We start from the raw sequence: 72,089 nt of genomic DNA, 5'->3' as shown, positions 1-72,089 counted from the left end.
GCAGAGCAATGTATCGGGAAGAATAACAGAAGCTTGTTAAACATGGTTCGGTTGTAAGATGAGCTTTTGCTTAGTTACATAAATCGTTTTGGGGATACACAGTAGTGACTGCTATATACTCTTTTGAACATCATTCCATAAAAAGTGTTTTCTGAAACTCCATATGGGATGTGGAAAAGTCATAAAATTGGTTTATGACCAGTAAAGGTTGTTTACATATTTCAGAATTTGGGAAAGACCGACACATGTATTTGTGTCGAACCCTAAGGTATTAAAACATCGTTCAAACAATATGCCTATCTGTAGGCTACCCAAAAGCAGTATACTTCTTCAACTCAAGAGAATATCAGGTATTTGTATCGAGAAATTATATTTTACTTCAAGAGGTATACATGAAAGATCATGATTATATCAAGAGTTATTGATTAAGCTGACATTAAAATAAAAGTTGTTAAGATAGGTCAAGTACATCTTACTCAAAGAGTTGAGAATGCCTCAACGTAGTGGGAAGGTTGCGTAACATCCTAGCCATAACATAAGTTTAGTAGAAACTCGAATCATCAAATATTTGGTGTTGGCGTTGAGAATCAAGAAGTTGAGGATATAAGATGTGTTCCCTATTTATTGATTAGAAGTCTGTTGTATATGGATATGTTTATAGAGGTCCTCTCGGCTAAAGTGTATGAGGGTCACCTAGTAAGTCTAGGAATATGGGTTATATAATCTAGAGCAAATGGGAGAAGAACCCATAGGTATATGGTACCCGAGGTATATGATACTTGGTAAAGACAAAACTACGAGTATGTGATGCCCTAGTTTATTGTATTTCTCTCTAAAAACTTAAATATCAACATTATATGTACAAATGTGTGTAACCATAATTTTAGTCCAAGTTGGAGTTTATTGGGTTTTCTGTCCTAAAACTCGTGGTTTTTAAACAATAAACTTATTATGTTGATCAATAAAGATGTTATTGAAGTATTGATTCAATAAATTTATTATTGAATGTATGAATTGCTCATTTTATTTTAGAAATAATCGAAACCGAATAAACTAAAGATCCGTTGCTATTACATGAGTACTTGAACTTTGTGCGATGCGGCTAAATTTGTAGATGTTACAATCTTTGTAGGGTGCTATAAACAAATGATCCTAATTTGTTCATGTGGAGACATGCAAGTGGAGGCGTCCTATGTAAAGAGTTTGTATAAGATCGGACCAAGAAATGAGTCACTCTTACTTTATAACATTGTTTACTGTTTAAGACTGACTACTTCAAAGCAATGACCTAGATAACTAGACCTTAATCCTGAGCTAACTATGAAGTCCTATTTATTCGAGATTATCCTTAGATTTTCATGGGTGAGGGTTAAACAGCGCTGACTCAATAAGCCTCCCATTTCAAGGGTAAGGCTGGATAGATAATTTGGGACATAGGATGCAAGATGAAATTCACTCCTACACACTTTTAGGGATAGTAAAAAAGTTATTCCCTTAAATATTGACTTCGAGTCTTGAATAATGGGTCCAACCTTTCATTGGCCTGAGAGGGACTCGGTTTGTTGATTGGATCATAACTAATTATTCATTAGTGGCTTAGTGGAATTTAAGGAACAAGAGGTAATTTCAAGGGAAAAACAACTATTGACCTAGCCGTTATTACGAACAACCTGTGAAGGGTTAACTTACTAATTATGGTTATATCGAGTGGATACAATTATATCTATAGTGAAGGGAGTGCAACTACTGGGCTTTAGTAGAATGATCAGGTAGTTAACGAATGTTGATTAGTTTGGTTTAAAAAGTTTAGCCGATTAATCTCGGATTGTTAGAGCCCATGATCTGTAGGTTCATTAGATTCCCTTACTAAGTCACAAACGGATTAAACCTTAGAATAGAGTGATGAGTTTAATTTGAAACGTTCAAATTCGAATTAAGGGAATTAGTAATTATATGCAATATAATTATACATTTAATTATTGAATTAAATGAAATTGAAAAATTGGTTAATATTTAAATTCAATTTAAATATTAAATTACATGGATAGAGATTCATGGTTGTGAAGTTGGTGTTTAATTAATTTAATATTTGATATTAAATTAGTAGAATTAATTAAATAAACTTCATTTAAAATTAATTAATTATTTTAAATAAAAAATTTTAATTTTATGAAAAATCAAAATAAATAAATTTTACTTTTAATTTAAGTTTTAGAAATTTAAATTAAAATTTTGAAATTTGATTTTTAAAATGAATTTTTTTTTTAAACCAATTTCTTTTATGAGTGGTATTTTGAATGGGTTTTTCCAATATTCAACACTCAATTCCCACTCAAATCTCACAAGGAGGAGCTGTCATTGGCTATGCAATCTGATTGCATGGTTGAGATGAATAAAACCTCAACAGATCTGCACTTGTTGTCTTCTTCTTAGATGGTTGATTTTGCAAACAATTAAGTTTTGATGAAGAGTTCTTCAAAACCAGAAAAAACCAGACTTTTTCTCTTAAAAACTTTCTCAATTCCTATTCATTTTGGATCCCACAATCCAATCTAAGGACATAGAGAATAGTAAGGAAGATCCACTGTTGGTTCACAAGTATTTGGAATCAAATTTGAAGCTGATTTCGTGGATTAAAGGAGTTCTACAAAGGTATATTTCAAACCCTATTTTTCTATTATGAACTTGCTTTCATAAATTGTAAAATTTATGAATTAGAGCACTTAATGATTCTATTTGCTTCTGCTAATTACATGCTATCTCCAGTAGTCGGCGTACCACAGTAGGAAAGTGAAGGAAATCGGGCACGAGGATTTCCATGAGTAGGGGAAGGATCTTTCCAAATTTCAATCGTATATGAACTTTACAATTACAATTATAAACAGAAACATGTGGTTTTGCATAAAATATAAATTACAACATGTTTTACTACAGATCAAGGGAAGAATCAACAAACCTTTGTAGACTCATCTTCAATTTCCTTGATCATGAATGCTCGATCACAGCAACACACAAACGTCCAACACGACCGCTACACTGCACGAACACGCGCAATCAAACTAAGCGATCGCCAAGGTCATGAACAACCCGAACACTGCGAATAACCTCAACAGAACCTCGACAGTGTCGACTTGAGTATGACACCACCAAGAAGGTTACCTTGGTATTCTCGATATGAGAATCCAGAGGATGGGCTCTGTGTGCACTTGGTTAGAGGGAGAAAATTAGAGGAATCACAATCATGTAAATGATTGAGCAAGTGGGAGATGGAAAAACCTATCGTATAGGTCGATGCCCAATTGTTTAGGAAAAGCTATGCGATCATCTAGCAAAAGCTATGTGATCGTTTAGCTCATCGTCTAGTTGAGTGTCTATCGTGTAAGAACACTCCACGATCGTTTAGCTAACTCCAAGCTGTCGCTTAGTAAATTTGATTTACTTGACAACTTCTCTGTGAGAACTTTTTCAGAATGGAAAACCTAAAATACACAATTTTTCAAATCTTATTTCTTTTTTCTTACTAGAATTAGGAAAACATTTTTTCTTTTTTCTCACGGTTACCATGAAACCACTAATAACCTCCCACTCAATTGGTTATTAGAGAAAAAGAGATAATTATCCAATAATTAATGTTATTATAAATATAAATGTTAACGAACTTATCATACTATATTTATAACCTATAGTTTTAATATTTCATCTCATGAAACATACAAACCATAGCTCTTTTTATATTCCATGGCACTTAATCTAAATCCCACTTATATTAATCCTCCATTTGATGTATCTCATACACCATACCGATCATATCATATATATCGAATTACTTCTTGTCAATTTGAACATTTCAAATCAACACCAAGAATTTATCCTCAACTTGAATCCATTGAGCTACCAAGGAGACATTATGGACCTGTAGCTCAAAGCTGCAATGGTACATGAATAACTGAATAAAGTCTTTAGTCATGGGATCCACCATCCGTTAACTGTCAGGCACTGCACTAAAGACTGACAGCGGAACTCTCCTTATTACAAATATATTATAGTATGAGTGATAGACTAATATCATTGATACAATATGATATGTATCTATCATCAGTAGACTAACCTCTATGATAGGTTCATGACTACTAATATCAGTAATAGGAAGTTCATGACTACTAATATCAGTGATAGAAAGTTCATGACTGATTGGAAAAAAACCTAAATATAAATGAAAAAGAAATTAAGTTATGAAGACTCAAAGGAAAAATTAAAGAAGAACAAACGAGAAAACTGAGGAAATCGAATAAAAAAACTGAGTATACTTCAAGTAAAATCAATGAAACATAAAAAGGACAAAGGAAAAGAATTTAAAAACTTGGATGAAATCGAATAAAAAAACGAAGGAAGAATATCTAGACATGGTAAAAGAATTGAACAAGAAAAGGATGAAACAATACAAAATCGTGAGTAGAAATACCAAATCGAACGTAGAAAGAAGAAGTCACGAGCAAACAACTGATTAATCGTTCCTCTCAGAATTGAGAGACAAAGAATGTAGAAGACGTACTTGGAAAATGCACAAGAGATTGAATACGTCGATGATGAAGTGTCGCGGTGAAAAAACACAAATACATAAATAAATTGATGAAGAAGAAGGGGGAGAAGAACGATGATGAAGACAAAGGAGAAGACGGTTATTTTAGGAATTAAAAAACTGTAAATGTATTTCTGAAATAGTTTATATATGCAAATAGTTTTAGAAAAGGACATATATTTATTTTTTTTGTAATAAAAACAAAACGTGCTACAAATTTCCTATAAATAAGGCTAGCTATGAAAATCTATTTCTTGAGTGAATAAATATTCTCGGCAGAAAAATAAGGAATGCACATACGAAGATCTACAAATAACACAGATAGATATGGAAAATATATTATGCAGAATTTGTTGCCAGACATGTAACAATGTTTATGACAATGCCTTTGCACAACATGTTGCTTGAGTTCTGCCTGTAATAAAATCAGCCAACCAAACTGGAGTATCAATTCTGTTTTAGATTTTTTCATCATCTGTATCACGTATGATTTTATCTTTGATTGATTCATTTAAATTTGTTATGTTAGTTATAGATTAATGAGAATCTAAAATCATGAAGGTTTTTCGTGAGTTATAGATTGTGAGAGAAGAAATCGAGTTAATTTTATTGAATTTGAAAAGATCATCGATTGTAGATTTGTGGACATGTGCCTTATTTAATTTTTTTTTTTTTTGTGCTTGTATTTGGCTGGTGATTTATGAATTTAACGTACTTTGTGATTTTCTACTATTGCTATCTGATTTTTGTTGATGCAACTTACTTTATGTAGCCCAAACAACTAATTTGTTTTCTCTTTGGGCTAGTTACATAAATAGAATTCAAGCCTAAAATAATAGAATATGTAGTACAAGGATAAAATAATTGCATATATAGATAAAAAAAATGGTAAAGACTAAAAAACCCATGCCTAGCCATTATTTTATTCGCTTTTTCCCCATTTTCTTAAATTAAAAGCTATCACTGATAGCTGCTATCAGTTGCTATCACTGATAGCTTCTATCAATTGCTATCGATGATAGTTGCTATCAGCGATAACTTGAATTTGACAAAAATTAATACAATCTTGAAATATTAGCTTTTAATTTGCTATCAATTATTAGTAGTTATCATTGATTCACTTTCATCAATTTGAATCAACGTTGAAATATTACTACTTAAGGCTATCAGTGGCTATCAATGGTAGATTTATAGATAGGGATCAACTTTGAAAGAAGACCAACAACTTTGATTACCATAGTAGTTATCACTAATAATCTTTTATCATGGCTATCACTGATAACAACTATCAGTTGTTATCACGGATAGAGATATCACCTAAGTTTTATCACTGATATCACTAACATCACTCATATTGTGGTTATCAGTGATAGCTTCTTTCATTGATAACATCACTAATAAAATGCTATCAATGATCTCACTGATATCATGCTACCAGTGACAGTTCTCTATCACCGATAATGTGCTATCAGTCGTAGCTTCTATCACCTATAACGTGCTATCGGGTAGCTTCTATCATCGATAACATGCTATTAGTATTAGCTTCTACTACTGATAACATGCTATCAGTAGTAGCTTCTATCAATCATAGCCACTAAACTCCTTTTTGCCCCTTTCTTATCCTTCCCAAACATTTATAAGTCCTTTTTTGATGATAGGTTCTACCACTGATAAACATACTATTAGTGATAACTTCTAGGCATTCCACTTACATTTTTGTTCGAGATTCAACTTTATTAATTAAATTCACTAAATTGGCTATCAATAATAGATTTCTATAAGTGGCTATTAACCACGAAAATATAATCAAAGATTAGGTTATCAATGATAGAAAATATTAGTGGCTATCAGTGATAGACTTTCATTTGCTATTTATATTTATTATTTGTTATAATAATCAAACTTGATGATTGGTTTGTTGGTGTTAAATCACTTATGAATTGAGTACTCTCAAGTCCTACGTACGGATCTTAGCTTCATAATTCTTGTGAAAAAAAAGGAGGAAGAAGAAAAAATTCAAATAAAAGAAAAAAAATTTTAAGAATAAGAGAAAGAGAAAAGGCAAAAACTGAAAAAAGGAAAGAAAATTAAATAGAAAAAAAGGAAGAAAAAACTCTGAGAAAAAAGAAAATAAAATAATAAAAAAAAAGACAAGGGAAGAAGCAAAAATTGGAGAAAAGGAAGAAAATAAAAATAAAAAAAGGAATAAGGAAGAACCGAAGAAAGAAAATAAAAAAAAAAAAGCAAAACCCGAAGAAAGAAAAGAAAATTTAAAAAAAGAAAAGAAAAAAAGAAAGAAAAAAGGAAGAAAATAAAAGAAAATAAAAAAGAAAGGAAAGAAAAAGAAAGGAAAAAAGAAGGAAAGGAAAGAAAATAAAAAAAAATAAAGAAAAGAAGCAAAAATCGGATAAAAAAAAGAATAAAATAAAAAAAGAAGCAAAAACTGAGAAAGAAAATAAAATGAAAAAAGGGAGGGAAGAAGCAAAAATCGAAGAAGAGAAAGAAAATAAAAAGACTAAAAAAATGTGTACAACAAAATAAGACAAGGGAGGGGAAAATTGGAAATTAAAAAAATCAAAGATTGACTAGTCAACTCATCTATATTTGCAAATATTTTAAAGATGTAATATATTTTTAGATTTTTTCTCTTATTCTACTATGTATTACAAATATGCTTTCTCTTTTGCAGGCCCAAACTCGATTAATGTAGTAAGCCCAATTCCAATCTTGAAGCTTCAACCCAACATAAACAAGATAATGGATTTAGGAAAGTTTTCTTCAGCCTTTCTTATCTGCCACGTATCAGCTAAAGGTGATTATTCTTTTCAACTTGTCAAGCAGACAGGAAAAGAAAATAGTGTGAATCAGATGGTTTTCCGAGAGTAATTTTCTTCCTTCTTTGAACTTCTGAGTTCTTGAGGGTTTTGGAGAAGAAATGGTGAATTCGAGCTTCAAGACATCAGAGATTCACCTATATGAAACCAGAAACGAGTAGAGGATGCAAAGAAGAACAAGAAGATGGTCAGGGAAGAAGAAGAGAGAACATAAGAAGATTAAGTGGTTCAGCAAGAGGCCTACGTCCACTATGCAAAATAAGGGGAGTATCACTTTATTGCTTTTTCTTGATTTTACAGATTGATCTCATATCTCTCTGTAAAACCTCTAATCCTATATACCTATAAAAGAAGAGGCAAAAAGGGAAACTCACACATGAATGCGGTTAAGGAGATAGTGGGAGGTGAATACACGATTTCAACAAACAAAATAGAGGAGGAGGTCATTAGAGAAGGGACCACGAGAGGTTGAACAAAAGGGGAGAAGGTTGAAACGAATGGGGGGGGGGGGGGGTGGGGGGGGGGGGGGGGAAATTAGTAAAAAAGAGGGAAGAGTCGATCTTCATGGAGGGATTTCCCAGCATTTCTCGAATCCAGAGCTGGGATGCTTGAGTCTCTTGTCTTCTGAGTATTTCGTTCATTTTTCTTCTGTTTTTGGTGTGAATACGTCTGGAACTTGTGCCTGTTTAAGAAGAAATAGTTCAATAAGAAGATCGTTGTTATTTCTTATTATTCCTTACTTTTTTCTTCTTAATTTCTTTCTATTTATTGATCGTGAAACTTGTTAGAGAGGTGGTCGAGTGTAGGTTTCTAACATTAGTGGTATCAGAGCCGCAATCCTGGGGAAAACGCGCGCCATGACACAGAAACAATTGGAAGAGAGGGTGGACAGCGCAGAGAAGAAGATGGTAGGGCTAAGAGACCTATTGATGGGCTTGTGCAAAAACCTCGAAAAGCTCACTGAGGAAGTTCAGGAGAGCAATATAGCTCGAAAGAAAGAGGAGTCGACGTTAACGGAGGGGAGCACACTCAAGGCGAAAGGAAAGGTAGAGGAAGCGGAGTCCTCTCAAATCTCTGGAATTGAAAGCTCAGATAGAGGTAAGTACAAGTTACTCGAAATCCTTCTATTTACAGGAGACAATCCGGAGTCATGGGTTTACCGCGCAGAGCATTACTTTGAGATACACAATCTCTCCGATGAAAGTTAAAGTAGTAGTGATCAGCTTTGCCTCCGATGAAGTCGATTGGTTCCGCTAGAGTAATAACCGAAGGGCCATCATTACTTGGGACGAACTGAAGCGAAGGTTGTTTGAACATTATCGGAAGGTAGGGGAAGGGAGTCTGTGTGCACGACTTCTCAAAATCTGACAGGAAGGTTCTTACCAAGAATATGTGAAGAAGTTTGTCAATTATTCGGCACCCTTACGGGACCTATCGGAGGAGGTTTTGAGGGATGCGTTCATGAACAGACTGGAACCGGAGCTGCAAGCTAAAGTCATTAGTCGAAATCCCAAATCCTTGGATGATTGTATGAAGGAAGCACAGTTGGTTAATGACAGAAATATCGCCCTTAAGATAGCGTTAAAGGAAATGGGCAATAGTGGGCTGATCCAAAGAATGGGCCTGAATGACAAGATGGAGGTGAGCGAAAAAACCCAAGGTCAGAATCAGGACAACCCCTCTATGAAGCAAGTCGCGATTCCGGTGAAGCCGATATTACCCATTCCGGCGAAACCCAATTTTCCCATAAAAAAAGAGGCACCTCTAAAGAGGTTGAGTGACGCGGACTTCAAAGACTGGCTGGATAAGGGGCTCTGTTTTCGTTGTAATGAAAAATACACACCCGGGCATCGATGTAAATTCAAGGAGAATAGGCAACTGATGCTATTCATAACCAAAGAAGAGGAAGAAATGAGGGAAGAAGAGGTGGTAAAAAGGGAAGAAGTGGCCGAAATGAAGAATTCGTGGTGAGGGAGAAGGCAGAGCTATCACCGAACTCACTACTTGGGTTTTCTGCGAAGGGAACCATGAAGCTAAGGGGAGAAATTAGAGGAAAAGAGGTGGTAGTACTCATCGACTCTGGTGCTACACACAACTTTATACATCATGATACAGTGAGGGAACTTGGATTACTGGTGGAACATCAAAAAAAATTTGGGGTGGTTATAGGAAATGGGAGCGAGATAGAAGGTAATGGGATATGTAAGGGGATAGAGCTCAAACTACCGAACTTAACAGTGAAGGCTGACTTCTTAGCAATGGAATTGAGGAGAATGAATGTAGTTCTTGAGATGCCCTGGTTGTGTACCACAGGATTCATGGGTATTCATTGGCCCTCTTTAACCATGGCTTTCTGGTTAGAAGAAGCTCAGGTCATGTTGAGGGGGGATCCATCCCTCACTAAAGCGGAAGTATCTTTTAAAACATTGATTAAGCAGTAGGATGAAGAAGATCTAGGGTTCTTGGTGGACTTCCAGCACCTTGAGATTAAGGATTTTGAAGAGACAAAGAAGGGGGAGAAAGACCAAGCTCGATTCATGCTACGCATCATGATCCAAGAGATGTTGGACCAAAATCAAGATATCTTTATCTTGCCCACCTCTCTTCCTCCTAGAAGAGCAGTTGATCATAGAATAACCATCAATAAGGGCATAAATCCAATCAACGTTCGATCTTATAAGTATGGCTATGCTCAGAAAGAAGAGATAGAGAAGTTAGTCCAGGAAATGCTACAAGCCGGCTTCATTCGACCCAATTGAAGTCCCTACTCAAGTCCAGTATTGTTGGTGAAAAAGAAAGATGGTGGATGGTGATTTTGTGTAGACTACCGGAGGTTGAATCAAGCTACAATAGTAGACAAGTTCCCTATTCCTGTAATCGAAGAACTACTTGATGAGTTGCACGGGGCTGTGGTTTTTTCTAAGCTCGATTTGAAGTCTGGGTACCACCAAATTCGAATGAGGGAGAAAGACATTGAGAAGACGGCATTTAGGACCCATGAAGGACACTACGAGTTCTTAGTTATGCCTTTTGGGCTCACTAATGCACTCGCGACATTCCAATCCCTCATGAATCAAGTTTTTAGACCATTCTTACGTCGTTTTATACTTTTGTTTTTTTATGACATCTTGGTTTATAGTCCAGAGATTTCATACCACGAGACTCACCTGGGGTAGTATTCAATGTGCTAAGGGATAACCAACTATTTGCAAATCAAAAGAAGTGTGTTTTCTACCAAGAGAGAATTTAATACTTAGGGCATTGGATCTCACAACAGGGGGTTGAAGCAGATGGAGAGAAGATCCAAGCTATGGTAAACTGGCCGTGCCCCACAAATGTGATTGAATTGAGAGGATTTTTGGGGTTAACAGGGTATTACCACTGATTTATCAAGGGGTACAGCACTAGAGCAGCTTCTTTAACGAGATTACTCAAGAAAAATAGTTTCAATTGGGATGAAGCAGCCACCCGAGCCTTTGAGGTTTGAAACAATAGATGATATCGTGCCCTGTTCTCGTATTACCGGATTTCAATCAACCTTTCATCATAGAAACTGATGCCCTAGGGACAGAAGTGGGGGCTGTGCTAACTCAAGGGGACAAGCCAATTGCCTTCTTCAATAAAAAACTTTCATAATGGGCACAAAATAAGTCAATCTACGAGAGAGAATTAATGGTAGTGGTATTAGCTGCCCAAAGATGGAGACATTATTTGTTATAGGGAAGATTCACGGTAATCTCAGATAAAAAAGCATTGAAATTTCTAATAAAATAGAAGGAAGTGCAACCACAATCCAGCACTGGTTATCCAAGCTCCTAGGATATGATTTTGAGATCGTTTACCAATCGGGACTAATGAATAAGGCAGCTGATGCCCTTTCACGTGTGCAACTACCCTCAAAACTCCTCAGCCTGTACTCTTCAGCAGTGGTAGATGTGGAGCTCAATCTTAGAGAGGTGGAAGAGGACGAGGAGCTACAACAGATCATTTCCTTGTTGAAAGAAAACTCGGATGGCAAACCTAACTACCAAAGGGAGTTTGGTAATTCCGAGACATTCAACTCTAATAACATCCCTTCTACACACATTTCATGATTCGATACTTGGGGGTCACTCGGGGTTTTTGAGAACATACAAACGAATGAATGGTGAGTTGTATTGGCCGGGAAAGAAAAATGATATAAAGAAATATGTGGAAAGCTATGAGCTTACCAACGAAACAAGTCTGAGTCTCTAATGCCTGCAGGACTGCTGCAACTACTGCCCATTCCCGAACTAACTCTGGAAGAATTGACAATGGATTTCATCTAGGGACTTCTGAGAGTAGGGGGTTTCGACTCCATTTTGCTGGTGGTAGATAGGCTAAGCAAATATGGGCATTTCATTCCATTGAAACACCTTTTTCAGCTAAACAGGTGGCTGAAATCTTTATTCAAGAAATCATCAAGCTTCATGGCATCCCTAAGTCGATTACCACGGATAGGGATAAGATATTCTTGAATAACTTCTGGAGGGAGATATTCACAGCTTTGGGAACCAAGTTGAAAAGAAGCACGGTTTTTTCCATCCTTAAACAGATGGCCAAACAAACGAGTAAATCACTGCCTAGAGATCTGCAATGAACAACCCACTAGGTGGAATAAATGGCTGTCTTGGGTAGAGTAATGGTATAACACTACCTTCCATGTGTCTATAAGAACCATACCCTTCCAAGCAATCTATGGTCGTACCTCCCTACCGCTAGTGCACTATAGAGAAACAAAGTCAACCAATGACAGTGTGGATAGGCTCTTAAAGGATTGAGACCTGACCTTGAACACGCTCAAAGAGAATTTAGTAATAGCGTAAAACAGAATAAAAAAGCAAGCCGACCAGCATAGACGGGAGTTAAAATTTGAGATAGAGGAAGAAGTCTTCCTCAAACTACGACCCTATAGACAGCGTTCATTGGCAAAAAGAAAAAGTGAGAAGCTGTCCCCTAGAATTTTTGGTCCTTATCAAGTGTCCGAGAAGATAGGAGAAATAACATACCGTTTGAATCTACCACCTGAAGCAGCTATACATGATGTGTTTCATGTCTCTCAACTCAAGAAAAAATTGGGCAAATCTCAACGGGTGCAACACTTACCACCGATGCTCACCGAAGATTTTAAGCTACAAGTTGCCCCTGAAGTTGTGTTAGAAGTAAGGTGGAATGGAGAGCTGAATATACAAGAATGGTAAGTAAAGTGGAAGGGTCTCCTGGATAGTGAGGCTACATGGGAATCAGCACCGAACATAAGACGAAAATTTCCATCATTCCACCTTGAGGACAAGGTGTACTTTGAGAGGAGCGGTAATGTAAAACCTCCAATTGTATTTACTTATAAAAGGAGGGGCAAAAAGGGAAACTCACACATGAATGTGGTTAAGGAGATAGTGGGAGGTGAATATACGGTTTCAACAAACAAAATAGAGGAGGAGGTCGTTGGAGAAGGGATCACGGGATGTTGAACAAAAGGGGAGAATGCTGAAACGAAGGGGGGGAGGAAAATTAGTGAAAAAGAGGGAAGAGTCGATCTCCATGGAGGGATTTCCCAGCATCTCTCGAATCCAGAGCTGGGTTGCTTGAGTCTCTTGTCGTTTGAGTATTTCATTCATTTTTCTTTTGTTTTTGATGTGAAATGTCTGGAACTTGCGCCTGTTTAAGAAGAAATAGTTCAATAAGAAGATCGTTGTTATTTTTTATTATTCCCTGCTCTTTTCTTCTTAATTTCTTTCTGTTTATTGATCGTGAAGCTTGTTAGAGAGGTGGTCGAGTGTAGGTTCCTAACACTCTCTCACTCCTTATTGAACTATTTCTTGTTCTCGCCCAACCGCTTCTTTTGATTTGATTATTATTTCCTAGACTCAAGAAGAAGCTCATGAATCAGCGTGGGGCCAAATCAACTGCAGGAGAACTGTACTAACCTACCGCCGGTGACTTTCTCAGGGCGTAGTAGCCATGATTGGGGCTATAGTACTGACTATGCATGGGACTTCCCTCTAAAGAAGCACAACCGTAACGCTTTGAAGTGTTAGGTGAATCACTAAATTCTTTCCGTACCGCCCTCTCTCGAAGCAGTATTTCCCTCAGCGAAAGAAAGATCTGATTGGATTGAGCTGGTTTCTTCTCTTTTATATGTAGGTTTACATTTTCAAAAGAAGAGAGCTCAAGGTGAGCCGGTGGTTACAACATATGACAAAAAACTAATAGATAAGCTCTTCTTCTAAACTCTTTATCTCGATTTTTCTGTTACACTTTCTGATTTTTTATGCATTTCATTGCTGTTTGGTGTTGATAATTTTTTTATGTTTTGTGTACAGTTTTGTATGTGCAGTTTAAAGTCGTTGAAAATTTAGATATTTTTTACATTAATTTTGTTCCATTTTTTATGTTGGTTCTATTATGCTTTTGAATATTATATACTTATATCTCATCAATAGAGAAAGAAAGAGAGATAGAGAAAGAAAAATAGCGACCGACAACTGATGACCGGATATGGGGTGACGACAAAGGTAAAAGACGGGAAGGTGTAGTGGGCATAATTTACAAATGGTGTGGAGTTTTTGAAAGAGAAATGTTGGGGGAAAGAAAGATATAGAGGTAGAAAAACAATGACCAATGATCGGTGATCGGATGTGCGACGGTCGACAGAGATAAGTGGTGAGGAGCTGGAGTGGTAGGTGGTGCTAGATAGTGTGGAGCAATGATTGACTGATTTATCAACAATTTATTAGTCAAGGGCATCATTATCAAGTATATAATGTATACTAGTCAAGTGTATCAAGTTTATCTGCAGTATAAATGAGTGCATGATTGACAAGTATATCAAGTATATCAGTCAAGCACATCATTATGAAATATATGAAGTATATCGGTCAAATGTATCAAATATTTGTCAGTAGTTTATCAAGTGGTAGAGAGAGAAAGAGAAAGAGATAATCAAATAGAGAGGACATTTGCGAGTATCAAGTGCATCAAGTATATCAGTAGTGTATCAAGTATATAAGTGTATATTAGTAGTATATAAAGTGTATATTAGTAGTATATCAAGTGTATCAAGTATATATTAATAGTATATCAAGTGTATCAAGTGTATATTAGTAATACATTAAGAGCGCATCATGTGTATATCAAGAGTATATCAAGGATATCAAATGTATCAAGTGTATATTAATAGCGTATAAGTGTATATTAAATATAAAACATGGATGTATTAGACGCACCAATCAATAAATACTTGATTAACTAATGCAATTAGAATGGAGTCTATTAATAGTATACCATCTATATATATTTAACATAAGGTATATCACTTAACAAATGTACTTGACATTGAGTATATTAACGATAGAAGGTATTTTAGATTTTTACTTTTTTTTTTTATGCTTGGATTGTGCCAATTTGCTAGATCTGCAGAAGAATAAAAAGTAGAGGCACACTCGCAAATATCACATCTTATTTTGATTTCAAAAAAAGAATGATTAAAATAATTTTAAAAAATGGTTGGAGAAGCCATTTGAAAAAAAAAAGAAAAAAGAAAAAAGAAGAAGAAAAATAGAGAAAAGAAAAGTTTGGAAAGTGGGAATTTGAGAGAGAAGAAAAAGTGGGGAAAAAAAAGTAAGAGAAGGAAATTGAGAGAATATAGAGCGAAGTGGGAGAAAGGATGATTAGTCGTCTATGGGACGAAAGTTAAGGAAAATAGAAAACTTCGATGATAATTTTTTGGGTTTCTTTTCTCGTATTCTAAAAGAAATTATAAGATTTATTTAATTGGTTGAAAAAATATCGTGGGTTTTTGTGTGTATTCCTTATTTGGGATAAAGTCCAAATTAAAAGAAAAGAGAAGGAAATATGCGACTTAAGTGGCAGTTGTATGAATGTCAAAAGTGTTTTGAGAAATTAAGTCTGTGTCCCATGGTTATGCCGATAGGGGAAATTGACAAAATCTTTAACCTCAACCTAATTTCTTCAAAAGATGAAGTCACAAACTACTTAATATCTAATAAAAATCACATAACAATGAGATAGAAATTAGATAGCAATGAGATAGCGATGAAAATCATATGACAATAAGAGGTACCAATCTTATATATGAAGGAACTCATTTTAAAGAGATTCTTGAGCGGAAGCGGATCATCCAAATTCCATTTTTATTGAAAAACAATTTTACAGCAAACATACAAGATATGCATTCTTAAATAAATTAGAGCATGCTTTTGTAAAAAAACAAAAAAAAAAAAAAGTTCAAGAGATTATATCTTTGAAGAAAGTTTCTTCTTATAATATCCTCAAACTGCCACAAACTAAAAAACAACGATAAGCTTGAAGACCCTCTTCAAGAAAACTCGAACCAAAACAAAAAACACAATCACTAGGAGCCTTCGGTATACTTAGAGTGAGAGTCCAAGAGTTGTGGACTCTAACTATTTTGAACTTTCGGTATACTCAAGGTGAGAGTCCAGGAGTTGTGGGCTCTAATTATTTTGGTAAGGAGGGTATTTGAGTTTTTGAGGAGGAAGAAAATTGAAGAAGATACATAACTTTTCTGCTTTCTATCGTATAGCAAACATCAACCATGTAGCGTTTCAACGTAAGTCTCTGAGGAAGGAAAGAAAAAATAATTCTTTTATTCCATTAAACTATAATGTATCAAATACATTATAACAATTATATCATATATAATTAAATTTCCTCTTATTAATTTGAATAATTCAAATTAACCCAAAAAAATGTTTCTCAACTAAATTCTTTTGAGCTACCAAGGGGACCATATGAACCTGTAGCTTGATGCTTCAATGGTACGTGAATAATTAATTAAACTTTTTAATTATATTATCCACCATCCGTTAACTGTCGAACACCCCACTAAAGACCGACAGCTGCACTATTCGCACTACAGATATATTTTTGTGTCTATTAGATATAACCAATCAACAGTATGATGACCCTTCACAAATTGCTCGTAAGTACAATTGAGCCAAATTACCATTTTGCCCCTGTAGTTACATCTAACTCCTTAAGTACCACTGATTCCTCTAATGAACAATAAATCATAGTCCCACTATGACTAATCCCCTCTCGGATCAGTAGAAGGTGTGGTGCCACATTGTTCAAGACCCGGAACCAACCTTTAAGGGAGCAACTTATCTACCTATCCCTGCTTCTGGAAAGGAGTGAATTCCATCTTGTGTAGCTGTGTTCCAAGCTTCCCAATCAGACGAATCCTCAAAATGCTAGGCATGTTGAGTCGATGATCTGTCCACTATCAGCCATATAAATCAAAAGACTGCTCTCATAGACAGGAGTTCACAACTCACGCAGGATTAAGGTCATGTTACCTATGGTCATCCTGGTGGAATGAAAGTCTCTATTATGAACGGTGTTATATAATGAGACTAATCATTTCATGGTCTGGTCTTATATGAATTCTTTTGTATAGAATATCCCCGCTCGCATGTTTAATATATGAATGATTAAGATCAGATCATTTCTAGCAGTTTACAACATTTGTAACATCTACAAAGCGGGCCATACTCGTAGTGTCACCAGGATAAGATACAAGTCTTATTCATATACTATAGACCATTTAGATTATCACTTAAATATGATCTACCTATATGTCTCTACATACATGTTTAGGTTACAAAGATAACCTTGGATGTTTGTTTATTGGGTCGTGGTTAATGCAACTAAAATATCAAATAATTTATAGACAAAGTGAATAAAAATATCAAATATTATTAATCACATAAAAGTTTGTTCATACAAAGTTTATAAACTATAGAACCCTACGAGATTTTAGGCATCAACCCCAACAGTCTCCCACTTGTCCTAAAGCTAGTAGACTGTACAATATAATGAAATACAAGTACACAAAACAATAAACTAGGGCATAACACGCCTAGTTCAAGATCTCCCACTTGCCCTAGTCCAGCCATAGTCTATCCCATAGAACCATACTCTACAGGTAACCCTCAAACACTATAGCTGTGAGGGTCTTCGTAAATAGATAAGCAACATTGTGCTCTGAAGCTATCTTCGTGTCAATCATGTCCCCTCGATGCACAATCTCCCGAATGAGATGATACTTTCGCTTTATGTGCTTACCGCACTTCTGATTCCTAGGTTCGTGGAAATTAGCCACAACACCACTATATCACAATAAAGTGTGGTGGGTTTTGACATGTCTGGAACAACATCCAGATCAGTTAGAAATTTTCAGAGCCAAACGGCCTTCTTGGCAGCTTCACAAGCTGCTACATACTTAGCCTCCATGGTGGAGTCCTCGATGCACCCCTGCTTGGTGCTTTGCCATACTACTGCCCCTTCATTAAAAATGAACACTGATCCTGATATAAATTTTCGAGAATCCCTATCATTTTGAAAATTAGAGTTCGTGTATCTCGTAAGGATCGAATCCTTACGACCATACACAAGCATGTAGTCCCTCGTTCTACGTAGATAGTTGGGGATGTTCTTAATGGTTGTCCAGGGATCTAATCCTGGATTAGACTGATATCTACTGACTATCCCTACTGCATAGCAGATGTCAGGTCTAGTATATAACATCACATGCATCAAACTTTCCATGGCAGATGCATAGGGGACCCGTCTCATATCTTCAAGATCTTGAGGTGTCTTAGGACACTGTTCCTTAGATAAAGTAACTCCGTACCTGAAAGGAAAAAGCCTCATCTTGGAGTTCTGTATTGAATACTTAACAAGCACCTTGTTAATATATGATGCTTAAGACGGTGTTAGCATTTTGTCTTTTCGATCTCGAAAGAGCTGAGCATCCAGATCAAACTAAGCCTCTCCCAAATCTTTCATTTGGAATTGGGTCATTAGAAAGTTCTTAATTGTAATCAGTAAACCTACATCATTCCTAGTGAGTAGGATATCATCTACATACAACACTAGAAAAACTACTGAACCATCGATGATCTTCTTGTAGACACAATGGTCATCAACGTTCTGATAAAAAACATAAGATTTAATTGCAATATCAAGCCTTATATTTCAAGATCGAGATGCTTGTTTCAGTCCATAAATGAACCAATTAAGCTTACAAACCTTTTGCTCTTGACCTTGGACTATGAATCCCTCGGGCTACACCATATAAATGGTCTCCTCAAGATTGCCATTCAAAAAAGAAGTCTCGACATCCATTTTTTATATCTCATAGTCATAATATATGGCAATGGATAGGAGGATTCAGATAGACTTCAACATAGCAATAGGAAAGAAAGTCTCCTCATAGTGGATTCCTTCTACCTAGGTATAACCCTTTGCCACTAGTCTAGCTTTGATGGTTTGCACCTTCTCATCAGCACCCAGTTTCCTCTTGTAGATCCATTTTAACCCTATAGGTTTAACCCATCAGGTTGATCTAAAAGATCCCATACTGAATTGAAGTACATAGACTCCATTTCGAGATCCATAGTTTTGATCCATTCATCTCTATCAACATCCTTTGCCTTCTTATAAGACAATGGATGCTCAACCTCGCCATCAGCTACCGTAGCTAAGATTTCAGTTAAACCCATATAACAAATAGGTGGGTTCGCAACCCTCCCACTACGTTGAGGTTCCCTCAACACTTGAGGTAGATTTGACCCTCTAGATGAATCTACATCAATAACTCTTGTTGAGGTAATAGGCTAATTCAGCAACTCTTGTTGAAGATTCAGTAGTTTCTTTGAAAAGTTCATTCAACACGTTTTTGCTTCCGGGTCTGTGCTCCCATATGTCTTCTTCCACAAGAAAAGTAGCATTTGTCGACACAAATACTTTGTTTTCTTTAGGATCGAAATAACCACCTCTCGTTTCCTTGGGGTAGCATATAAATAGACATAGCCTTGAATGCGGTTCTAGTTTCTTAGCACTACTACAGAATCTACATTACTTGACACTTGTAGTTTTTTATTACTTGATGTTTATGTGGAAAAAAATGTCAAGTAATATGATTTTGGACAAAAAAGGTCAAGTAAAAGGATTAAAAAAGCGGAGATTGACGGAATATTTTGGATATTTTCATGCGAACCTTTACTTGACCCGATTTTCGTGTCAAGTAATATAAGGTCTTACTTGACACGTTTCACGTGTCAACTATAAGAAGCTCTTACTTGATATTTTTTCGTGTGAAGTAAAAGGGTTAAAAAAGCAGAGATTGATAGAATATTTCGGATATTTTCATGCGAACCTTTACTTGACATGATTTTTGTGTCAAGAAATATAAGGTCTTACTTGACATTTTTTTTCGTATCAAGTAAAAGGGTTAAAAAAAGCAGAGATTGACAGAATATTTTGGATATTTGATAGGCCTCCAATTTTGTAGGCGATTATATAGTATTTGGTAGTTCCGGGTAAGCGATCGCAGGGTCTTTTTGGGTGATCGTCTAGTGTTAGTCAACGATCGTATAATAGACTTAAGCGATCGTGTAGCCGTGCTCAACAATCGTATAGCATTTCATAGGAAATCGTATAGCATTGGGTAGGCGATCATATAGCATTTTGTTACTCGGCGATCGTGTAGCAAAGCTAAGCGATCGTGTAGCCGAGCTCAACGATTGTGTAGCATTTGGTAGCGATCGTATGGCATTGGGTAGGCGATTGTATAACATTTTGTTACTCAGCATTCGTGTAATAGAGCTAAGCGATCGTTTAGCCGAGCTCGGCGATCGTATACCAGAGCTAAGCGATTGTGTAGCCGAGCTCAACGATCGTGTAACATTTGGTAGGTGATCGTATAGCATTGGGTAGGTGATCATATAGCATTTTGTTACTCAGCGATCGTGTTGCAGAGCTCAGTGATCATGTAGATAATTTAAGCGATCGTATAGTATTTTGTAAACGATCATTTGGACTTGTTAAACAATCGTCTAGTCTCTATTTGTCTATTAATATTTTCACGCGAACCTTTACTTGACATTTTATTAGTGTTAAGTAAAATATAAAAAAAAATTACTTAATAATATTTTTTTTCTTACTTTAATGAAAAGCCCTAGATTTATAACTTCATTTTCTCCATTTTTCTCCTTCCCCAAACCCTTGACCGTTCGCATTTCTCCTAGTCGCCTCCACCTGCATTTCTCTAGTCCGCTAGTGTTGCCGTCTGCTGTCAGTGGTGTCGTCTGGTGGGTCGTCTGTTGTCACTGGTCCGTGGTCGTCCGTTCTCTAGTCGCCTCGCCTCCATCCGTGGTCATCTGCTATCGGTGGTGTCGTCCAGTGGGTCGTCGTTCTGTGGTGTCGTTGGGATCGTTCGCTGTGAGTAAGTATTTCATGCAAACATTTTTGTTATATGTATATATTTTTTTTAATTGAAATGTGTATATATTTGTTATGTGTATGTTTCTTTTTTTGTTTATTTTTTAGTTTGAGGATGCACTTTGTGATTAGATTAGATGATACAGTTTTGGGATACACTTACGGATGATGTTTCTTTTTTTAGTTTAAGGATGCACTTACAAATGCAGTTTTTTTTTTTAGTTTAAGGATGCAGTTTGTGATATTTTGCTGATCTGCTTGGTTTTATGGATTTTTGTGATTCTGTTGGAATATAATGTTTGATTATTTGGACCAAATTTTGGTGGATTGTTTATGTTTTAGATGTTAATTTTGCTGATCTGCTTGGTTTTTATGTCTTCAATCATCTTCTGCGAATAAAGATTCTTAAATTCTCTATAGATATAAATTCCATACAAATTTTATAAGTTGTATGAGTTATCTAATTTGAATTATTGTAATATTTTTTTGTAGTTCCAAGATTAGCTTATTATAAGTATGGATAAATCATGGATGACAAAGAGTAGATTATCTAAAGAGTTTGAGTTGGGTGTGGAAAACATCATCAAATTTGGATTTTCCAATACAAATAATATTACTATACATTGTCCTTGTTTGTAATGTGGAAATTGTCAAAGTCATAATGACAATGATATTAGAGATCATTTATATTTTAATGGGATTGATGAAAGTTTTAAGATTTGGTTTTTGCATGGTGAGGAACTTCCTAGTTCATCCTTGCATGGAAAATCCTTTTAGTGTAGGTATGAAGAGAATGATGTTGGAAATATAAAAGAAATGGTTGAAATTGCTCATGAGCAATATTCAAAAGATCCCACGGATTCGAAAAGTTGCTTAATGATGCTGAGAAGCCATTGTATGAAGGATGCAAAAAGTTCACCAAGTTGTCTACATTAGTGAAGTTGTATGACTTAAAAGATAGACATGGATGGAGTGACATTAGTTTCTCAGAACAACTAAAGGCACTAAAGGATATCTTACCTTCTACTAATGACCTCCCTACATCAATGATGAAGCAAAGAAAACATTAGGTGCACAAGGAATGGAATATGAAAAGATTCATGCATGCTCTAATAATTGTTGCTTGTATCGAAAGGAATATGCCAATGCACTTATGTGTCCTGAATGCGGTGAGTCGAGGTGGAAATATGGTAAAGACATACATAAGAAGAAGAAAATCCCTGCCAAAATAATGTGGTATTTTCCTCCTATACCACGTTTTCAACGGATGCATAGAAATGTTGAATGTGCTAAAAATTTGACTTGGCATGCTAATGGGAGACAAACGGATGATAAATTACGTCACCCTGCATACTCCCTAGCTTGGAAGTTAGTTGACACCATGTGGCCGAACTTTAGTTCTGAACCTAGGAATCTTCGTTTAGCATTGTCAACAGATGGAATAAATCCACATAGTTATATGAGCTATAAGCATAGTTGTTGGCCAGTTGGTATGGTCATTTATAATCTTCCTTCATGGTTGTGTATGAAAAGAAAGTTTATGATGTTATCAATATTGATTTCAGGTCCAAAACAACCAGGGGATGACATTGAGATATACTTAGAGCCATTGATTGATGATTTAAAACATCTGTGGGAAAGTGGTGTGCAATGTTATGATGCTTATAAAGAAGAACTATTCAACATAAGAACAGTTCTATTGTGAACGATCAATGATTTTCCAGCATAAGGAAACTTTAGTGGATGTAGTGTCAAAGGTTATAAAGCATGTCCGATTTTTGGAGATAACACAACTTCATTAAGACTGAAACATGGGAAAAAATGGCATACATTGGCCATAGAAAATTTCTAGCACAAAATCATCCTTTTCGACGTCAAAAGAAATCATTTGATGGTCAGAGAGAACTTGGAAGTATTCCAGAACCTTTGTCTGGGGAGGTTGTATTTGAAAAAACTACAGATCTTGATTTTCAAAGAGGAAGAAAAAAGAAAAAAAGAAATGTTACAAAAGGAAGTACCAAATGTTATTGGAATAGGATGTTTGCTTTTTTCCAACTCCCTTATTGGAAATATCTCCATGTTAGACATTGCTTAGATGTGATGCATATCAAGAAAAATGTTTGCATGAATATCATAGGTACCCTTCTTGATATTCCAGGAAAAACAAAAGACGAATTGAATGCTAAACGAACAAAAGACAGATTGAATGCATGAATATCCTGATTACCTATATATCTTGGAAGTGTGTATCGACTGACTTAAAGGAAAAACTGTTTAATATTGTTGAGGTATGTATATTTTCCTTTGTTGATGTATTATATTAATATTATACTTGAAAAGTAATAATCAAGTTTTTTAAATGCTTAGGGTGCTTTCATTATTGATGGTAGAAGTAAGAAGGCTATTCTAAAAATTGCGGGCGTTGCATTTCGTCAATTCAAGTCTTGGTTAATGACACAACATATTATCCTTTTTAAGGATGAACCCCAACTTTTGTTACACCCACTTTCGATGTACTACCACATAATTGAAACACATCATTGGCAAGAGTTTTTCAAATCAAGATTATCTCTGAAGTTCGAGGTATTAAACTTTTCATTAAGAACGTCAATACTATTTGTCACTTTCTTGTCATTTTTATTTTGACTATTTTGCTGAGGAAATGGTACAAATATTCTTAAGTTTAAAAATTTCTGAAGTTTTCATTAAGCTTTGAAGAGTAGACAATGGGGATTAAACGTCAATACTATTTGAGGTATTAAACTTTTCATTAAGAACGTCAATAAATCTCTGAAGTTTGTCAAATCTTGCTGAGGAAATGGTACAAATATTCTTAAGTTTAACTATTTTACAAATATTCTTATATCCAATAATATGTTTATTATGTAGAAAAAATTACCTTCATCCAACAAATGTGATTTTGGACGAACTAATATGTGGAAAAAAGATCAGATAAAGAAAAAAGAAGAGTAGACAATGGGGATGTCCAACAAGTCGCCAACCGAATAGTAAGATTACCAATGTTACGTTTGCATGAAATCATTATACTATTTTATATGTGCTAATGAATATATATAATTTCCATTTAGGATGAGATCATAAAGAATGAAGATCAACTTTCCAAAAAAAATGATTCACCGAATGATGTTTTGACTCAAGCGTTGGGTACTCCAGAATATGGTAGACGCGTACATGGGGTGGGTGGTTTCATTACACATACTGTTTACTTTCATACAGCGAAAATAGAGGATACACACAAAAAAATTGTTGATGAAAATGAAGCACTTCGTAAGCGCATTAAGAAGTTGGAAGATCAAATTCAAAACAGCCCAAGATCTGAGCATGGTAAATGCTCCAAGAATAAAATCCAAAAGATTAAGGTGAGAAGGTGAAGGAGATGGAAGCTATTATTGTACAACTGATCTTGAAGGTGAATTGTATTATGAGGTAAATTTATGAGGTAAATTTACAATTTGTTACTTATAAAATTATAACTTGGTGGTTTTTGGAGAAAGTTTCAGAGAATGCGCAAAAGGATAAGGAAGTGATTGCTATTAATGTACCACTGATCTTGAAGGAGAAATTTTTAGGAATGAACATTTTACTCATGTTCTATCTTCATTGTGCTAGGAAAAAGCTTCAAAGACGATACCGAAAGAGAATGAAGTTACTAGTGCACCATCTAATTTATCAATATCCTTGAAGTCTATTCTCAGGTACACTGAAAAGGTAATGGTTGATGAGACTAGTATTTCCTTCCAACTACCTGTTGAGCTCTTTGGTTTTGGCCGAAAGAGTTATGTTCTGCCAGAAGATGTGATCGAGTATTGTAGCAGGCAAAAAGTGAAGACTTTATCAATGGTGGCTTATATCACGTAAGTAAATGTTATTTGTTTATGATATATTATCACTTTATTAATTAGTAGTAAGTTAATGTTTTGATTTATTATTGTAGGTATCTACACTCGTTTATTGTTGATTCAAATAAAGGGTCGAAGTATACTTTTGTAGATCCATCTCTTATATCCGCGGGCCAAAATACTCGAGAAGTTAGAGCTCGAAACCTTTGTAGTAGATTAATGGTTTCTAAACACGGTCAATTAATTATTGCTCCTTATAATCCCTGGTCAGTATAACTAGTTATACTCATGTTTAGAACCCATATACTCATGTTCTACCTTTTCCTGTTTTGTTCCAATGTAGAATTGTGTTAGGATCATTGTACTTGAAAGCTTTTTGTACCCTGTTCTACCTTAATGTAATGAGCCACCTTCATGTTCCATACTAATTAGTTGTGTATTTTATTCAGTGATCATTTGTTGTTAATTGTTATCAATGCGTATGATGACGTGGTATACTATCTTGACTCATTGAGAACACGTTCACAAGAAGATATCAAATACATAAAAAATATGTAAGCTAACTTTGCTAAAGTTTTTTTTTTTCGGTGTAAAGTTTATTTCATTCTGAATATTATACTATAGTCTTTGACAGATGTAGGGCAATGACCATTTTCCAGTCTAAAAAAAATTTGCAAATGACTCGAAAAAGCACATTCTGGAAAACAGTAAAGGTAAGTATAAGAGCATTGAAAAAATTAATAGAATGATGTTTATTTAATGCATCTGTATGTTATGTGTATTAATTATTGGCTTTGTATTGTACTGTCCTTTATAGGATGGGAATTGTCGAATGTGGGTATTATGTTATGAGATATATGCGAGAAATCGTGACTAAAGAGAAGAATATTATAACAGATGCGGTATGTACATACGAGGAATGGGCTTAATATTTATATTTATAGATAGTGTAAATAGAAAATAAATATGTATATCTCACTTTCTATGTTTTATAGATTGATATGAGGAGCTCGTACTTGCAACTTGAATTGGATGAAGTACGCGTGGAATGGGCTGAATATTTAGGTCGCTATATCTGATGCACTTCCTATAAATTGTGTATATGGCTACATGGAAATGCCCAAAACTTTTTTTGTGTAAATGTTTTATTCAACCATTATAGGTTATATACTTCAAAGAAATGTGTGGTGGAGGATAGAATTTTAGTCTTGTGAATTTTGGAATACATAGCACATATAGATTGGTCTTACAATTGTGAAATTATCATATATTGGGGTGGGTTGATAGAGTAATGTAAATTTTTTGAATTATCGTACTGTTGTACGATTCGTCTTGTAAATTTTGGAATCATTCATGTACACATGAGTAATAGAAGAATGGAATTGTTTATTAAGTATTCTCAATTGTTACGTTGGATGTATTGGGTTGATATGTAGACCTGAAATATACGTGCAACTGTTAAGTTGATGGAATTGTCTTATTGGAACAAATGTAATGCAGGAAACGAGAAATAGAAATTAAATTTGAATGTTTAATTTGGAAAAAAAAACATAGATGACATTGAAAATGTGTCAAAAATTATATTACTTGACCCTTATTTCGTGTCAAGATAAAAATATACCTGACAAATAAGAAATGTCAAGAGTAATCACAATAATAAGTGTCAAGAATTAATACACTTAACGTGTCATTAGTCTCAAGTGTATTATATTTCTTGACACGAAAAATGTGTCAAGAATTATTTCTCTTGATGTTTTTACAGTGTCAAGTTATCACACTATACTTGACACTCGAATAATTGATGCTTTATAAGTGTCAAGTATACCCTTTACTTGACATTGGAAAAACGTCAAGTACAAGTAATCCAATTTATGTAGTAGTGTAGGGTTGGCCTCAAGCACATGTGTTGGACAACCCCAAATTCTAAAATGACGTAAACTAGCTTTACGACCATTCCATAACTCCAAAGGTGTTTTGGCAACACTCTTAGAGGGAATACGGTTCAAGATATAAGCTGCAGTCTCCACTATATAACCCCAAAACGAGTCAGGTAAGGAAGAGTAACTCATCATAGACCGAACCATCTCAAATAGGGTTCAATTTCTTCTTTCTGATACACCATTCTGCAGATGTGTACCAGGTGCTAAGATTGGGGAACTATTCCATGTTCTGTCAAATATTTCTGGAAAGATGAATCCAAAATCTCTCCACCTCGAACAGATCGAAGTGTTTCAATCGTTCTATTTAATAGGTTTTCAACTTCAGCCTTGAATTCTTCGAACTTTTCAAAAGACTCAAACTTCTATTGCATTAAATAAACGTACTCATATCTAGAATAATCATCAGTGAATGTGATGAAATATTCATAACCTCCCTTGGCTCTTACATTCATCGGACCACAGAAAGTTAAATTCACTAACTCTAAAGGTTCTTTGGCCCTATGACCTTTTTCCAGTAAAAGGCCTTTTAGTCATCTTGTCTTCAAGGCATGACTCACACTCAGGTAAAGAATTTTCTTCTAATTGCTTAGAAGTCCATTTTTCGCCAACCCCTCAATCCTACTGAGATTAAGGTGTCCTAATCTTAGGTGCTAAAATTGGGCATTTTCCTTAGGAGAAATTCTAAATCATTTATTTTGAGTTATGACAGTTTTAAACATCTCTATATTATGGAGGGCATTTGTTGCTAACGGGCTTAGCAAATACAAATTTTTTTTCCAGTTTAGCCGAACATATATCAACACCATTCTTAGTAATAAACACTTTATTATAAGAAAATGAAGTTGATAATTACATTCCAAAAGACACTTTACAGACATTAAGTTCCTTTTTAAATCAGGAACAACAAATACATCATTCAAAATGAGAAATTTGTTCTGTAAAGTTAATCGAAGACCTCCCACTATCACAGTTGAGATGACGTGCCCAGTTCCAACTCGCATCGCCATCTCTCCAACATCAAGTTTCCGCCAAGAAATAATTCCTTGAAATGAAGAACAAACATGGTTAATGACCCCAGAGTCAATAATCTAGGCAGAATCATCATTCTCCACTAAACAAGTTTCCAAAACAAACAAATCACATTTAGCTTGTTTGGCCTTCTTCTTCTCTGCCAAATATCTGAGGTAGTTCCTCTTCCAGTGTCTGTCCTGGTTGCAATGGAAACATTTTCCTTTGTCAACCCTTATTGGTTGTCAACCCCTTGGAGCAGCGGCTTGTGGGTTAGCAGGTGCCTTCCTCTTACCACCCTTCTTATTCTTCCACTTTCTGGTGCCGAAGGAAGATGGTGCAGACTTTGTTCCAAAGGTCGAACCTTTATGAAACTTTTTAGATGATGAAGCAACATTTGCTTCACCCTTCTTCTCCTTTCTTTTCAACAAGGATTGGAAAGTTTGCAGCTCGTTAAACAAAGTAGGAAGGTTGTAGTCAATCCTGTCAGAACAACATTTCTACAGAAATGAAGGAAGCTATCTGGTAAAGATTCCAAAATTATGCTAACCTGGCCAGCCTCATTGATGCTTGACATGTTCATCTCAGTTACATTGAAATGGATCATCATGTTGATAACATGTTCTCGAACAAATGACCCCTTTTGCATCCAAGAGTTGAAGATGTACTTGAGAGCGTCGTGCCTAAGCTGTGCGGATAGTTGTTCGAACATTCCCTGGACGGACTCCATGATCTCACGTGCAGTGACCATGAGCTCATGCTTCTTGGCCAAGACTTCGTTAAGGCTGGTCAAGATATATGCTCAGGCCTTCTCATTCGCCCTTGTCCCTCGTTCATATGCTTCTCGAACATTTCGAGAAGCAGTAGAAGTTGGAATGGGAGGACACTCATCCATTAGGACTAATCAGAGATCATCAATGATTAAAATCATATTTATTGTATTTTTCTAACTAGCATAGTTTTTGCCAGTTAGTTTGTTGGCAGCAAGTAAGCTTAGAGTCACAGTAGCCATAATAAAATTGCTGAAACAGAACAAACTTAAATAAGTCTACTTGCATTAAACCACTTTTAGAAAACCAATCATGCTTTAGCAAAATAGTCTAGTGTACCCTAAGTGACATTTATTTTGCAATGATGCTTCAATGAGGTAGGACAAAAGTCACAGTAGGTTGATCGAGTGTCCCTTCACTAAAATGAGACATTTTTAACCATTAGACAGAAACAACTCCTTGTAATTAAATCTAATAGTACCATTGTTCGAGGAAGAATTTGTTAACATCCTTAAAAATTTTGTGTAAGTGTAACCCCTCATTTTAGGTTCTAGAGACCTGCCTTAATGGACCAACCTTAGGGAAAAGCCGATTAGGATAAGAGACTAAAGCAAACCTATCTATTTTTGGAGATTAAATAAAGAGTCATGCAAAACTGCCATCCTTTAGAGGTACACCCATGATGCCACGAGGCGATGCATGAAACTTTATCCAACCTTATGAGAGAAACCGAGTGATATGTTGTCATACGTCCTGCTCCCACTTACTATAAACACTTTCTCCATTCACCTTGGTATTGACCTAACCAAATGCCATCCATAAAGGGACACTCATGGTGCCTCGAGGTCGAGGATAGATCTCATGATGTGAATTTTTAGGGAGAAACATGTAGAGATTAAAGTGAAGTATCATAAACTCTATTTTCCTCCCACTGAGTGTTCTACCTAGGGTTCATTAACTTAGAAAATCTGGCTACTGATTTTATCTAAGTAATTTGTTTAATTTTCTAAAAAGCAATACTTGATGTTGATGATTAAACAACTTTTATTCAAGTCTTCTTAAACTATTTAAAAGACTTTAATCAAATTTGCATGCATGTAACAAATCTATCTAATTCACCTTTGCAGGTAGGTTTCCAGCTAGGGGTGCGACGTTTCCATCGACTTAAGTACTCCAGCCTAGCAAAAACCAGTCTTAAACAAAAGGTCCCTTATAGATACATTTGTTACATATTTAATCTTTTATTAGGAATCAATTTAATCTTATTAAACTGATTTAAAAGATTAAATTTAGATTTATAATCTTATTAGAAACGTGATCTTAGGTCTATCTCAATCAAACTTTAGAACACTTTTAAAAAATGATTAAAGTCTAAGGTTTTATGCAACTATTTATTATTGATTTTAATTCTAATTTCATTTATTATAACACTTATAAAAAATAAAACAACTAAAACCAACCAATATTGCAAGCTAGACATACATAAGTGTTGGATTAACACTATCATGTAGAAGAAAAAATAAGGATTCATAAGTACTCTAATTCATTAATTTTGGTTGAAAAGAAATATGCTAAAACAGAGTATAATAAGTTTCAAGAACATACCTTGGCCGAACCTTCGAAATCTCTATTTCCAACTGCTAAATCTTCCAAATCCTTATGTAGACCATCACAAGATCTTCCTTACTATCCTATTGGTGCTCTAGATTGAGTTGTGCGACTCAAAATAAGCTGGAATCAAAGGGAATATGAAGAAAGCTCACTAAACCAACCCATTGAAGAACACCTTCTTCATCCGAATTTTTCATCCAAAAATACAATCGGTTCATCATCCATTCTTCACTCCAATCTCTTCAATATATTGCAGACTATCATGCAAAGAGATGTACTACATGGGATGCAGCTCATGCTTGGAGTAAACAAAAGGAAGAGGTGGTGGGTTCTTTGTAAGCTACTTTGATGATGAAACTTTTTTACAAGTGTGTGTGATTTTTCAATTTACAAAATCTAAAATTGATTTTAAAATCATGTTTTATTTCTAAAATCAAAATTTAATTTTACAAATTAATTTCATAAATTAATTTTCTAATAAAATTAATAAATAATTATTTAAACAATTTAAATAATTCTAATTAATTTAATATCCAATATTAAATTAATTTTTACACAAATTTATCTTCATATATTTAATTATATTTTCTCCAATTCCATTTAATTCTAATTTGAACGTTTCAAATTAACTTATCACGCTACTCTAGAGCTAATCCATTTCCGAGCTAGTAGGGGGACCTCATGGACTTACAGATCATGGGCTCCAACGATCCGAGATTAATCGGCTAAACTCATTAGACCGATCTAACCCCCATTCGTTAACTAATGGGTCACTCCACTAAAGCCCATAGTTGAACTCGCCTCACTGTAGATATATTATGTTTACTCGATATAACCATGATTAGTAAGTTAAACCTTCACACGTTGTTCGTAATAACGGCTAGGTCAAATCTCAGTTTTACCCCCAAAATTACCTCTTGTTCCTTAAGTCCCCACTGATCCCCTAATGAACAATTGTTTTGTGATCAAATCACAAAACCAAGTCCCTCTCATTATGAGAGGGCGGGATCCTTTGTTCAAGCCCCAGAATCAACACTTGAGGGAACAACCTCCCTATTATCCCTAAAGCGGGTAGGAGTGAACTCCCTCTTGCACTCTATGTCCCCAGCTATCTATCTAGTCTTACCCATGAAATAACAGTCATATTGCACCGGCGCTGTTGAGCCAACCCTCACATATGCAAATCTAAAGGCAATCCTAGATAAACATGAATTCATAGTTAGCTCAGGATTAAGGTCAAGTTACCTAGGTCATCGCTTTTAAATAGTCAGTCTTAAATAGTAAACAACGTTATAAAGTAAGAGTGACTCATTTCATTGTTCGAGTTTGTATAAACTCTTTTGCATAAGGACACCCCCACTCCTCATGTCCAATATGAACGAATTAGGATCACTTCGTTTGTAGCACTTTACATTTCCTTGTAACAACTAAAGAGCAGGCTGTATCCAATAGTGTTACCAGAATAAGGTACCTAAACTTATCCATATACTATAGATCATTTTGACTATTTACTCGAACCTTATCCACCTTTATGTCTCCACATAAAGTTCAAGTACTCATCCAATAGTCAAGGGACTTTTAGGTTTATTGGATTTCTATTTAAACAATAGATTTATTCAATAACACCTTTATTGAATTTTCAGAATAAGCTCCATTGTTTACATACCACGAGTTTTAGGACATAAAACCCAACAAACTCCCACTTGGACTAAAACTCCAGTGGTAACCTATACATCCGATATATAAGATTGAGTTTCTGAGTTTATAGAGAAATACAATAAACTAGGGCATCCCATACCCATCTTTTACCATTTGGTATCTCAATACCCGATATTTCTCTCACTTGCTCTAGGTTATGTGGTATTCCTAGTCCTACTACGTAATTCTCAAACACTTTAGCCGAGAGAATTATTGTAAATATTTTAGTATACAATAGGCTATAGATAAAACTATAAGGGGATGGCGTTTTAATCTCAATAATGGCCAAGAAGCACACTTTCCTCTCACTACATTGAGGTACTCTTAACTCTTTGAGCAAGATGCATCTGACATGTCTCAACAACTCTTTGTTAAAAGTCAGATCTGGAAATCTTTAAACTTTCTATACTTTGATCTAGCCATTTAGATATCTGAATGTCTACAAATGGTTTTAACAATTTGATTCTTAACATAGGTTGTTAGAACGAACATAATTTTTTGAAAATGAACATTTCATTTATCCCAAAAATATATACAATTTTTTCTATACAAGTTTTAACAATTAAAAATAAGTAGCAACTTCTCCCATTGGATGAGCTGAACAAATGGTCCCAGGGTCAAGTTAGCCTGGTTACCTTTTCTCTACTCTCTTCTCGACAAGATATTAAGGGCAGTGTCTCTTCCAGTACCCTTTTTCGTTGTAGTGGAAACATTTTCCTTTGCAGCTCTATTCTTGCCTTTCAATCCAGTAGGATTCTTCATCCCTTTCCCTTTGCCTTTCTTCATAAGAATACTCTTACTCTTTGAAGAGGAAGAAACTTCAGGCTTGGAGGACATTCCTCTCTTCTTGGCAGTAGTAACATTTACATCTAGCACCAAACACTTTGTTCTCAACATTGTCCGGTAAGTCTGTAGCTCATTCAGCAGAGTCGTCAAATTTTATTCATTAATGCATTCAAAATTGCAGAAAACTCTTCATAAGAGATTCTAGAATAAAACCAACTTGACTTCTCTCGTTCATGACAACACCGTTTACTTCTACCATATGAATGTGGACCATCATGTCCAGGACATGTTCACAAATATTGGTCTCCACTTTGATGCGACTGTTGTAAACGTGCTTAATGGCATCCCTCATAGAGATTCCAAAATCTCTTTGGCAGTAATCATATCCTCATGCTTCTTTTTTCAACACATCAGATAAGCTGGCGAGGATATAAGCACATTCTATATCATTAGCCTTGATCCATCGTCATATACATCCCGAACATTTCGGTTTGTGTTAGAGAGGGAGGATAGTCCTCAGTTACCATAAATTGTCTATCACAAGTATTGTGTTCAAATTTGATTTCTAATTCACATAATTATCCCCAATGAATATATCTAACGCCAACACTTGTAGTAGAGAACTTGTATTCTGAAATTAGATATTCAATCAAGTTTTAGTAATTTTAATAATTTACCCAAGATTATTCTTTTGCAACGATACTACATCAAGACATTCTTTACCAAAAACTAACTCAAGAATAACTCAGACATTATTAACACTTAATAATTCTGTAAGTGTAGACCCGCCATTTTCGGACCTCAGAGGCCACTAATGACCAAAGAAATCCTATCCATTTATGGAGCTTGAGTTGTTCTGAATCCTATGTTATAACCGAGGGGGATGGCCATCGTTAAACGACTAGCAAAGGGCTGCTTAAGCTAACCAGCAGGCGCAACATAGGAATCTCACAGTCCAACCTAACGAAAGACACCGCAGGATATGTTGACACATTTTCTTCACCCATTTACTATGAACTACTTCCTCCATTCACCTTGATATTGACTTATACAAAACACTTTCCGAAGGGAGGTCACTTCCAGGGTGACACGAAGCGTCATATGAATCTTACGATGTGAACTATATGGAGATATGGCAGTTAAAATCATAACCTTGATCTCTAAGTAAACAACTTCCCCTTATTCACCCGAATCTAAATGTAAGCTAAAAATACTTTCCGAAGGGAGGTCATTTCTAGGGTGACACGAAGTACTGCTTAAATCCAGACTGTGAACTCTTAGGGACACAAGAGCTAAGGATAACATACCATGTAGATTATTAATCTCCCACTGAAGTTTTCTAATAACTCTATCATATAGAAGTTATTCACTACCACTGAAGTGTTCTAATGTTTGGGTAACTTTATACTTAGGTTATTTTTCGGCTAAATAAAAATAACCCTAAATCTATGTGGTTTATCCATGTATAACTCTTCTAAATGAACTTAAACTTATGATGTCTAGGTGATAAACACTTTTATTACCTTACATCGCTCACGAATACTCATAAAACTGGTTACCAATGCTCAATTATTCGACCATAATCCCCAGGTAGGAGGTGTTCCATAGACCGTCAACTTAAATACCCTCAACCTTCGACAGGATTATATACCAGTTGAGTTTGTAACCTTACTTTTACAAGTTTAACAACTTATTTTAACTAATTAAAACAAGTGGTTAACCTACTTGAGCACGCAGTTGTTCTTTGGTATGGATTTTAAACGTCTTACCCAATTTTATTACAGTTTATAAAACTTTAGACATGCTAAACATCCACGACATACAGACATTCAATATCTAATATAACACTTATATTAAATACAAGAAACTTTAACATGCATACTATATATTATAACAAATTATAACCTACTTTCAATGCATGTTGCATGCTTCCTATGGTGGGATTTTAAATCTAAATGGCATACTATATGCACATACAAGATTTATTTAATTATAACATACATCCAATGCATAAATAATTAAACAAATATTGATATGGTTTTAGTTTTGGTAAAAACAAGCAAACAAAAGCCTAACTTATTACAAAAACAGCTTCAACACCGCTTGAACCGCTCCAAAACTGCTTGAATCGGACCCGAATCGTCTGAACCGGACCAATAGAGTTTGACCGGACCAACCACAAACCATTTGAAGCTGAACCGGACTAGACCTCAAGAGAACCGATTGAACCAGCTGATCTTGCTCTCTCCAAAAATCTCACCAAGGCTGATCGTTTAGTATTGTTGACCATCGTCATACATTTGGCTTGATCGTTTAGTGCTTTCTCGATCGTTTACCAACCAACGCCTATCATTTAACAAAGCTACACAATTGTATAGTATTTTCCTTCTATTATATAGTTCATGGTCTAGCGTCGGAGGATGCTACACGATCACTTAGTATCAAATACTATCGTATAGCTCCATCGTTTAGCAGAAACAATTTACTACACGATTGTTTGGCTTCTATCATTTAGCATCACATATTGATCGTTTAGCGTGCGCCTGAGGCAAGCGATCGCCTAGTGCTATCGCATAGCAATCGATGCATCGCCCAGCTATCGCTCAAAGGTAAAAGATTGTGTAAGTGATCGCTCAGTGCCATCGCATAGCCCTTCGTCGCATCTCTTAGCTCCCACCCGAAGCTACACGATCGTGCAGTGCCATCGTATAGCAATACAACGCATCACTTAGCTCCCGAGGTAGACGATCGTCTAGCGCACAACACCTAAATGATTAACGCCCGAAGCTACATGATCGTTTAGCTTTTCCTTCATATTGTCTAACGTATGAAACTCAATGATCGTTTAGCCACTGAAGCTCAATGACGATATGAACAGAAGCTAATCGTCTGGAATCTGCAACTCGGCCCATTCGCTTGTTTCTTCGAATTACAACTTAATTTCAACTCTAATGACTCCAAATAAATTACAGACTCTTGGGAAGACATTAAAGCTCATCAAGCAAGAGCCAATTACAAAGTTAAATGGGAAATCAAAGAGAAATTAAAGGCCAAAATTTAGAAAACCATATAATTACAGAAGTTTCATATTTTCATACAAAACACCCACCAAACCAGAATTAATCCGAATTGAATGCTTATAAGATGCTCTGATACCAATTGTTGGATCGACGCCATTATGCAATAGAAGAAATTAGGATCCATAATTACTCTAATTCTTTAATTTTGGTTGAAAAGAAACATGCTAAAACAGAGTATAATGGGTTTCAAGAATATACCTTGGCCGAATCTTCAAAATCTCTATTTTCAACTGCTAAATCCTCCAAATCCTTGTGTAGACCACCACAAGATCTTCCTTACTATCCTATTGGTACTCTAGATTGAGTTATGGGACACAAAATAAGTTGGAATCAAAGGGAATATGGAGAAAGCTCACTGAACCAACCTATTGAACAACACCTTCTTCATTCGAAATTTTCAGCGAAAAATACAATCAGTTCATCATCCATTCTTCACTCCAATCTCTTCAATATATTGCAGACTATCATGAGATGTGCTACATGGGATGCAGTTCATGCTTGGAGTAAACCGAAGGAAGAGGTGGTGGGTTCCTTGTAAGCTACTCTGATGATGAACTTGAAAAACCCATTTTTCAAGTTTATGTGATTTTTCAATTTACAAAAACTAAAATTGATTTTAAAATCATATTTTATTTCTAAAATCAAATTTTAATTTTACAAATTAATTTCATAAATTAATTTTCTAATAAAATTAATAAATAATTCTTTAAATAATTTAAATAATTCTAATTAATTTAATATCCAATATTAAATTAATTTTTACACAAATTCATCTTCATATATTTAAATCATATTTAAATATATTTTCTTCAATTTCATTTTATTCTAATTTGAACGTTTCAAATTAACTTATCATGCTACTCTGGAGCTAATCCATTTCCGAGCTAGTAGAGGGATCTCATGGACCTACAGATCATGGGCTCCAACGATCCGAGATTAATCGGCTAAACTCATTAGACCGATCTTACTCTCATTCGTTAACTAATGAGTCACTCCACTAAAACCCATAGTTGAACTCGCCTCACTGTAGATATATTATGTCCACTCAATATAACCATGATTAGTAAGTTAACCCTTCACAGGTTGTTCATAATAACGGATGAGTCAAATCTCTATTTTACCCCCGAAATTACCTCTTGTTCCTTAAATTCCCACTGATCCCCTAATGAAGAATTTTTTTGTGATCAAATCAAAAAACCAAGTCCCTCTCATACCTAATAAGAGGGTAGGATCCCTTGTTCAAGCCCCATAATCAGCACTTAAGAGAACAACCTCTCTATTCCTAAAGCGGGTAGGAGTGAACTCTCTCTTGCACCCTATGTCCCCAGCTATCTATCAGGTCTTACCCTTGAAATGACAGTCATATTGAGTCGGCGCTATTGAGCCAACCCTCACTTATGCAAATCTAAGGGCAATCCTAGATAAACAGGAGTTCATAGTTAGCCCAGGATTAAGGTTAAGTTACCTAAGTCATCGCCATCAAATAGTCGGTCTTAAACAGTAAAAAGCATTATAAAGTAAGAGTGACTCATTTCGTGGTCCGATCTTGTACAAACTCTTTTGCACAAGGATACCCCCACTTCTCATGTCCAACATGAACGAATTAGGATTACTTCGTTTGTAGCACTTTACAACTCCTTGTAACAACTACAGAGCAAGCCATATCTAATAGTGTTACCAGAATAAGGTATCCAACCTTATCCATATACTATAGATCATTTTGACTATTTACTCGAACCTGATCCACCTTTATGTCTCCACATAAAGTTCAAGTACACATCCAATAGTCAAGGGACTTTTAGGTTTATTGGATTTCTCTTTAAGCAATAGATTTATTCAATATCACCTTTATTGAATTTTCAGAATAAGCTCCATTGTTTACATACCACGAGTTTCAGGATATAAAACCCAACAATAAGTTATTTATAAAAATTATAAATTAACCTAAGGTAGTGTCATGCTTCATGCAATGTTCATTCATTACTAATATATAACTTTTATATAGGTAAGTAATGAATTAAGCTATAACGTACATTCCATACATACATTCAACCTTATATTATAATATTTATAATATAAATGATGCATGGATATGCTATAATGTATGCATATATATACTATAACTCTTATATTATATAATGCATGAGCATACTTTATGTAATTTAATTATGCATACTAATATATTATAACACTTATAATATAAAATGATGCATAAAATTAAATGCATAACCTATGGTGGGTTTTAAAATATATGACATACATTATGCCATATAAAATAAACATACATCACATGCATATTTAACTAAAGTTGATGGACTGGGATAGTTAATCTAAAAATCGAAAATAAATGGCTAAAATATTACAAAAGTTGTGTCCACCGGTTCGGAACAAAAGAACCAGGTCTCAAACTGCTCGCCTCAAACCTCTCCACCAAGAACCCTTACAGCTTGATCATGTAGCAAACGCCTGATTGTCGAGTAATGAGGCATCGAGTATAAACAATCGTTTATAAGCGATCGCGTAGCTTTTGACTATGTGATGAGCATGAAAGTCTACACAATCGTGCAACGTGCATCGAGTATCGTATACCATGTGATCGTGTAGTTATTGACTATGCGATGAACATGATAGTCTACACGATCGTGTAGCGAGTGTCGAGTATCGTATACTATGCGATCGTGTAGCTACTGATTATGCGATAAGCATGATAGTCTACACGATTGTTTAGCATGCAAGCCTTTCATCAAGTATCATATACCGCGTGATCGTCTACCCATTGAGCATCTACACGATCATGTAGCCAACTCAACACAATCGTGTAGCAAACTCTACATGATTGCGTAGGATTAGCTATGCGATCATTTAGCAGATGCTACAAGATCGTGTAGAAAACTCTACATGAACACATAGCAAAATCTAAACGATTGTATAGCTCTAGCTACACGATGCGGCCACCGTTTCGTCTTTTCCAACATAACGCATTGCAACCTTTCTTCTAAAGCATCATGAACGACTCAAAACTAAAACAAATATAGACTCATAGTTTAATGCCTAAAACGTAGGGGCCCTTACAAATTAACTTTGAAATTTAAAAAGAAAACCACAACAGAGACATCTATCCCAAAACATCCATCAACAACCATCTATATACATTGACATTTAAAAGCAGAAATTAAAATCCACATCTACTATAAATGATTTCAATACAGAAATGGAATTTGCAATCAGAACGCTAAACCTGGCTCTGATACTAATTGAAGGAACTCATTTTAAAGAAATCCTTGAGCGGAAGCGGATCGTCCAAATTCCATTTTGATTGAAAACAAATTAACAGCAAACATACAAGATATGCATTCTTAAATAAATTATAGCATGCTTTTGTAAAGAAAAAAAAAGTTCAAGAGATTATACCTTTGAAGAACATTTCTTCTTGTAAAACCCTCAAACTATCATGAACTAAAACAACAACAAGCTTGAAGACCCTCTTCATGTAAAAACTCGAACAAAAACACGAGACTCAACCACTAGAAACCTTCGATATACTCAGGGTGAAAGTCCAGGAGTTGGGGGCTCTGACTATTTTGGTAACGAGGGTATGTGAGTTTTTGAGGAGGAAGAAGATTGAAGAAGATACATAACTTTTTTGCTCTCTATCGTATAGCAAACTTCAATCGTGGAGCATTTCAATATGAGTCTTTGAGGAAGAAAAGAAAAAATAATTCTTGTATTCCATTTGGCATAAAACTACTTAACCACCCACTAAGGTGGTTGGAGATAAAAGATGAATAATTATCCACAATAATAAAATAAATATAAATAAATATGATAATCAACTCATCATATCTTATTTATATTAAACTATATGTTATATCAAATATAATACATAATCTATAGTTTCAATATTGTATCATATACAATATAATTTGTAATTACTTTTCTCTATTTTATGAAATTTAATATAAATCATATTTATATTAAATTTAACAACTATGAATCATATTCATAGAAAATATATTTGAATCTTATTCAAATATTTATTTCTGCAAATTAAACTATAATGTATCAAATACATTATAATAATTATATCATATATAATTGAATTAATTTAATTATATCATATATAATTAAATTCCCTCTTATTAATTTGAACAATTCAAATTAATCTAAAAATTAATTCTCAACTAAATCCTTTTGAGCTACCAAAGGGACCTTATGGACTTGTAGCTTGAAGGTCCAACGATATTTGAATAATTAATTAAACTCTTTAATTACATTATCCATCATTCGTTAACTGACGAACACCTCATTAAAGACTGACGGTTGCAGTTTACACACTACAGATATATTTTCATGTCCATTGGATATAACCAATCAACAATACGATGACCCTTCATAAATTGCTCGTAAGTACAACTGGGTCAAATTACCGTTTTGCCCCTGTAGTTACATCTAACTATTTATGTACCACTGATCCCTCTAATGAACAATAGATCATAGTCTCACTATGACTAATCTCCTCTCGGGCCAGTAGAGAGTGTGGCATCACATTGTTCAACATCCGAAATCAATTCTTAAGGGAGTAATTTATCTACTTATCCCTACTTCCGGAAATGAGTGAATTCCATTTTGTGTAGCTGTGTTCCCAACTCCCCAATCAGACGAATCCCCAAAATGGTAGGCATGTTGAGTCGATGATCTATCCACTCTCAACCATACAAATCAAAGGACTGCCCTCATAGACAGGAGTTCACAACTCACTCAGGATTAAAGTCATGTTACTTGTGGTCATCCTAGTGAAATGAAAGTCTCTATTATGAACGGTGTTATATAATGAGACTTATCATTTCGTGGTTTGGCCTTATACAAACTCTTTTGTATAGAATATCCCCGCTCACATGTCTAATACATGAATGATGAAGATAAGATCATTTGTAGTACTTTACAACCTTTGTAACACCTACAAAGCGGGTCATACTCGTAGTGTCACCAGGATAATGTATCCAGCCTTATCCATATACTACAGACCATTTAGGTTATCACTTAAATATGATTCACCTGTATGTCTCCACATACATGTTTAAGTTACAACGATGGCCTTGGATGTTAGTTTATTGGTTTGTGATTAATGCAACTAAAATATCACATATTTTATAGACAAAGTGGATAAAAATATCAAATATTATTAATCACATAAAAGTTTGTTCATACAAAGTTTACAAACTATAGGACCCTACGAGATTTAAGGCATCAACCCCAACAATATCAATAAGATGATAATCAAATATTAATTAGATAGTAATTGATATCAATTAAATAGAAATTGCATGACAATCAAATAGAAACCACAAAGTATTTAATATGTAATGAAAATCACATGATCACAATCAAATAGAATTTAGATAACAACCACATGGTAGTCAAATAGAAATAACAACCTTGCTTTCTTGTTTTCTTCTCTATGTTTTTTTTTCTTTTTCTTTTTCCTCTACCTTCCTCCCGACTTCTTCTCCGACTTCATTTACTGAATCTTCTTCTTCTTTGACTTCTTCTTCGTTGCATCTTCTTCTTCTCCGGCACAGTGAGTTCACATGAGCAGCTCGGAGGAGAGTGATTGTTGATGTTGAATGCCTAGCAAGACTGTGTGTGGAAAGGAAGAGTGAAACTAGTGAAGAATGGAAGAGCGAGACTAGCGAGAACAAGATCGACAATAGTGAGACCGGTAAGAGCAAGATCAGCCAGAGCAAGACCGGCGAGAAGGGAAAGAAAAATTCATCTTTTTCGCTTGCAAGTGCGAGTGCGAGAGTGAGACGAGCGAGACAAGCGAGAGTGAAAGCGAGATTGCTTTTCCACGTGCATATGAGCATATTTTGATAATTTCATCCTAATTTGACATCAACAAAGGGTCATTCGACATTTTTTTTAAAAAAAAAACTATGGTATTTTACATTTTTTGTCTAATTTTTGGTTCATCCATCCATCCGATCGTTCTATTTCCTCCTTGGGTGTTTAGGAGATGAAGAAACTTGAGGATTGAGCTGTTTCTGTTATTTAATGCTGGGAGTTTGAGATCGTTATAATATTTATAATAGGCGTTTAAGAGGGGTTTATATAATAGGTGTTATAATATTTTTAAATTTAACAAAAAGTACATGAAGAAAAAAAATTGTACAACCCGACAACTCAATCCAACCTGAATTTTAAGGATTTGCTTGAATACCCAACTCGAGTCATTCGAATAGCCAATCTAATTAATTGGAATTTTCAGTTTAGCCCAAAAATTACCTCCAACCCAACCCGTATACACCACATCCCTAATCAAAAGCTAATTTTCTCCCTGACTAAAAATTTTCGGATTAATTTGTAAATATTTTCTTTGTTTATGTGCAACTTGTTACCTTCAATAATTAATGATGGTGCACTTGGTGCACTTATTGGTGAATCATTTCTTTATTCACAACTTGTTTTTTTTTTAATTACCTTCTAATTAAATAATGATGGCGCACTCAAGCTCACTAATTTTCAACTTGTTTGATTTCTTTATTCGCAACTTGTTTGATTTCTTTATTCGTTTGATTTCTTTATTCGCAACTTGTTTGTTTCTTTATGTTCAACTTGTTTGTTTTCTTAAGCACATTTTATAATGGTGAAAGTGTAATTTCATGCTTATACTTATTTTTATTTTTTTTTCTAAACTCAACTATAGGAGATAAAGAGGGAAATTAATGAAAATATAAATGTTTCTAAACTGAACTATGGGAGATAAAAGAGGGAAATTAATGAAAATATAAATGATTAAGTAATATATAATTAAATCTACGTTCATCCATCAAGTTAAGTTATTGAGTCAATATATGATTTAAAATGGTATCCGGATAGATTGGTTCAGGATATCATATGTTCAAGTCCCTGCATTGTTATATTTTTCTCAATTAATATTCATTTCTTCTTGTTTGACTCTTCATATTTCAAGCCCACAAGTGAGAAAGTGTGTTAAATAATATATAATTAAATCTACTTTCATCTATCAGTTTAAGCTTCTAGGTGAATTGATGATTTAAGATAAATAGCTCTATGATGTGCTGAACACAAAGAATTGAAAAAATATAGAAGAAAGGATTAAATATGAAGTATAATTTGAAGCCTAAATTTTAAAGAGGCAGCACTGAGACAATATTTGGAGTGTCTGAACGTCAGGTAGAGCACTCAAGTAAGAACGTTTGAGAGAACAATGTTGGGGACTCTATCTATAGTGTTGCAGTACTTACAACTAACTAAATTATCATCCTCGAATTTTGAGATGGATTGACAATGCAAAAGGTATCAAATTGTGAGATGGCTTTAAAATTTTTTAATATAAGATGTTAAAGTGTTTTCTCAAAATGGTATCTCGTTTGGATTCATCATTTTTAGATTAGATCTCAATTTATATTTTTAATTAGATCGAATAGTTGTTTGAGTTAATTTATGGGCTTTTCATACCATATTGAGTAGTAAAATCACGGTTGATAACAAGGTTTAACGTTTCACTTGGAAGCATGGCAAAAATGAAGTTTCATCATATTTATAGCAAATATATTCTTTCTCACATGTTTCTAATTTTGATAACCCAAAATGCAATCAACAGTCTTTACTTTACAGATTCAATGTAACTATATTCATCCTTTAACATATTTAAATTTCGACGCCTTCTAATGTTTGAAGTTATGCTATCCTATTTTTTAAAATACAAATTATCTCATTTTATCTATTTTCATTATCTTTTTTCTATTTTAATTTTTTCATATTTTGAATTATTCGGACTTGAAATGTGGAAGCAAGCAGAATGCAAGATGGATTTACAAAGTCTTTTCGAGCCAAAAGTGAACTAAGGTCCTTACATGACTATCGGATACCCCTTTCAATGATTCAGACAAACGCTAGGTCGCATGCAGGATATATAAACCGGGTGACGTACGATCTCGGCCTTACTCTTCAATGGCTGAGATTAGAATCACAAACTTCTGCTGGATAAACTCTTCGATTGACTTATCTTTTCTTTTCCTTTTGCAAAGAAAGAATCGAGAGAAAAGAAAATAGAGGAACGTCAGGAGGCTGCTGGAATTCGCTAGGGTGAGGATTCTTCAACCGTCTAGGCGATGGAGGTAAAGCAGGGGTCGACTAGACGACAAGGCAGGAGTCGTCTAGACGATGAGGCTTTACAGAAGGTTGTCTAGACGATGGTAATCTAAACGATGGTCGTTTACACGATGAGGCTTGCAGAAGTAAACGATCATTAGGTAAAAGCTAAACGATCGTTGGAAAAGCTAGACGATCGTTGGGTAAAGCTAAACGATCGTTTTGGTCAGAGGGTATACGAAAAAGGAAAACGATAAGAAGAAGAAGATGAACACGATCGTTTACGTAGTTCAGCCAAGGAGGCCTACATCCACGAAGAAGCTGACAGAGTTTTTTTTTATTCAAGATTGCTTCAAGATAGTGTAAAACACTCAATTACAATAACTCTCTCTCTCCTTTTCTTTTTTTTTTTTTTTACAAAATTAGTTATATAGAGTATTTAAAGGTAGCTAAGTTTTGTAACAAAACTGTAACCGAATGTAGTTTTTTTTCACTTCTATTGAACATTTTCGTTATTTATTGATTTTATTAATAATATTTATCAAGATTTTCAGTTTTAGTTGATCTATTGTCCAAATATTATTTTAAATATTTTAAATTTCAAATATAAAATCAACAAAATTAAACATTTTATTTTGTTATTTCTCTGGTCAACTGTGAGGTATTTTGAGTTTTTCAATGTGAGGTCCTCAATATATTTCTTCAAGATGGCGATTCTGTTGTGTTCAAAATTCTTAGATCAAATCTCCAATTTCTTTTTATTGGATTGAATATCAATACTGATAATATAACGTCTCAACATTATGTACGTTGTATCTAAAACCCTAGTATATTATAGTGTCTCAATGCTATGGCTCTAGCATCACAAAAATGTGTGATGCTACAGTTTCATAAAAATGTGTGTTGTTCTATTTTTGTCAGTAGCATCTTGACGTCAATAGCATCTCAACATAATCAACGTCGGTAAAACACTTTGATGTTCTTAATTTGTTTATATTTTTCACAAGCATTGCAACATTTAAGACTTTTGACATTGAGCATGACAACACATGCACATTTAAAGTAGGTATTTTTGCGTGCATCATGTATAACAAACATAAACTAGATTTATATCTTAAGTACTAGACAAAGGATTCAATTTTCTAAGTGAACCTAGTTAAGTAATAATTGATATACACTTATTTTTTAAGAGTCGATTATTTATTTTTTTTTGAAAATGTGATAACCAAAATCTTTAAATGTCCGAAATTATAGATGATCGAAATTACAGATGTTTAGTATCTTTAGATAATCATGTTTACTTTTTGAGAAATATTTTGCAAATATTTGGAAGTATTTTGATAACTATGTCTGTGTTGTACCATTATTACTTATGACTTAAATTTATATAATTTTCTAATAATGCCCTTTTGACTATTTATCAATTTATAATTAATTTAATATAATTTGAATTTTTCTTTATATAAATAATTGTTTTTATCAATATGAATTTCTTTTTAAATTAATACAATTTATATTATTTTTATATCTTCTTGTTATTAATAAAATAGTATATAATAATAGTTTCTTTTATAAAGTAAATATTGTTCGCACGAGGTTTCCAGAAAAATTTATTTCGTGGAGTTGAACTTTAGTTAGTGTTGATGTTAATTTGATGCGATGTGGTTCAATTTTTAGTACTTGATCATCTGATTCTCTCTCAATTGAATGCGTATGCTTTGACTTGAAGAAGTAGAGCGCATGATTTTCTTATTCAAGGAGTGTACAACATCAAGCTTCAAGAGTCTAGGAGTCTTTTGTTTATTCGGAGAATTATTTCTAGGTTGTCTAGATTGTAGAATTGCTGACTTCTGCAAATAAGGAGAACTTTTCTATTTATAGAGTTCTCAGGTGGGCTTCATGGGCTTGGGCTTGGTTGACCAATGAGCCTGGCTCTTAGGCCCAATTAGTTGGATTTGAGCTTGGTTGATCTATGAGTATGACTCTTGGGCCCAATTAGTTTGATTTGGGTTTGATTTGACATTTGGGTCAAATTCAACCTATTCTTGAGTTTAGAGACTTTAACCTAAATAATAGTAATATTAAATTGAACCAAGTTAATTTATCCAATTCAACGGTCATGATGAAACCACGTTGCGTCATGCATTTGTCTTCAACTTCAATTTGGGGCACATGTAACTCCTAATTGGTCCCAAATTTAATATTTTGGAATTTCATGGTTAATTTAGTAAACGGCGTGGAAATTTCTGGTTGGTCCAAAATTTCTCCTTCAACAAATTCTCCCTTTTCGAGATTTATGCATGGATGTGAGTTGATGAATCTTGAAAAAGATAAAGTTGGAATCGAGATACATGTAGTTTATTCTTGACCTCGATGTGTTCAAATAATCAAACTATAAATTTAGTATATAAGTTTGATTAAAATTTGTGATAAAGTTTGGGACCTGGCCAAACTTTAAGAAAAACTTCTAAGTTTTCATCCCCAATTTATTTTGATTTGGAAGCAAAAATTTAAAAAATTAAATTTAAAAATTTGGAATATGACCAAAGTTTAATTTAAGAAAAATTTCAAGCTTCCTGCAAATTTAATTTGATTTAGAGATAAAACCATAAAAAATTTGAATTTAAAATGAAATTTGGAGTATCATCAAATTTTTAATTTAAGAAAAATTTTCAGTTCTATCCTTAATTTATTTTCATTTGGAGATAAAAACTTAAGAATTCTTATTTTAAAAATGAAATTTTGAATATGGTCAAGATTGTAATTTATGAGAAGTTTCAAGTTTTATTTTCAATTTAATTTGAATTGGAGATAAAAATTTAGAATTTTTTATTTAGTATGAAATTTGGAATATGGCCAAATTTTTAATTTAAGATAACTTTATCCTTAATTTAATTTGGCTTTGAGGATAGAAGGCCCAATTTGGATGATTTGAATTTAAGATAAAATTTGGAATATGCCAAAATTTAATTTGGCTTTGAGGAAATGCTTATATAAAAACACTTATTTTATTAATAACAATGTGTGTACAAAATGTTTACAAACTACGAGACTACCAGGAATTAGGACACCAATCCCAATGATCTCCCACTTGTCCTAATGCCTTGGGAGACTAATGTACAATACATAAAAACAGTACAATATACAATAAACTAGGGCATACTCTATACCCCAGTAGCATCTCGCACTTACCCTAAACAAGGTGCCGCATGTCCCGTAGACCCAGATTCTCCAAATGACCCTCAAATACTTTAGCCGTGAGAGCCTTTGTAAATGGATCAGCAACATTGTGCTCCGACGCGATCTTCGTGACTATCATATCACTGCGATGCACAATCTCCGTGATCAAATAATACTTCCGTTCAATATGCTTGCCTCTTCGGTGACTTCAAGGTTCCTTAGAATCTACCACAACCCCCGCTGTTATGACAATAGAAAGTGATTGGCCAAGACATATTTGGAACAACTTCCAAATCTGTAAGGAACTTTCTAAGCCAAACAGCCTCTTTAGTTGCTTCACAAGGGGCTATGTATTCGACTTCCATAGCAGAGTCCGCGATGCATCCTTGCTTGCTGCTTCGCCTAGCTATAGCCCTCCATTTAGAGTGTACGCTGACTCTGATGTCGATTTTCGAGAATCCCTATCGGTCTGAAACTCAGAGTCTGTGTATCTTGTAAGAATCAAATCCTTATCTCTATACACGAGCATATATTCTCTCGTTCTCCGAAGATATTTGAGAATCGTTTTGACTACCGTCCAGTGATCTAATCTTGGATCGGACTGATATCGACTGACAATCCCTACTGCATAGCAAATTTCAGGTCTAGTACATAACATTGCATACATAAGGCTTCCAACAGCCGAAGCATAGGGAATCCGTCTCATTTTCTCATCCTCTTGAGGTGTCTTAGGACACTGTTCCTTAGACAAAATAATTCCATGCTCGAAGGGTAATAAACCCCACTTAGAATTCTACATCAAGAACCTGTTCAACATCTTGTCAATGTACGATGCCTGAGACAAGGCCAACCACTTGTTCTTACGATCTCGAATGATCTGGATCCCTAGTGAAGGAACTCTTATTTAAGAGTACTTACGAGTGGAAGCGAATCTTTCCAATTCATTGTAACAGAATTTCCATATATACATTTAAATATACTAATATGCATTCATAATGCTAAATTATTGGCATGCTCAAAAGAACAATAAATAAGAGATCGATAGATCATACCAGTTAAAGACTTATTCTTTAGAGAAAATCTTGCTTTTGCTGAGACGGTAAACTATTGCTCAGGAAAAACCCAATCGTCTACCTCGAATAGTCTCCACATGAACAAAAGAAAACAGAGATGACACCACCACTTAGAGCTCTCAGTATTCTTGAAGTGAGAATCCAAAGGGTGGGCTTTATTCGGATTTGGTAGAGGGAAGGAGGAAGGGAGATCATATACAACGATCAAGCACGTGGGAGATAGGCTCGTCTATCGTATAGACAAAATGCTTGATCGTTTAAGTGAAGTATACGATCGTGTAGGAAAAAGGTAAGCGATTGTCTAAACAATCGTGTAGAAAAAGACTAAGTGATTGTCTATACGATCGTTTAGTAAATATCGGATGCTAAACGATCACTTAGAAAAAGGTAAACGATCGTTTAGTAAATAGTGCGCGTGGGTGTAATCGTTAAGCGATCGTTTAGCATTATTGTATAGGTAACCGATCATTCAAGCACTATCGTATAAGCACAGGTTTTTCTAAGCAATGATACTCTCCAACACAATGTCTGTGCATCCCATACTCAACACACCGTGAGCTATTTAAGTGTCTCAAAGTGATTTTTCAACTTACTCATTCGTTATGAAAACAGAAGATGCCGTCCTATTACCCCTTTAACTATCCAATTAATAGACAATGAATATCATCACATCATATTCATAACTTATGAATTAATATCATATATTAATCATACTATTTTTCCTCCACTAGATATAAATCATCCAATTTCCTTTAAATTAATGTATCTCATACATAAATTTAATTATATCATATATAATTAACTAGTTCGATTATATCATATATAATCAAAATCCCTCTTGTCAATTTGAACATTTCAAACGGACTCAAAAACTGATTCTCAACTTGTATCTAAGCTACCAAGGGGACCTTATGGACCTATAGCTCAAAGTTCCAACGGTACGTGAATAGCTGACTAAACTCTTTAGCCACGATATCCACTATCTGTTAACTGCCAGGCATTCCACTAAAGATTGACAGTTGAACTCTTCTTACAATAGATATATTTCTATGTCCATTGATATAACCAATCATCAATACGATGACCCTTCACAGATGCTCGTAATTACAGCAGGAAAATTTACCATTTTGCCCCTGTAGTTACATCTTACTTCTTAAGTACCACTGATCCCTCTAATGAACAATACAACATAGTCCTACTATGTGTGAATAACTCTCGACCCAAGAGAAGGTGTGTAGCGCCACATTGTTCAAGCCCCAAGATCAGCCCTTAAGAGAGCAATCTATCTACTTACCCCTGCTTCGGGGAAGGAGTGAACTCCATCTTTTGAAGCTAAGTTCCCAGCTCCCAAATCAGAAGAATCCCCAAAGTGGTAGGTTTGAGTCGATGTTTTAGCCACTCACACCCATGCAAATCAAAGAACCGCCCTCAATGGCAACAGTTCCCAACTCACTTAGGATTGAGTTCATGTTACCTATGGTCATCTTAGTAAAGTGAAGTCTCAGTCATGAACGGAGTTATATGACGAGACGTTAATACTTCGAGGTCAGGTTTTATACAAACTCTTTGTATAGGACGCCCCCGCTTGCATGTCCCCTACACGAATGATCAGGATCAGATCATCTGTGACAAGTCACAACACTTGTAATAATTCCACAAAGCGGGCCGCGTCTGTAGTGTTACCAGGATAAGGTTTCCCTCCTATATCCATATACTACAGACCATTTTGGTTGTCACTTAAGATATGATCTACTTATATATCACTACATACATGCTTAAGTTACATAAAGACAATCAGGAATATTAAGTTTATTGATTTGTGGTAAAAAAAAAAAACATCTAAATGTGCAAAATCAAGAAGTGAAGTAAATATAATATATATTATACATCACAAGTGTTCTTACAAATTTGTTTACAAACTACAGGTCATGAGACTGTAGTCGTGAGAGCCTTCATAAACGAATCAACAACGTTTTTCTCCGAGGCGATCTTCATGATGATCAAGTCTCCTCGATGCACTATCTCGCGGATCAGATGATACTTCTGTTCTATGTGTTTGTCGCGCCTATGACTCTTGGGCTTCTTGGAGTTAGCCACAACACCACTATTGTTAGAATAGAGGGTTATGGGCCTAGATATATCTGGAACAACTTCCAGCTCTGTCAAGAACTTCCTAAACCAGACGACTTCTTTAGCAACTTCACAAGCCGCTACGTACTCGGCCTTCATCATGGAGTCGGTGATGCACCCCTGCTTAGTGCTTCGCCACACTACAGCTCCACCGTTAGAAGTAAATATTGACCCTAAAGTGGACTTCTGAGAGTCCTTATCAGTCTGAAAATTAGAATCCGTGTATCTAGTAAGGATCAATTCCCTAGACCCATACATAAACATGTAGTCCCTCGTTCTCCAAAGATACTTGAGGATATTCTTAACTGCGGTCCAGTGACCCTAGCTTAGGTTAGACTGATACCTACTGACTATTCCCATAGTATAGCAGATGTTTGTACTAGTGTAGAGCATCACATATATTAAACTGCCAACGACAGATGCATGTGGGACTCGTCTTAGGACACATGTCCTTAGACAAAATGACTTCATGCCTGAATGGTCGTAGGCCTCTTTTGGACTTCTGCATCGAGTACTTGAGCAAGATTTTTCAATATACGACGCCTGAGACAGTGCTAGCACTTTGTTCTTACAATCCTGAAAGATTTGTATACAAAGAACAAACTGAGCCTCTCCCAAATCTTTCATCTGGAATTGGGTCACTAGCTAGTTCTTAACTGCAGTCAGTAGACCTAATCATTCCCAATGAGTAGTATATCGTCTATATAAAACACTAAGAAAGCTACCGAACTGTTGACTATCTTTTTGTAAACACAAGGTTCATCAACGTTCACTAACACTAAGAATACAGAGGGTTCTCAAGTGGGGGTGTCCCTTTTGAAGAAGGAGATCCGTGTAGAGAAGAAGATCCGTTTGTGACTTGTTCAAGGGATTATTGAAAAGTAATCTTTAAAGGTAGGGGTTTCTAAAACCCTAAGTTTTTCTTTAGTTTTGCATGCTATAAGTTATGTAAATGCATATCTTGTTCTTGTTTAACTGTAAAAGTTATATTCAATGAAAAATGGAAATTGAGACGATCTTGCTTCCGCTCAAAGGATCTTTTTCAAAAATTTTCTTCATGTGGCACCTTTTTGATGGCTTGCACGAGTAATGAATGGGGCAAAAATAATACATGCTACCTAGACACTTGGGCAAGCAACCATATGTGTGGAGAAATAAGCATGTTTGTGGAGCTTGATGAATCAATGAGTGTCAATGTAGCCTTTGGAGATGAATCCAAGATAGAAGTAAAAGGAAGAGGTAACATTGTGATCCGACGAAAGAATGTTGAGCACCAATTTATTTCAAATGTTTATTACATGCCAAATATGAAGAGTAATATCTTGAGTTTAGGCCTACTCTGAGAGAAAGGTTATGACATTCGTTTAAAAGAAAATAATCTTTCTATAAGAGAAAATGCAAGTAATATAATTGCTAAGGTGCTAATGACCAAAAAATAGAATGTTTATACTCAACATTCAAAATGACATAGCAAGATTCCTCAAGATGTGTAACAAAGATACATTTTGGCTTCAGCATCTTAGATATGGGCATCTCAATTTTGGGGGGATTATAGTCATTCTCCAAGAAGATAATGGTGAAAGGGCTAACTTCTATAAGCCACCCTAATCAATTATGCGAAGGATGATTACTTAGTAAGAAGTTCAAGAAAAGCTTCCCAAAGGAGTCATACATACATATGTGTGCAGACCGATCAAGCTAAGTTCACTTGGTAAGAGTAACTATTTCCTTCTCTTCATTTATGACTTTTTGAGAAAAATATGAGTATATTTCTAAAAGCATAAATCAGAGGTGTTCGAGAACTTCAAGAAGTTTTAATCCCTGATCATGGAGGAGAATTCACATCAAATGAATTCCAAAAATATTGCAAAGATCATGAAATTCATCGATCCTTGACTGTGCCAAGATCTCCTCAACAAAATGGAGTGGTGGAAAGAAAGAACAGAACAATTTTAAACATGGTAGGAAGTATGCTTAAAAGCAAGAAACTGCCAAAAGAGTTTTGAGCAGAAGCAGTAGCATGTGCAGTCTACCTATCCAATCGATCATAAACAAGAGGTGTATCTGGAAAAACGCCACAAGAATCATACAGTGGAAGGAAACCTAGGATTTCCTATCTCAAAGTCTTTGGAAGAATTTCTCATGTGCATACACCAGATGAACAGAGAAGCAAATTTGATGATAAAAGTGAGAAATACATCTTCATCGGTTATAACTAAAATGCCAAAGGCTACAAGCTCAGCAATAATGATACAAGAAAGATAATCCTAAGTCTAGATGTAGTATTCGATGAAGAAGGAGAATGGGATTAAGGAAGACATGATGAAGACTACAACTTCTTGCCCTACTTCGAAGAAAATGACATGGAGCAAATAAGTACAGTGCAAACAAGAGGGGATCCTTATATGCCACCAGGTTCGCCAACTTAAAGTTCTCAAGAGGACAGAAGCTCAATCTCAAGTGTTCATCGCTTCAGAAGCTTACAAGAAATTTATGAGGTAACTAAAAATCAAGATAATCTTTCTTTATTTTGTCTTTTTGCCGATTGTGAGCCCATGAACTTTTATGATGCTATGGAGAATCCAAATTGGAAAAGAGCTATGGAAGAAGAGATTAATGAAATCAAGAAGAACGAAACTTAGGAGCTCGTCTCACTTCCTAAAGTTCACAAGGCGATTGGTGTGAAATGGGTTTACAAAGCCAAGAAGAACGTAAGAGGAGAAGTTGAAAGATGCAAGGCAAGACTAGTAGCGAAAGGTTAGTCAAAGAGCTGGCATCGATTATGATGAGGTATTTACTCCTGTTTTTGAACTTAAAACTGTTAGATTAATAATTTCATTAGTAGCTCAAAACAATTGGAGAATCCATTAAATGGATATGAAATCTGCCTTCCTCAATGGAGTACTAGAGGGAAAATCTACATTGAGCAACATCAAGGCTATAAAGTTGAAAGAAAACAAGAGAAAGTCTTGAAGCTGAAAAAGGCACTTTATGCACTAAAGTAAGCTCCAAGAACCTGGAATGCTCAAAGAGACAAGTATCTACACCAAAGAAATTTCATCAAGCATCCATATGAGCATGCACTTTACATTAAAGTCCAAATAATGATGTATGGATTGTATGCTTATATGTAGATGAGTTGATCTTTACAGGTAGCAATCCAAGCATGTTCAGCAAGTTTAAAGAAGAGATGATGAACGAGTTTTAGATGACCCACATCGGGCTCATGTCATACTACCTTGGTATTGATGTAAACCAAGAAGATAAAGACATCTTTATCCATTACTACAAAATCTACATTACTTGACACTTGTAGTTTTTAATTACTTGACGTTTCTTTATAAAAAAAAGGTCACGTAATGATCTTTTAGAAAAGAAAATATCAAGTAAAAGGGTTAAAAACGCAGAGTTTGATGAAATGTTTCAGATATTTTCACACGAACTATTACTTGACACATTTTTCGTGTCAAATAATATAAGGGATTGCTTGACACGTTATTTGTGTCAAATATAAGAAGCTCTTACTTGACATATTTTTCGTGTCAAGTAAAATATAAAAAATAATATTTTTTTAATCTCTATTTTTTGTTTCCCTCCTTCCCCTATTTTCATTTCTCTCTTAAATTTTGTTTCTCTCCTACAAAAATTAATTAACTTATTATTTTAAATAAGTAAAAAAGAATTACCAAATAAAACTTTCCCCCTTATTTGTTTTCTCTCTCGCAACCCCACTTCCCCCCGAAACCTTTTCTTCGTAGCACCGTTCGACCACTGTACAACTCCTTTGGTTAGTCCTCCACTAGATCCATGCTAGACACCATCGAACCCGTGCTAGATGCCACCAGATACATGCCAGATGCCCACCAGATCTTCACCAGACGCCATCGAATCCCCGTCAGCCATCATACATCCTCCACCGGTCAGTCCTCCACTGGATCTGCGCCAGACGCCCAACCTCATTTGGAGTCGCGCTAGATCCAGTTAGTCCTCCACCAGATCTGCACCAGACGCCACTGGATCTATACTAGACGCCACTGAATCCGTGCCAGACGCCTACCAGATTCAAACCATAAGCCACCGGATCTACGTCAGACGCCCACCGGTCAGCCATTATATAGCGCCTATTAGTCAGTCCTCCACTAGATTCATGCCAGTCGCCCAGCCTAGCCTCACGCCAGATCCGATCAATCTTGATGCCATATCCAGCCAATCCTTCACCAGATCTGGTCAGTCCTCCACCGGATTCGTCGTACAGTTGCACTACCTCTATCAAATAAGAGCTTCTTATAGTTTTATGAGTGTTCTTGTTCCTCTTTGTTTTTCTTTTCAGGCAAGTTGGTCGAGGCCCAAACGAAGCGTCGATATGAGCAAACACTTCGGGTAAGTGTTTGGATGTATTGGAATGAATTTGTGATTTGGTATACATACACACACACACACATATATATAAACTAGGTTTATCTTATTATATATATATTTATTTGTGTTCATGTTAAGGTTAAAGAAAAAAAGAAGAAGTTTCACCTCTCTCTTTCGTCTCCCATCAGTTCGTACAACCATCTCTCTCATCTCTCAGCTGAGTACTCTGATTACCCATGCCACATGCCACTACAAGAGCCACACATAAAGTTACCGTTCATTTGGCCACTTCGATTAGCAGCGTCGTTGGGTTTCATCAGCCGCAAAGCTGTTAGAAAAAAAAACGTGGAGGAAAAATATGAAAAGTGAGAGATATATTTTTCATTCAACTAAGCATGCCTTTATATAGGCTTACAAACATAACCATAGGAATGCCAATGGTTACAAAAATCTCTTAACTCACATAACTCCTATAACTTAAAAATGTCATCAAATACTCATAACTCACATAAGTCCTATAACTTAAAAATCACTATTGGTTACAAAAAACTAAAAGTTACAAAACCCAAAAGTTACACTAAATGCCACAAATAAAGTTTAATAGTGACAAACGTTTCAACACCCCCCCGTTAAACTTGATTTGTTACACCAAGTAAACTCCTCATTTTAATAAGAATCTCCAACTTGAGGGGCTTTGTGAAAATGTCCACCGCTTGATCTTGTGACTTGATATATTTGAGTTCCACTTCTTTCTTCATAATGCAATCCCGAATTTAGTGAAATTGGGTATCAATGTGCTTGTTTCTCCCATGAAATACCATATTTTTGGCTAAGGCAATGACCCATATTTTGTTCACAAAAATCTCCATTGGACCTTCCATTTGAAACTTCAACTCCTTCACTAAGTTTCTTAGCCAAATTACATGACATACACATGAAGTTGCTGCGACGTACTCTACCTCACATGTTGATAATGTGACTATGGGTTGCTTTTTTGACATCCATGTGAACGTCGTTTCACCAATAAAAGACACAAACCCCGTAGTACTCTTTCGATCATCCAAATCACTACTCCAATCACTATCACAATAACCAACAATATCAAAATTGCTAGAAGAGACATAGGAAAGACCATACCCAATCGTCCCATTGATTTAGCGAAGTATCCTTTTTGCCATTTTACAATATGTTGTTGTCGGTTCCTCTATAAATCGACTAAGAATTCCAACCGAATAAAGAATATCCGGTCTTGTATGTGTCAAGTATCTCAAACTTCCAACCAAGCTTTTAAAATATGTAGAATTTACCTTCTCTCCTCCATCTTGCTTGGTGATTTTGACTCCACATTCCATCGGTGTTCCAACTGGATTAGCATCATTCATATTGAACTTCTTGATTACTTCTTTAGCGTAGCCCTCTTGGGATATAAAAATCCTATCTTAACCTTATTTGACCTTGATCCTAAGATAGTAACTCATGAGACCAATGTCCGTCATTTCAAACTCCTTTGTCATCTCTCTTTTGAATTCATCAAACATGCTAGGATTGTTTCCGGTAAATACTAAATCATCAACATATAAACAAATGATTAGTATGCTTTCACCTTGCATTTTGATGTAGAGGGCATGCTCATAAGGACACTTCATATACTTCTTCTCTTGAAAGTACTTGTCAATCTTCGAATTCCATGCTCTTGGTGCTTGCTTTAAACCATAAAGTGCCTTCTTCAGTCGAAGCACTTTATCTTCTTCACCCTTGACTTTATAACCCAATGGTTGTTCCACATAGACCTCTTCCTCAAGAATTTCGTTCAAGAATGCCGATTTAACATCCATTTAATGTATCTTCCAATGATTATGGGCTGCCAAAGCAATAATCAAATGAATAGTTTCAAGGCGAACAATAGGGTCAAATACCTCATCATAGGCGATGCCATGTCATTGGCTACACCCTTTTACCATTAGTCTCGCCTTGTGCCTCTCAACATTGCCATTGATTTTTCTCTTTGTCTTGTATACCCACTTTACTCTGATCGGTTTGTGTCCTTTTGGAATCTTGGTCAACTCCCATGTGTCATTTTTCTCTATCGCTCGAATTTCTTCATCCATTGCATCCTTCCATTTCTTGCTTGCAATGGCTTCTTGGAACTAATAGGTTCACTATCACAAAAAAGACAATAGAGAATTATGTCATTTTGATTTTCATTTACCTCATTAAGTTCCCATAGACTTTGAGTTCCTCTTGGGCCAATTTCGTTCTCCGAATCGCTGGATGAATCTTCAGATGATGATCGATCGGTCGAATGAGGTGGCACTGGAATGGACAAACCTTCACCCATTTCATCCATGGTCGGCTCATTTTCATCGTCTTCTTCAAAATATGGAAGGAAATCATAATCCTCTTCTTGTATATTCCAATTCCAAGAGGCTTCCTTATCAAAAACAACATCACGACTAATAATTATCTTCCCATCCAAAGCATTGTAAAGACGATAACCCTTTAAACTTGCATCATAGCCGATGAAGATGTGTTTCTCGCTTTGATCATCGAGCTTGGTCCTTTTTTCTTCCGACACATGAGTATATGCAACACTCCCAAACATCTTGAAGTGACCATTCCCGGGCTTTCTTCCGTTCCATGCTTCTTGAGGCGTCTTGTCAAGCACACTTTTGGGTGGTGCTAGATTTGTCAAATAAACTGTATAAGCTATGGCCTCCGCCTAAAATTCCCTCGACATCTTCTTTGTCTTTAGCATGCTTCTTGCCATGTTCAAGATTGTCTGATTCTTCTTCTCCACCACGCCATTTTGTTGTAGTGTCCTTGGGACTGTTAATGGACGTTGGATGCCTTTTTCATCACAAAATTGTTTGAACGCATTTTATGTGAATTCACCACCTCGATTGGTTCCCATGACCTTAATTGTAAGGTTGCTTTCATTATCCACACGTGCCTTAAATGTCTTGAAGATTTCAAATACTTCTGATTTTTCCTTCAAAAAGTACACCCATGTTTTTCTAGAAAAATCATCAATAAAGAGAAGGAAATATTTACTTTTACCATGAGACTCTGGTTTGATCATTCCACACACATTGGCATGGATGAGTTCTAGAGGCTTCTTTGCTCTTGTCATAGACTCCTTTGGAAAACTACTTCGATGATGTTTCCAAGCAAACATCCTTCACACACTTGGTTTGGCTTGTGAATGTGTGGTAAACCTTGTACCATCTTCTTCTTCAACAAATCTTCTAGACTTCCAAAATTGAGATGCCCGAACCGTAGATGCCATAGCCAAGAGAGATCTTCATAACACGTCTTCAAGCATTTTGGAACATCATTACATATATTCAAAGGAAACATTCGATTTTTGGTCATGGAGACTTTAGCAATAAGTCTCTCATGATTATCGCTCAAATACAAACAATTGTTTTTCATTTGAACTTCAAAACCTTTCTCTAACAATTGTCCTACACTCAATATATTATTTTTTACATTGGGAATGTAATATACATTTGTGATAAATTGATTTTATCCATTTTTTAACCGAATGAGAATTTTACCTATTCCTTTGATTGCGGCCGAAGAATTGTCTCCAAAGGCAATATTACCTTTCTCCACGATTAACTCTACAAACATCTCGCGTTTTCCACACATGTGATTTGAGGCTCTTGTGTCAAGATACCACATACTATCTTGACTCTCTTCTTCTCCCTTTGAAACCATAAATAAGGTTCCATTCTCCTCTATATAATTGGATTTCCCTTGATGGGCTTTTGATGTGCTAGCGGTTGATCGGTCCTGATGCTTTCGATCAATCGACTCTGTTTGAGATGAGTAACATTCATTCGCATAATGTCCATATTTGTTACAATTATAACATTTTACCTGAGATTTATTTCTCCCAGACCTTCCACCACGTCTTCCACGACCTCGACCTCCTCTTCCTCTTGAGGATTCAAACGAGTTTTGAGAAACATCGGTGTTGGCTTCACCTCTTCCACCATGGCCTCGACCACGATGACCTCTTCTATGTCTACGACTATTCTCCTGCTTGATTTTGAGTTGGAGAAGTTGTTCAACGGTCTCTGTTTGCTCCATCCTCCTTTTCTTTTCTCCTCATAGGCTTGTAACGAGCCTATAAATTGTTCAATTGTCATGTTCTCGAGATCCTATGTCTCCTTTATTGTCGTGGCGATAATCTCGAACTTTGTATTTAGGCTTCGTAGAACCTTCTCCATGACATGAACATCGGTGATTTCTTCACCATTCCGTCTCAATTGATTGACGACAGCCATTACTTTTGTGTGATATTCTGCTATCACCTCCGTCTCCTTCATTTGTAAAGATTCAAACTCACCACGTAAGGTTTGCAACCATACCTTTTTCACATGATCGGCTCTTCTATGAGTCGATTGGAGGTTGTCCCATGCTGCCTTTGACATCTCCGCATTGGCGATGATCTCAAACGTATCTTCGTCCTCCGATTGATACAAGATATAAGGGGCCTTCTTGTCCTTCTTTCTTGTCTCCTTTAACGCATCTCTTTGCGCTTGATTGGCTCCAGCTTCTACCTCTTGGAAACGGTTCTCCACGATCTCCCACACGTCTTGTGCTCCTAGTAACGCTTTTATCTTGATGCTCCAATTGTCATAGTTGAGCTTGGTAAGCATTGGTAGTTGAAGTGAACCTATCCCACCGTTGGCCATTTTTCTCTCAATATTTTCTACTAGCTCTGATACCACGATGTTAGAAAAAAAAACGTGGAGGACAAATATGAAAAATGAGAGATATATTTTCAATTCAACTAAGCATGCCTTTATATAGACTTACAAACATAACCATAGGAATGCCAATGGTTACAAAAATCTCATAACTCACATAACTCCTATAACTTAAAAATCACTATTGGTTACAAAAAACTAAAAGTTACAAAACTCAAAAGTCACACTAAATGCCACAAATAAAATTTAATAATGACAAACGTCTCAACAAGAGCAAGTAGATCCCAGCATTGCTGCTGCCGGGTTTCGTCGATCTCGCCACTTGATGTGCCGCCTTGCCACGTGCATCCAGCCGCCAGCATTTCGCCATCAGTTAGAGTCTCCAGCCGCCGACATTGTTTGCAATTTGTCGCCACTAGCTTTTTCACTCGTTCGCCAGCCGTGGTAGCTTCATTGCTAGTGTGGTGAGTTTTAATTCGGTCTTGGATGTTCTTAAGTTCAAATGTTGAAAAGCTTCAGATCTGTTAGTGTGGTGGGGTGAAAGGGAAAACTGAACATAAACCATATGCACACTACGGATTTTCCTTTCAGTGACTATTCAAAAGTAGTCTCACACATTTGGTTAACTTTTCCTCAACCCAATATGACAATATCATTGCCCCTTTCCACTAATAAATATCTCTCTTTTTAAAATTATACTCAATACAAAGCTCCGTTGCTAAGGAGCAAAAAAGACAGATGAAAATAATAACTTATCCTTTGAAAAGTTTTTCAATTACGTGTTGGCCTTGTGAGGAGTGAAATATCACCATTATTTTCGGATATAAATATATATAACGATGAGACTGATCAATAATCATGCGAAACTTTCTATATACACAAATTCAAGAATCTTCTTTGTTTGGTAGTCTATACCCTTTTGATTATTTAACTCCAATTCTTAAACTCCAAATTCACGTTCATGATCAACCGACATCTTCACTAAACCTCTTAAAAAGATGACTTCACAAGATTGAGAGATTTGTCGAGAGTAACAAAATCAAGTTTGAGAGGGAGTGTTGAAATGTAAACTCAATTTTGAGTTAGTGTTATTTGGGCCTAGTCCAAAACAAAACCTCAATTTCTAGAAGTATTAATTATTATAATATTTTAGAGAAATTACATGTACGAGATATTTAGAGCATCTTTTAGGATTCTATAGAACATATGAGAAAAATGTATAATTATAAAGAATAGTCTAGATAAACAGTTGTAGCCACTAGATCATGAATGTGTTGGCAAAATTCTAGCCATAGATTTAAAAGTGCCAACTAGTATAAATAAGAGGGACCCTTTACCATTTGTATCAAGGCAAAAAAGATTAAAAATGCTCAATAACACAAGTAGCCTCTTTCTCAATTCTCTTCCAAATTTCCTCCAACCTCCAAAATTTCTTTCCAACAGAATGTGATCCAATTATTGTCGATGAAATGTGGGCTCAATACAAGACCGCATTGTCCAAGGCATATGACTTTTTTTTTAATTGAAACTAAGCTATAATCCATGTTTATCAATTATCATTATTCATTTTTATTTAGCACACAAGCTCATCATCATTCACTTCAATTGGTGAACCATCAGTTTCATTGTCTAATTAAGTCTAGTCGCGTTGGATATGATACTTGAAATACTCCCAAATTTAATATTTACGACAGTGTGTGTTTGTAGTTAGTATGCCAAGTTTTATGAGCAAGGCCTTGTTTCCATGGGAGCGCTTGTCAATGATTAATTTGATATCTTTATTTTTTTTCTTTATGTAACAAGAGCGAGGAAGGTTACGAAAGTGAGCCATTGGAAAAATTAAAAAGAACTAGAACTTGAAGAATCAGCATGGCGATGGGGATCGATGTCCTGAGGCAGAGAAAGGCACTGTAGCAACCCTCCTTTGGTTTGGGTCAATCGAAGCAATAATTTAATTAACTATCAATTATCATTTTAAAATTTCATTCTCCACTTCTTATTGCATTTAATAAAGATAATTTGTTAGGAGTGATATAGAGATAAGTCTTCAACATATGAAAAATTGTAGACATGACAAAATTTTTAAATTTAAAATTCTGTTTATTCCGTATTCCAATTTTGCCCACTTAACAGACTCGCTTTTTTTGATATATCAAAACTAATATATCACATTTAAAATATATTAGCTGTGTATTTTTTTTTTCTTTTGCTCTATATACTTTTTGTATTTTCTTTTTTTGTTTGTAGCAATATGAGTTATTACTCACTTTAACTTTTATATTTGCTATGTTTTTTTCTCTTTTGTTGTTCTCTTCCTTTTTAAATGATGTTATTATTATTATTATTTTCATTTTTAAGTACACAAGGGTACTATTGGCTACGGAGATTCAACCTAAAACTCACTAACACTCAGTTTAGTATACTCATTTTGACAATTTGGTATAACTAGAGGAAAAAGTGTTTTTTTAAAAAAATCATTTTTATGATTTTTTTTTAAAAACACTTAAATAACTGGTTATTTTTTATAGTATATCAAATGTATTAAGTGTATATCAACAGTGTAACAAGTGTATCAGACGTATACTAGTAATGTATCAAATGCATAAAGTGTATTAAGTGTATCAAGTGAGATGAGCTTCTTTTTTTATTATTTTTACAAAAATAATAAATCTAGATTATAGACTAATTTTTTAAACTTATTTTACCAATTCTACAAGAAGAGCTCGAATAAATGAGTCACATTAATACTCTTATTCACTTGAAACAAGCCACACATAATGAAGAAGTAAAATACATTATCTGACTCGACCATTGTAGAGGTAACACATTTTCCTCGTGAAGTCTCACCATGATGATCAATAGTTTGGACTAGTTTACCTTCATGGAGAAAACACAAAAAAAAAAAAAAACAAAATGTGTCAGAACAGTGCAATTCAATAGCAATTATGAAACATATTAAGGATGCAAAAGCAAAGAATATTCATATGAATAAGACCGAAAGGAAAAGGAATTTAAATAAAAAAATAAATAAAACATTAACCCTGAATTTTCATTGAGCTGAAAATCTTCAACTTCACATAGGAGATCCAAGGTTAGCATTATCAACTTCTTGATCAATACCACGATTATTATTGGATCGACTATTTTGATTTTTAAGAAGCCAATTGCTTTGGATTACTTTTGCAGCCACAGTTTCTAATGCAGCAACCAATTCCCTACGTTTTTCTTCTCCAATTATTTCAGAATAGGCTTCCTCCACCGTCGGAAATGGCCTCTTAACAAGGATTTGGCTGCAAATTGTGGCATAAGAATCATTTAATCCCACAAGAAATTGCACAACCTTTTGTCTCTCCGTAAGCTCACTAACATTTTGAATTGCACCGCCGCTGGAACATTGAGCCAAATCAGTAATATAGAATGAGAGTTCATCCCATAATGCATTGAGCTTTCTGAAGTAAGGTTCAACGAATAAGTTTTCTTGGCGATGAGATGCAATTTCCTTGTAAATTTGAAGTACTCTCAAACCATCAATGCTTTGAGATGTTTCTTCCTTTTTATTTGAGCCCATTATATCATATATTGACTTTCCTTGAAGGATGTCCGCAACATCTTTACCTACACATGTGATTTCTTTTAGAAAGAGTACTAGATTATTTCAACCAAATCTATAACCACTCAAAGAAAATATCAACAAAACTAGATCATATAGCTTGAAGATATATATACATATCACAACTAAACTAAAAAAGCAAGGTTGAATAAGCCTAATCAATAATGATAACTAAGTTGTTATAAGGGTTATTTTTAAGTATAACAAAATAAATAAAATATTTATATGATATAGCAAAATTTCATCTATCACGGTCTATTACAAATAAACTAAAGTTTAAATTAACAACATTTAAACTAGATTTAAGTGATTTTGTTTCTAGTAGGTATGTAAATTTTTTTAAAAAAAATAAAAATTTCATTGATTAAATTGATGGAGTGCCAAGTTAACTTGTAATTTAATTAAGCTTATATTTTTATTTATAATTTTAAAATAAAAATGTTCCTCAATTTTCACCAAATTTTGATTCCACCCCAAATGTATAGAAGGTTCTTAAATCACCAATTGATATAAAAACTTTTTATACATAAAGTAAATTTAATATTATATATCATCTAATACCTTTTCACTCGTGGGTTTGAAATATAAAGAAGACCCAACAAGTGCAAGTGGAAACACAACATCTCTTGGACTACTTGATCTGTTATCATATTAAACCACCAGTTGACTCAAAAACTTAAATTTATAGGTGAAGGTAAATTTAATGATATACCATCTAACAGCCTTTTAAGTATATATATTTATATATAGTACTTGAATTTGAAACCTATAATTAGTTTACAAATGTTTGGATGGAGTTGAGATTCATGAGTGTAGGATGAAAATTTTACAAAAGAAAAAAAAAAAAAAAAAGGTGTGAAGTAATACGAAAGCTGACCGTCAAAAGAAAGGCGTTGTAACAAGCGATCACTAAGATCATAAGCAGTATGAGAAGAAGCAGGGGAAGAAGGATCAGGAGTAGTGTTGACATCTTTCTGAAGACCCAACAAAGAGCCCGGAGAACTTTTGTGATATTCTTTTGGGGAATGAAAGGATTTTGAAACAGAAGGGTTATCAAAGGAGAGTCCACCTTGTCTTACAACATTGGTATTTGAAGAAGAAGGGGTGGTGGGTTGACTTCTTGTCGTCGGAGTTGGAGTTGGAGGTGGAATCGGGGACGATGGTTCCGATCTGGACTGAGTTTTGCTGTGGTTTGGACTAGGATTTGTGGCTGCCCTTGGTGGCGTTGGGTTTGGAATTGGAGTGACTTCTATTTTGGATCCAGTAACATTTCTGGGATGTTTGTTCTTGGCTGGTTTTGCTGGCTGTGGAGTACCCTTTTTGGTCATTTTCGGAGAAAATCGGGATCTTTTGGGACTCATAATTCCCCTTCCCTCCATTTCTCTCTCACTCGCTTGGTCCTTCACCTCTCAATTCTTTGATCAGATGGGAAATGGACAAATGCCCAAACCTTCACTGGTTATCCCCAAGTATGAAGCTTGTGACCCCACCGACAGTTGACATACTCACTTTTATAATAATCCATTTATTTTTAGGAAATTATTAGAAATAGCATGATTAGATTTTTTTCAAAACTCATAAAAATTGTTTTTCTCGGTCCATCTCGTGTTAAAAAATCAACTTTTTCTAACTCATCGATTGTTTTGAGACTTCTTCGTACATCTCTGATTACATACCGAGATTTACTATTTTATGTAATCTTCCAAAATCTTATACAAAATCTTATATTATTTTCAAATTTTCTCCAATTTCGATTATGTTTACTCAATATTGTATCAAATTATTATGTAATTTTTCAAATCTTTAGTATAATTTATGTTTTCAAAATTATATGAATTTCCAAAATTCTAAATGGGTTTTCTAATTATCAAAATAGATTTTCCAAATTGATTCAACATTTTTAAATTTTGTGAAAGATCAAAATTTTTGAAAAATCGGGTAAGATTATACCCGGGATATATACTGAATCTTGGTATTAATCCCGTCCGAGATTCCACCGAAAAAGCTTAAATATATGAATTTCAGTGTTAATTATGCCCGAGATTTCACCGAAAGCTCAAATATATAGAATCTCGGTATTAATTATGCCCAAGATTTCACCGAGAAAGCTCAAATATATAAAATCTCGGTGTTATTTTGCCCGATATTAAAACCGAGATGTACATAATCTCGATATATAATTTGGTGAGATGTATCGAGAAAGTTTCAAACAATCGATAAGTCAAAAAACGTTAATTTTTTAACTAAAATCTTGTAGTCGATCTCGTATGAGATGGACCGACAACACTATTTTTACGAGTTTTAAAAAAAGATGCTAGGTAAAAATTTAAACGTGTTATTTTTTACAATTTTTATTACATTACTATCAATTTGATATGTTGTTTTTTTCAAAAAAAAAACAAGACGTTGGATCTCGAATAACCTCCAAACTCTTTTCCTCACATTCTCTACTCTCTTTTGCAGCAAAAACTCAGTTTATGTCTCTGGAATTTCATGGTTTGGATTGTTGAAAACCCCTTGTATTTGTAGAGAAAATTTTCCAAAACTAATTTTTTTCCCAAACAATAACTCTGGTGCCGCAACAGTTGTCCAGCTCTAGGACGCTCTATTGTCGTGCCGTGGCACTCCCCCCTTTATGTTGCTTCTGTGGATGGTGTCGCGAAAGTGCCGTGTAGCGTTGCAGTGCCTTCCCATTTTCTTTCATATTCATTTTTTTCTCTCTCTTTTCTTGGGAAATTTGGCCTGGTTTTGTTCTTTTGACTCTCGAATCTTGTTTTATTGCTAAATCCGTAAAAAACACTAGCAAACACATCTAATATATATAAGAATTCTAAACTAGAAGCAAAGTAAACACTTTTTTTAGTGCTTTTCAATTACTCAATTAAAATTTGCTATGTAACAAATATTTTTTTGAAAAAAAATAGAATTATTTTTAATTTCTTACTATATTACAAAGAGGACTACATGATACACCTACTGTCTAAGTTGAACCTAATCATTATTCTTTTTGAAGAATTATAATTACGTGATGATAGTAGGATGCATTAAGATAGTGTACCTCGACATACACCAAACTATTCATCTTTAAAAATCCTGTCTTTCTAATCTCTGTTATTTTGTTTGATGTAATTTAACTAACTTATACCCTAACTTTTAAATTTCATCTATTCAAACTCTAGATTTTGGACAATATTTGTTTTTACTTTTTGATACGTTGATTCACTAATATTAAATATATGTGCCTTTATATGGAATAATCTTCTCCAACTCACAAATTCAAATTAGAAAAAAAGAAAACAACAATTCTTACACAAAATTAAGTTCTACATCGTCGTTTTTCCCTACGTCCAATTAATTTTCTAGTTTGTATGTATGTGTGTATATATATATATTAAACGCCAAAATTGCGTAATAAGGTGGGGTTGTATTTTCAATATTCACATGGAGTCGGGTTGACTTTGTAAAGAATGACGATATTGATCTATTTAATTAATTGAAAAATGAAAATATATTATATAATTTACGACTTCCAAAATAAAAAAGAAAAATTACGTTGATTAGATGATATTAATTAGAATGTCATAATACTTAGCAATAAATAAATAGTAGGGACAGAAGAATAAGGGCTGGCAATCGTCTAATTAGGACGACTGAACACATATCAATAAAGAAATAGTAGGGACAGAACAATAAGGCCTGGCAATCGTCTATTTTATTGAATAATAACAATTGCCGTCTAACACAAAAGAAAAAATAAATAAATAATATAAAACCCTCATATAAGTCTTTAGATAATAATAATAAAAAAATAAATAAATCTAACAAAAAGACTAATATAATAACTCCTCCGTCAGCAATAAATTGTCAATCTCAATAATAACAATCCATAAATCTAAATCACTACAAGAATTTTGGACTTTAATATCGGTTGAAAAAAGTGAAATCGGATGTATAATGTCAGTTTTGTTTTTTTTAAAAAGCAAATCTTTAATGTCGGTTTTACACCGACATTGTAGGGGTACCTTTAATGTCGGTTTTAAACCGACATTAAAGACCCACTTAATTTTTTCCTCTTCACTCTCCCCCTATTTTCTATTTTCCCCCTATTTTTTTCATTTTTCCCTCTTCACTCTCCCCCCTATTTTCTTTTTCCTCTCATTTTCACACTTCCATCTTCAGACCCTCTTCTTTCTCACTTCTCTCTTGCAAACCCTTGCCATTCGTCCGTCGATCGTGGGTGAAGAGTCTGTCGTGGTGTAGATCTGGCTTTTGCGCAGGTCTGTTCGTCATGCAACCCGTGCCGCCGCACCCAGTCGCCTGGATTTGCTGCTCGTTCCATCGAAGCGCCACAGCCAACCCAGATCTGATCGTGGGTGAAGCTCGTTCTATCGAAGCACCACAGCCCGGTCTGCTGCTCCCTCTTTAGTTATTTTTCTGTTATACTCTCGGTTTGATAAATAAGAATCCAAACTTGATATGCTAATCATGTGTCTCCAGATCTGAAGTTCATATTCCCACGTGGTGTGTGCCACCGTTCATCATTCGATTTTCCCTTGCCGCCATTTGTCGTTCGATTTTTCCTCATTGTGTGTCTCTAGATCTGCCGCCGTTCACCTTTGTCCACCGTGCTGCCGTCCAAATCAGTATGTTTTTCTTCTTTTTCCTCTCTTAAACTCACAGCAATTTTTGTTCTTATGTTTACACCTCTCAACTGTCTGTGTAAATGTCTCATTGAAAGCCAGCTGTGGTTTCACTTCAATATGTCTCTCTACTCCTAGATTTGGGCCTTTTTATGTGTCTATGACCTTTGAAATTCGATTTAATTAATGATTTTGTTGTAAATGATACATTTGTTGAAGTATTGGCAAGAGGTGTTGCCAAGAGTTGCTCATGCATTGGGTATGTGTGAGCAAGAGCAGTGAAAGCGAAATGTTAAGCGTAAGGCGTTGGGTGGACAATCGTGTAGCAAATGAGCAGTGCTACACGATGAGGTAGATGATCGTCTAGTAAGTGAGCGGCGCTAAATGATGAGGTAGGCGATCGTGTAGGCGGGCGTTGGACGATCGTGTAGCAATGTAGGGAGCTAAAAAGTGAGGTAGGCGATCGTGTAGGTGGGCACTAGACGATCGTGTAGCAATGCAGGGAGCTAAACGATGAGGTAGACGGGCACTGGATGATTATGTAGCAATGCGAAGAGCTAAACGATGAGGTAGATGATCGTATAGCAGATGCGCAGAGCTAAGTGATGCGCTAGACAATCGTGTAGATATGCGCATGGCGTTAAATGATGAGAAGTGACGGACTAGACGATCGGGCTATATGATAGGAAAAGTACTGCATGATTAGTGTAAACGCTAAATGATAAGCGTAGAAGCTGGACGATAGCGCTAAACGATAGTATTAGACGGCAGCGTTGAGCGTTAAAGAGATGCGTGGGCACTAAGCGATAGACTACACGATGGCACTACGTGATGGGCGTGAGCGCTAGACGATAGCCGTGCTGCGCTAGACGATAAGCAGACGTGCTACATGATAGGCAAAATGCTAAGCGATAGGGGTAAATGATGGATGCGTTAGCTAAACGATAGCCTATGCGCGAGATTGTTTACTAAATGATTGAGCTACACAATGGGCCGTTGGAGCTAAGCGATAGATGCAGGAACTAAACGATTGATTGGTTAATTGAATATGAATTCTGATCACATTTTCGCTTTCAATCCTTTGTCTTAAATCTTTTTTATTTGTGATCATTTGAAAAACAATGGTCAGACAAAGATGCCTATAACCAGACACTGCTGAAGTTGGGGGGGTCTGTTAAAAAAGAATTATGAAGGGATCCATACATACCTAATGGAATACGAGACATACGCAGTGGAATAAGAATCTAATTACACTCTAATTGCTTTTAATCAAAATGAATTCAACATGCAATTTGAAGGAAAAACAGTAAATAAAAGGGATGGGATACAACATTTGTAGCTCCCGATCAACGCTTTTCCTCGTTGAATTTGGACCCGAACTCTGTCGAACCACCACTAGAGTTGACCTACTATCCTCTGGACTCAGAATCGGGTTGTGGGACCCAATGGATGAAGAAAACCGAGAGAGAGAAAAGAGATGGAAAATAAGAATGAATTTTGGTTTGGGTTTTTTATTTTTCCAGCCCAATTTTGAAAATAATTTTGGAAAAATGGCCAAAAGTTTTTAATCCAAATTCAAAATACAATTTATAGAAAAAAACCATGCAACAATTGCATGAACCAAATCCATAAAGACCCAACATCTAGAATCTACTATCTAAGTGAGTTTAATGTATCCACTATAAGCCAACACCTAGCCCACTATTTTGTTAGTGGATTTATCCAACAATCCCACTAACTACAAAGGGCAAAATAATCATTTTGTCAAAGTCAAACTTTGACCAAAAAGTCAACATTTTGACCTTTTATGATTTTTTCCGTGTTGACTAATTTTGACCTCTCGAGCATGAATCCGCATTCATTTTCTTGAAATTCAAATCACATTTGAATATAAGGTCGGTCAAAGTTTGACTTTTAAAAGTCAAAAGTCAACTCTTTGACTTTTTATATCTTTGACAATTTTCATTATTTTCGAGCTTCCGAATATGAACATATTCATATTCTTGATATTTAAATCACATTTAAATATTAAAATTGTATCTCTATACTGAAAACCGACCATTATATCACATATACTTGTCAGTTTCTCTCTCTTCACCTAATTCGAACAATTTGAATCATTCTATCATACTGTTCTAAGTTTATTCCATATGAGCTAGTAAGGGAACCTAATGCACCTATAGATCATAGGCTCCAACGATCCAAGATTAGTTGGCTAAACTCTTTAAACGGAGCTAATCAACATTCGTTAACTAATAGGTCATTCCACTATAGTCCCCTAGTTGCACTCCCCTCACTATAGATATATTTGTGTCCATTTGATATAACCATGATTAGTAAGCAAATCCTTCACAGGTGTTCGTAATCTCGGCTGAGTCATAAAAATCGTTTTACCCCCAAGACTACGTCTTGTTCCTTAAGTTCCACTGATCCTCTAATGAATAATTGGTATAAGGTCCAACCTATAAACCGAATCCCTCTCAGGCCAAGGAGAGGGTGGAACCCATTGTTCAAGACCTGGATTCAGTACTAAAGAGAACAACATATCTACTATCCCTATAACGGGTAGGAGTGAATGTCGTCTTGCATCCTATGTTCCCAGCTATCCACCCAATCTTACCCCTAAAATGGGAGGTTTATTGGGCCAGCGATGATGAGCTGCCCTCACCTATGCAGATCTAAGGATAATTCTGAGTGAACAGAAGTTCATAGTTAGCTCAGGATTAAGATTAAGTTACCTAGGTCATCAATTAACGAAATAGTCAGTTTTATACATAAAACAGCATTTGGAACGTAAAAAGTGAAGACGATTCACGAAACACCTATTACCTGGAGATCGAGTCGGCATCTGAGTTAGGTTAAATCGGTTTTATGAGCATGTGTGAACGGTGTGAGGTAATAAAATTTGTTTATCACTTAGACATCGTAGGTTAAAAATCCAGTATAAAAGTGATGAATCACCTAGACTTAGGATATGTTTAGTTAGTCGAAATGTATCGTTAAGTATTTTATACCCTAACCATCTAGAACACTTCAGCTGGAGAGAAGTAATGTACTTTTAGCTCTAGCGTTCCTAAGAGTTCACACCGTCAGATTCATGCTTGGCTTTGGGCTGCCCTAGGAGCAGACTCCATTCGGAGAGTGTTTGCATGAGTTAATACCAAGGTGAATAGGGGAAGTTGTTCATAGTAAGTGGGAGAAGGAAGTGTGTCAACACATCCTACGGTCTCTTCCATTAGGTCGCACCGTGAGATTCCTATAATGCGCCTGCATGTCTGCCCTGGAGCGACCTTACCAATCGGAGGGCTGTATTATAGGATTCGGAACTCCACGAACTCTAGAAATTGATAGGGTCTCTCAGGTCCGTTTTCATTCTTGTCTTTCCAACTTCGGGAGCATAATGATTCCGATCTTTGAGGTCTGAAAATAGAGGGTCACACTTACGAGAATTACTAAGTGTTAGTAAATTCTTAACCAAAGTAGTGATAACTGAGTTACTATAGGAATAAGAGTTATTCTGGTGATAGTATCTAGTCAAGATAGTCTTGGTTCAACGGAGGAATAGTCGATCACCCCTCGGTGAAGGTTATTCTAAACTGTTGAAATATCGTTGCAAAATATAATAATGAAGGGTACATTATTAGTTTTTTTTGCTAAACTTGATTGGATTTAAAAGATTAATGTTTTTTTACTAAAAAGGATATGTTTTTCTTTTCAGCATGACTAGCTCTTTAGTTCAACTATTAGCTTCTGAAAAACTTAACGGCGACAACTACTCAACATGGAAAACAAATATGAATTCAACACTAGTAATAGATGACCTGAGATTTGTCTTAACTGAGGAATGTCCTCAGGCCCCTGCCTCGAAAGAAGCACAAGGTAAATATGATTTACTAGTTGCTGAAACATGTTTAGTGGAGTATGATACCTCAACCTGGATATTGGATTCAGGAGCCACTAATCATATTTGCTTCTCTTTTCAGGAAACTAGTTCCTGGAAAAAGCTTGAAGAAGGCGAGATCACCCTCAAGGTTGGAACATGAGAGGTTGTCTCGGCCGAAGCAGTGGGAGACTTGAAGTTGTTTTTCAACGATAGATATATCATACTTAAAGATGTTTTGTATGCTCCTAAAATGAGACGGAATTTAATATCTATCACATGTATATTGGAACAAATGTATAAAATATCTTTTGAAGTTAATGAAGCGTTCATTTTCAGAAAAGGTATTCAAATTTGTTCTGCTATACTTGAAAACAACTTATATAAGTTAAGACCAACTAAAGCAAAATTTTTTCTTAAATACTGAGATGTTTAGAACAGTCGAAACTCAGAATAAAAGACAAAAAGTTTCTTCTAATGCCTATCTATGGCACTTAAGACTTGGCCACATAAATCTCAAAAGGATTGAGAGATTGGTTAAGAATGGACTCCTAAATCAGTTAGAAGACAATTCTTTACCTCCATGTGAGTCTTGTCTTGAGGGAAAAATGACTAAGAGATCTTTTACTGGAAAAGGTCTCAGAGCCACAATACCCTTAGAGCTCGTACATTCGGACCTCTGTGGACCGATGAATGTCAAAGCTCGAGGTGGGTATGAATATTTCATCAGTTTTATTGATGATTATTCAAGGTATGGTCATATTTACCTAATGCATCACAAGTCTGATTCTTTTGAAAAGTTCAAAGAATATAAGGCTGAGGTTGAGAACCAGTTAGGTAAAACAATTAAGACACTACGATCAGATCGAGGTGGGGAGTACATGGACTTAAGATTCCAGGACTATATGATAGAACACGGAATCAAGTC

General features: G+C 35.2%; 3 protein-coding genes across 5 annotated transcripts; 1 reads left to right on the top strand and 2 right to left on the bottom strand.

Moving 5' to 3' along the window:
- Positions 1–9,440: 9,440 nt before the first annotated feature.
- On the top strand, positions 9,441–10,172 carry LOC150034708 (uncharacterized). Its single transcript, XM_090316826.1, has 2 exons — positions 9,441–9,785; positions 9,891–10,172. The coding sequence occupies exons 1-2, from the start codon at positions 9,441–9,443 to the stop codon at positions 10,170–10,172; spliced, it is 627 nt and encodes a 208-aa protein (XP_090172952.1).
- Positions 10,173–58,479: 48,307 nt separating this feature from the next.
- LOC150034707 (uncharacterized) lies at positions 58,480–59,016 on the bottom strand. The gene has a single exon (XM_090316825.1). The coding sequence runs from the start codon at positions 59,014–59,016 to the stop codon at positions 58,480–58,482; it is 537 nt and encodes a 178-aa protein (XP_090172951.1).
- A 2,627-nt stretch (positions 59,017–61,643) lies between these two features.
- LOC120083452 (uncharacterized) lies at positions 61,644–64,130 on the bottom strand. 3 transcript variants are annotated; one of them, XM_039039220.2, is made up of 3 exons: positions 63,519–64,130; positions 62,072–62,646; positions 61,644–61,908 (listed from the first exon to the last, which is right to left on the bottom strand). In XM_039039220.2, exons 1-2 carry the CDS (start codon positions 64,018–64,020, stop codon positions 62,105–62,107), a joined length of 1,044 nt encoding a protein of 347 aa, XP_038895148.2. In that variant the 5' UTR covers positions 64,021–64,130; the 3' UTR covers positions 61,644–61,908; positions 62,072–62,104. The 3 variants fall into 3 exon arrangements, with proteins under 3 accessions (XP_038895148.2, XP_038895149.2, XP_090172669.1); XM_039039221.2 differs by having other exon boundaries at positions 62,072–62,640; positions 63,519–64,085; XM_090316543.1 differs by lacking the exon at positions 61,644–61,908 and having other exon boundaries at positions 62,056–62,646; positions 63,519–64,083.
- Positions 64,131–72,089: the final 7,959 nt, after the last annotated feature.

Source organism: Benincasa hispida, chromosome 8, assembly GCF_027475165.1.
Source record: "Benincasa hispida cultivar pf3 chromosome 8, pf3_genome.v1.1, whole genome shotgun sequence".
Taxonomy (NCBI): domain Eukaryota; kingdom Viridiplantae; phylum Streptophyta; class Magnoliopsida; order Cucurbitales; family Cucurbitaceae; genus Benincasa; species Benincasa hispida.
The sequence above is the reverse complement of the archived record's forward strand: the minus strand, read 5'-3'. Positions and strand labels throughout refer to the sequence as shown.

Coding starts and splice junctions, on each gene's coding strand:
- LOC150034708 (XM_090316826.1), top strand. CDS start 9,441: ATGAAGCTAAGGGGAGAAATTAGAGGAAAAGAGGTGGTAGTACTCATC. Junction 9,786..9,890: donor TCTGGTTAGAAGAAGCTCAG/GTCATGTTGAGG, acceptor GTGGACTTCCAG/CACCTTGAGATTAAGGATTT.
- LOC150034707 (XM_090316825.1), bottom strand. CDS start 59,016: ATGGCCAACGGTGGGATAGGTTCACTTCAACTACCAATGCTTACCAAG.
- LOC120083452 (XM_039039220.2), bottom strand. CDS start 64,020: ATGGAGGGAAGGGGAATTATGAGTCCCAAAAGATCCCGATTTTCTCCG. Junction 62,647..63,518: donor ACAACGCCTTTCTTTTGACG/GTCAGCTTTCGT, acceptor TCACATGTGTAG/GTAAAGATGTTGCGGACATC.